At 42.7% G+C, this 72089-nt stretch overlaps 1 protein-coding gene and 1 long non-coding RNA gene across 2 annotated transcripts; both read right to left on the reverse strand.

The window, feature by feature from the left end:
• Nucleotides 1-16255: 16255 nt before the first annotated feature.
• LOC130151798 (uncharacterized) lies at nucleotides 16256-29816 on the reverse strand. Its single transcript, XR_008822718.1, has 2 exons — nucleotides 29136-29816; nucleotides 16256-28517 (listed from the first exon to the last, which is right to left on the reverse strand). It is a non-coding gene; the product is annotated as an uncharacterized LOC130151798 (long non-coding RNA).
• A 21320-nt stretch (nucleotides 29817-51136) lies between these two features.
• On the reverse strand, nucleotides 51137-56328 carry FAM110C (family with sequence similarity 110 member C). The gene is made up of 2 exons (XM_056344048.1): nucleotides 55086-56328; nucleotides 51137-51770 (listed from the first exon to the last, which is right to left on the reverse strand). The coding sequence occupies exon 1, from the start codon at nucleotides 56224-56226 to the stop codon at nucleotides 55126-55128; it is 1101 nt and encodes a 366-aa protein (XP_056200023.1). The 5' UTR covers nucleotides 56227-56328; the 3' UTR covers nucleotides 51137-51770; nucleotides 55086-55125.
• Nucleotides 56329-72089: the final 15761 nt, after the last annotated feature.

Consider the following 72089-nt stretch of genomic DNA (forward strand, 5'->3'; position numbering starts at 1 on the left):
GGACATAATTGTGTATTCTTTCACAGGAACTAACATAGGGCTGAAATTTATTCAGTATCAAGTTTGGCAAATGATCTTTTGAAATCATGCAGGAAATTAAATTTCTTCCTGGCTGACATGTAGGTATGGCTGGACAACGTGCAGCTAGTTTCTAGTGAAGCACACTCAGATATCTGCTGTGCAATTATTCCTTGTCTTCTAGGACATCATTCCTTTTCCTCTTCTTGGTGAAGAAAATTCATTTAGCAGTCTGATCTGGAGCACCTGCATGCTCCTTCTTCGTAAGCTTTACACCATAATTCTCTCTTGTGCCCTAGACTAACCTGTTTTGCCCACAGAAGTTGGTCTGACATTAAAAGATAACTCAGTCCCTCATTTTCTGAGCCTTTTCTGATAGGAATGCTTATTGCTGAAAGTGCTGAAAGCTCAGTCTTTGGAAAATTGAGAGCTATACAACCCTTAAGAAGTCAAACTGAAAAAAAGAAAATTCCTACCTCTCTATTCATTTGTATGCACATGTATAATGGTACCTAATAAACACTGTCATTGATAAAGTACATGAATTAATAACATGAAAGGTTCAATATATTATTACAGCAGATTAATGAATGGCTGAGCATATGATGAAATAATGAATTTAAAGGCAACTTCTCTATGTTATGGTTTTTTCCTGTTGTCTCTGTTCTTTTTAGGAGAACCTTGGCGTATTAGCCTATTTCTAAAACTCATACTAAAATGTTGCAGTGAAGTGATATATTCTGCAGCATAATATTGATCTTTAGGACCTGCAGCCTAGCCATGCAGAAACCTCTGCTGAGTCAGCAGAATGGGAAGTGCAGAGTTTCTGCAGAGAAAGGCATCATCTCCCCTGACTCACTATGTCATAGACTTGGAGTACAGGCTCAGCCCCAGGCCAGAGAGAGGGAAGGCTTTGAAGCAGACTTAACTAAGTGAGAGAAAAAACAGAAAGCATAGAAAAAGGACATTAAAGCCAACTTTAATTTGCTTGACTATTATTTGGGTGGGCATAAAAATTTGATCCAATGTGGATGATTTTTTTGGAGAGCAAGGTTGGAATGTTTATGGTTATAAATACTGAACTTTTGAAAAAGAAAAACAGCAGAAAACTGTGAGGTCAGCTCTACCTGAAAAAGCTAGAGTAGTCCAGTAAGAATACTTATACGTATAATGATGTACATTGATGCTGTTTGCACCCGTATGGATTACAAGAACAAAATTATAGCAGAAAAGGTGCCCAAGATGTAAAGTAGACTTTACTCCATCAAGCCAGATTTCTATGTCTGTCTCCTTCCATCTTTTAAATTATTTTTTTACTGGCAGCTCTGCTCTTTCATGACATCATCTCACACTAGATTATGCTCACTTACTTGGGTCTACATAATTCTTAATGAAGGTTATGTATCTACCCATTTTCCATATATAGCTGAATAAATCAGTATCACAGTCACAAATGTACAAACACATGTACTGATACAGAATCCTAAAAGCAAAAGTACACAGCTTTATTTCTTATTTGGCCAACTGAGGAATTTAGGCAGTTAGTTTATAAGAAATAATATATTATGCTTCCTTGGCTTTTTTTTCTCTTGCTATTTTTTCAGTCTAAAATAGAGAAACCCACTGTTCAAGAGCACAACTTCTAGATGCTTCAAAAGGAATGCAGCAAAAATGTTTAGGTTGAGTGCACTCTAGTCTATTTAAAATAATTTATGGCTGTCTCACTGTGGGAGTAGTAATTATTGATCAGCTTCTTTTTTTCATTCTTTTTTTGAAGTATTGAAGTACTGTAACCAGCTGCATTTGTAGAGGACTTTGTAAACTCTGCTTATTCACTACAGCTCAGCCACTGCAAAGCTAATGAGGCTGCTGACCTTGATGACAGGAAGGTTACAGGCCTCACAAAGTGAATATAGGACACTGAAAGAGGGTTTTTTTTCTGCCAGTTTATTAAAATGCATTTTTAAAGTTTAATTACTGGTGCAAATAGCAAAGTGATCAGAACAAGGAGTCAGAGAAGAAGCCACGTTCTGTGGCTATTTGTGCATTAATGGGTCTTTCATAGCAGAGGTACTGCTGTCTTGGTCATTGAAGATGCATTCTACTAGCGTTGAGAAATTCCTTCAGTTTTCAGGAAACTTAACTCTAATCCTCCTTTGACTATCCAGTCCTTTATCTTGGGATCTGTCATTGGACAGCTCATAAATCCTGTCTTAGAAAAGAAACAGAAAATTCCCACCTGTGCCTGCCATAATCTAAATCAAACACTGTATTCAAATCAGGCTACATTTCACATTTATACATTAGATACCATATTCATATAGAGCATCTTTGGTTTTAATAATTAAATATTTGGCCTTGCATCATAGGGTTTGTTAAAGTGTTTGTCTTGGCAATGTAAATTTGCTAATATTTCTTCTTATCTATCTCTCTATTGTGGCAGTGAGGGGACCAGACAGTATTTCCTTTCTTCTAATTTTTAACCCATATGAAATATACTCCAGCATGATTATTTTTTTTTAATTGTACAGAACAGAAGTTGCAAAACCCCCCAGTGATACTCATTTGTCCCTGCATTTAATTCTTCAGGGTCTTTTCAAATCTTGGTCATCTTGCTGAGACAACCAGTTGGGGTAGTAAGGAAATCTATCCATTCAGGATATAAATACATAATCAGTCAGAATTATACACAGTGTTTCAATTTATAAAGAAGACTAAATATTCTCAACATGACAGTGACCACTCATCACCCGCTTTTTATCTAATGTTGCTAAAATTAAAGACTCCCTTGCCATCACCATGATTATATTTAATTGTAATAGAAAAGTTATGCAGTAAGCACTTTCTGGCCACTGCTTTGAAGAACTTAGAGGATAGTGCAGGCTTCCTGCTCATTACTGGCATCCTATGAAGCATTTCTCATGCTTCCTCTGAAAAATGTCATTGCTGCTCTTCAGTCCTAATAGATGTCTCCCACCATGCTGTTCCTCTTCAATTCTCTAATCCATGTTGGAATGAAGCCTTCAAGAAACTGATGAAAAAAACCAAAGTCTAGAGCTGCCTTGCACTCTAGCTGTGCAGGAAGTGCAGAATGAGAGTAAGTTTGCTAACAATATGTCAGTGGCTTTGTTACAAAATCTACAGGCAATCCTTTTTCCCCTTTTGATACTGAGAAAGGGGAGAGTCTAGCATAATTATTCTGCCTTTAACTCTAATTTTGTCTTTCCCTGTGACTTGTGCCTCATGGTTGTCAGGGTGAAGATGCACCAGCAGGGGCAATCCACCCTGGCTGATATGGCTTCTCACTCCCCGTGGCTGCTTGAGGTGCCTGTGGGTCATCTCAACCACTGCTGCAGTGGATTTCATGCCGTCGTCCACAGCACATTGTCAGATGCAACCCTTCAACCGAACTGTTATTCCTCATGTCATGGAACGGAGTATCATACGAAAATAAAGCTGGAGGTGACTTAGGTATTCATCTAATTCAACTGGCTGCCCCAAGATGGGCTCAGCTATAACTGTAGTTTCTCTCATTTTCAAAGAGTAGATTTTATTTTGCTTATCATCTCATATCTAAACATGGTTCTGAATCTGAGTGAGCATAAACTATTTGGAGATAAAATGCCAGATTCTGCCATTGATTATATATGGCTTGTATTTGTTTCAACAGCAGATAATGCACATAGCTAAAAACATAGCCTAAAACCATGTTTGCATGGCACACAGAATTTTGCCCTTACTTAACAAAAGAATATTGCTGCCTAGATTGCAAAAACAGCGCAAAACTGTACAGATAGGCACCATGCTGTGAGCTTTTATTGTCTGACTGTGTCTAATGGTTGAACTGCCAAAACTAGCAGCGGGACAAGAATAAATTATGAACAGATGAAGAACTCTTTCATCCTTGTGTGATAATCCAGAGTTCCCTAATCTATAAATAATGATCCCAGGGTTTGCAAATGAGAAGCACAAACACTGCATGAACAAATGGTAGGAAGCTTTTAAATCCTGGTCAGAATTACCTCCTCTGACAAATCAAACACCATATACCTAAGCTAAACAGAATGGAAACCCTGTAAATTAAATGTCCATGGTACACATATAATGGTTTACATTCTGAAATTTGGTGTACACTTCTGTCTCTGCTTCTGTGTAACATTAATGTTTTGTATTCACGATATGTATTTCTTGTATCCAAATTGAATAGAAATACCCTGAGATACATTACGGATACTTTCTTTAGCAGCATAGAATTTGCCAGTACCTCCATTTTGGTTTATTTCACATACAGGAGTGTTGTCCATGGTATTGGATACGAGGGAATTTTTATTATCATAAGATACAACTTCTAATATTTCTGGAAATACAACTATTTCTTAAAAGAGCTGAAGTCCAGATAAATGTGAATTTTTTTTTCTTTTCCAAAGTGGCTATTTTTACTCACTTTAATCACATAGTTTCTAAGTCAACTGTGCTGGCTTCTGCTAGGCACATGAGAATGTGTAGCTGTTGTGCAGAATGCAGCTCTATTAGTTTAGAATTGGAAGTTATAAGTGTGCAGCAGGAAAACATAATCAGGTGTTTGTCCTGTTGTATTTTGCAAAGGCGCACTGGTGGATTTTCTTTTAAAAACTGCATTATTTGTAAGTACAGTCCAGTGAGATCTTAAAAATTAGGGCAGCTTATGAATATGATGATTCTGTGACTTAGAGTCAGTGTTCTCTTTTTAGTCAAAAGGAAGCAGGTCCATTTTGCAAAACACATTGCTCAACCTAGCAGCTTATTCACATAAGCAACACCATTGAAATCACCAGTTTTCCTCACATTAATTTTGTTTCCTTACAGTAATTTTGTCCTTGTAAAGACTGACATGTTTGTTTAAAACTACTTATACCAACATTGCTAATGCTAATTCTTCCTTGTGTGGATTTATACTGGGATAGTTGTTTCCATGAGGAATTCACACTCCTAAATCAGGCAGCTATCCTCATACGAATTAGGACTAATAAAATGCATATTTGCACATTTTCTGTATTTGATGAGCAGGAGTTGAAATGGGGCCTATGCTTCAAGCTGAATATGATGGGGAAAGAAAGAGAAAGAGAAAAAGAATGTCAATGAAAAGATGAGAATAACAGGCAAGGTGATAGTAAAGATAGGAGGGCCTTTAAGAGGTCAATCTTCTCTTAAGTTTTGAAATGTTCTGTCCACTTGAAATCATTATTTGGAAGGATGTATCAATGCAGACTTATTTTGACATTCACCTCGGGTACCTGCCCTTCTTTCTCCCATCCTCATTTAATCTTTCAAATCTGATCCAGCCAAGTTTTATATCAAGTTCTGCCTACAAGGAGATTCTGCTGCTGTAGAACCCCAATGTGGCATAGGGTAAACATCATGTCTTTTTAATGGAGAAGTCTTCTGCCATGGCTGAATGCTGAATTATTTAAAGCAGAATAACTAAGGTATACTACAATATGAATTATTCTTTATGTAGTTATATCCATTTGTTGCCATGGCCCATCTACTGTGCCATCTGCAGAAATGTCAGTCCATATGAACCTTTTGCCTTACATGTCTATGATTAGGACATTTAGAAAGAAGCTGAATGCAGACCAAGAGCTAAAATATACAAATAACATTAAAACTTCTGCGTATATCTGATGACAAAGATTAGTAATCTATAAGTTTCATATAGGAAAGATTGATAGGATCAAATAAGAAGATTGATAGGTTTCCCAGTACAAACTTGGTATGCCAGAAGATACCTCTAGCTATGGGTCAACACATGGATCTTGAATTTTGCAAATTTTTTTCTTTTACTTATTGTATTACTGCAGCTTGACTGTGTAGCTTGTGAAAAATTTCCACAATATGTTAGATGTGCTAAGCATGTAACTATTCACATCCTACATGATGACAAGAATCCAAATTCAGTTCATGTATGGCGGGGGCCTAGAAATGAGAAGAACATAGGATTTAGACCCTGGCTGAAAGATCAAATTCTTGTCTTTGCCTGGTTCTGAAAATAGACCCAGAAATCATAGTTTCCTAGACTTTCTCAGCATGGAAGCCAATTGAGTCAATCTGGTTTGATAATTGCGTTAATTTGGGGGCTTTCAAAAATTTTATTTTTTACAAAATGAAAGTTGCCTAAAGAAGTTATATGAAAGGTCTATTTGATATGGACAAAATATCACGCCTGGAAGCACATGCGGATTTAAGACTTGTTTTGTGTACACTGTGATCCTATTAACCTAATAGTTGCAGTGTAGGGAAAACATGATAAGTTGTAAAAAAGCTTGAATCTATTATTGTCTCAAGACAAATCTTACACATCAGGCAGATTTCAGTTTTTGACTTTGTGAACAGTTTCCACTGACTGTATGTATGTGCTGTCTGAAGTTTCTTACTTGAGTGAGAAGTTGTTTTGGCTAACAAAGTAAGTTTATTATTAAGTCTGTATGTTAGATAATTAACTATAATTGTAACTAACTACCTAGCTACATGAAGATTTTCCCTAGACGACAGTGTATGAAAATATGTAATGCTTTCAATGCATATCCAGACAAGTGTAGAGTCTTCAATTGGAAAATAAATGCTTCTACGTGGCCTTATAGGGCTCAGTTTTGTTTGGACTGTGAATGGGTCTTTGGCATGACTTTAAGCTGTGTTTAAAATGGTTTGTTACGGTGACCTTAGTAGTCACAGAATCTCCAGAGTATGAGCTATGGGTCAGATTTACTGTCCTAACCCTGACATGCTCTGTGTCATTCTTTGAGCTGATGGGACATTTTTGCCAGCTTGTGTTTCTGAACAAGCAGATTAACAACACTGAATATAGGCAAATGTAATGCCCCTGTTGCTAATAAATGTGTGCAGATACTGAAATGAAAATACTTTTGGGTTCATAATCAATTACTGCAGAGTTTCCTATAACCAGCATTGCAGGAAAGTGCACTTTTTCCTCAAAAGGGTTCTGTATTTTTTTCCAAATGTGTAGCACAAACAGGATGAGCAGAAAGGAATAACTTCCTCGAGGCATGTACATGTACTTTTGCACTATTAGAAAATTAGAGGTGTAGAAAGTCTGGTCATACAAGTAGAAGTGATTGATAACATAGTTTGCAGAGGGGGCTTGAAGAATTTAAAAACCATAAAGAAGACCAAATTAATAAAGGATGTGTATGGAGTATTTGCAGTTATTATACACCCAAACCTGAGGTTTGGGAGAGATCTGCAGTACCGATTCTGTGTGAGCTCCCAGACTTCTGTTGACTACAGGATCTTAAAATCTGTCAAATCAGCATCTTTGTTTCACAGCATGTACTCGTGGGATATTTCAGTTCCAGGCTAGCAAAAGAAAAAAAACCCAACAAAACAGCTGCTGTGATCTCTCCTTTGATATTTGCAAAAAAGTGGAATGGTCAAGGATTTCTGAAAGGGGATCAGTAAAATCACATATGCTTAAGTGAATCTTGCCAGGCTACATTTACTATGCAGGGTAAATTTGATTTGCAAAAATGTGGAATATAGATTACTAGATTAATGAATTAAAAGAGCTTGCTGTCTGTCTTTTGCTCATTTTCTGTCTCACGGGAAGAATAAATTATATTCTGTCTCCTCACTGGAATAATTAAAATTTTGAAGAGCATGTAAGTACAGTGTTGAATAGTTACTCATCAGTTTGCTATTTTGCTGATCTTCCCTTATCATAAAGAGAACATCAGTCTCTGCAGCTAGCCATTAAGAAGAAATAAGTGCCCCAGTCAAGCCATAATTTTTGCTACCTTTCCCTCTGATTTAGAGAGTGGGTCCAAACTGGGATTTTTGATTTTTTTTTTCCCATTTCTTGCTTAATCACAATTATTTTTTTCACTGACTTTGGGTCCTGAATCAGTTCTGCAGCTGTCAGTGAATACTGAGAATTTTGTCTGTGAAATCTGTGGGAGTGAGGACATCTCACACAAAGGAACAATCTGGTTAGACGTCTTCGTCCAGGGCACAGCAAAGCCTGTGAGGCCTTTTCTTATGATTTCTGTGGGCACATAAGCAGGGACAGAGCAGCCACCGCTCCTTTCAGACAACAAGTAATTATACTTTGAGGGGAGATAACAGTGGAAACAGTCAGCCTCCAGAAAAAAGGGACATGCTGAGGCATATTTGATTGTGTGAGAAAGGACAATCGGCAATAAAAGAGAAAGGACAAAAACCCCTGTGTATATGGCATGTTACTATGAAAAAGGAAGACTTGGGGCTTTTGGGCAGGCAGAAAATGGGCTTGGTGCTGAGAAGGAAACTCTATTGCACCCTTTGACTCCACATATGGGGCTCCAAAAGAAGTGTAGTCTTGATGCAGAAGAAGGAGCAGTTCCTCCTCTCCAGTCATAGAATCATAGAATCATTTAGGTTGGAAAAGAACTTTAAGATCTCAGGTCCAACCATTAACCCAAGACTGCCAAGTCCACCACTAAATCATGTCCCTAAGCACCGCATCTACGCATTTTTTAAAAACCTCCAGGGATGGTGATTCCACCATCTTCCTATGCAGCCTTTTGCAGTGCTTGACCACCCTTTCAGTGAAGGAAATTTTTCCTACTATCCAACCTAAACCTCCCCTGGCACAACTTGTGGCTGTTTCCTCTTGTCCTGACACTTGTTATCTGGGAGAAGAGACTGACCCCCACCTGCCTACAACCTCCTTTCAGGCAGCTGTAGAGAGCAATAAGGTCCCCCCTGAGTCTCCTCTTCTCCAGACTAAACAACCCCAGTTCCCTCAGCTGCTCCTCATAGGACTTGTGCTCCAGACCCTTTACCAGCTTCGTTGCCCGTCTCTGGACATGCTCCAGCACCTCTGTGTCCCCCTTGCAGTGAGGGGCCCAAAGCCGAACACAGGATTCCAGGTGCGGCCTCACCGGTGACGAGTACAGGGGGACAATCACTTCCTTTCTCCTGCTGGCCACACAGTTTCAGATACAAGCCAGGATGCTGTTGGCCTTCTTGGCCACCTGGGCACACCGCTGGCTCACGTTCAGCCGGCCACCAACTGTCACCCCCAGGTCCTTTTCCACTGGGCAGCTTTCCAGCTGCTCTTCCCCAAGCCTATAGCATTGTGTGGGGTTGTTGCAACCCAAGTGCTGGACCCGGCACTTCTCCTTGTTGAACCTCATACAACTGGGCTCAGCCCATTGATCCAGCCCTGGGAATCATGGGGAGTCATGCAGGGGTCGTATACTGGTTGGGATACTGGGAAGAGGACTGCAGGTCTACTAGTTTCCCTGCTAAATCAGTGTTGTGAAGAGAACATGAATGCTTGCATTTTTGTTGTTGCTGTTGTGAATAAGTGGGACCACATATAAGAAACACCTGACTTCTTCATCAGTTTCTCCCTCTGGTGGAAGCAACTTGTAGAACTGCAAACCCTGGCTGATAGTCTGGGACAGGTAACAATCTGTCTATATAGAGATTCAGTGTGTATTCATATCAAATATTTCTCCTCTAAGATGGTCCCGCTGCAAAACTCCTATTTCTGTCAGTTTAGATTAGCCTTCTAAATTTTAAAGCCAGCAGCTAACAAGTTTAACAGCACAGCCTTGTAAATCATCTGTCTTGCAAAGGCACTTACGTAGAGGAGCTGAGCATCTCTGAAAATCAGGCCATTTCATTTTACTGGCTATATACGGGTGCAGCAACTTAAATTAGGCATACAGAAATGTTAGCAGTGAGATTTTCTGGAGATTGATTGCTGCTTGGTTATTAGAGCATGCTCTGAACACTTGTTTTATGCCAGAAAAGATATGACGGCAGTACTTCACTAGCCAAATGGACAGAATGACCTTTTAGAAATGGCTCTGGCACAGGATGGGGCTGACACAGCAATATCAGTGCATGTGGGTGGATACTCAGAAGCTCAGGGGTTCAGCTGACACAGTGGGTAATTTTCAGTTAAGATGAATTCTAGGTTTGGTAAGCTCATGTGGCCACACCACAGCCCTGAAAGAGAAGTGTGGGGAGCTGGCTTGGGCAGGTCAATGGTGATAAGAATATGTGGCTAAGAGTAGGGGTCAGGCAACACTAAGCATATGCTGAGCCAGTCGTTGGCAACCTTTGATTCGTAGAGCATGTATCTTTCCAGCTCAAGAATCATGTGCTCGAGGGAGCTGGGGTCCTTTGCCTTTCAGAAGTAGTTCTCTTGAGCTACTGCTTTTGGAACTTGCAGCCCAGTGCCAGCTTGGCTGTGTGGCAAGTGAAATCTGTCCTTTGTTGCGAGCTGCTGGCTCTGCCACCAGGCCGCTTGCCCAAGGTTGAATATTTAAGCTCTGTCCCTAAAGTTGGCATGATTGCTGCCCACTGGCTCAGCCTTGCTTTGAACAGCCAGGGAGATGATCCGCAGCATTCACAGATATTTGGTCAGCTTCCCACAGAGCTCTGAAGATGTCTGAAATACCTTCTTTTTTAAAGAATGAGATAAGATCTTACGGGCACAGGTTGGCATGTGCTGGAGACTGGCTGTGGTTGCAGCCAGGAAAATCAAACCTATTGAATCTTTGCTGTGCGGCATGTAGCCTGGTGTGCTCTGGCCAGGTCCCATGAACAGAGGGCAGATGCTGGGCTTGGCATTCTGCAAATGGGACCCATCTGCTCAGCTCCCTTCAGGCTCGTCTCTGGCTGTTGGCACAAGTTATCTTCTATTGAGTGGTTGCACTGTACTAACTGCAGACGCTGCTTTACTGATGGGAACTCCCCAGGGCACAGGAGGAATTGTGCCCATCTTTTTGCAGTTTTAAACTAATTGCTGTGACAAGCTACTATGAGGAGAGAAGAAGTGTGATCCTCCTATTTAAGTAATTGCAGTCTGAAATAATTAAACCTTAATTAGTGAGTTGTTGTAACTTGCTCTGGCTCATGGTCTTTGGTGCTCAAGAAATAGCAGCAAAGCCAATGTGTGATTTGACAATTAACAGGTTGTTTATTTTCTAAACAAGGGCTTTTGCCTTGCTTGAGTGGTGGGATTCTGCTCTCAGTGAAAGTTGTGTTGGTTTTTTTTCCTCTGAAATGTTTGATTTTATGTAGTGACGGTTCAGTGGTAGGAGAATAGTTGCTCTGTGTAAGCACTGCTGTAACAGCTACAAGCCCCAAATAGCCGCACTGTATTGACTCCTTCACTGTCACTGCTCTGCCTAAGTGTTTGTAGAAAATAAGCATCTGAAGGAGTAGCTACTTTGAATTTGCTTCCAGAAATCCGTGGTTGCCCTTGTATGATGAGAGGACTTGGAACCAGAAGACTCAGCTCTGCACCTCAGTGTCTGTGTTGCAGCTGAGGCCACAGATGCCTCTTCTGGTTTTGGAGATTGTGCCCATTCAACCCTGGCATTAACTTATAATCTGATATTAGTTTAATTTAGTCACAGCACTGGCACGGTATGCTGTGATCTCTGTCTTCCATCTACTAAAGGGTTCCTTCCACTTAGAGAACAGCATCTGCAGTCATTGGGCTGGCAGTGAGAAACAGAGGCTGAGGTGATAATAGTAAATAAACCAGGGCTAGGGCACAGCAGTAGCGCACGATCATCCCACCTGGCTGTTAGTGCAATCCCTGGTATGGGTTTTGGCATGTACCAGCTATGTCTCCCCCAAGGAATGCCCAGGCAAAGCCTGGATGACAGTGTCTGTCAGGGACTGTTCCTAAAGAATCAACTTGAGGGAGGGAGGAAGCGGCAGGGTTGCAAGGTGTGCTCTGCCGGTTAGCTTCAGGGCCTGTGGGCCCCGGCCTGTTTTACTCACTGATATAAACAAAGCTGGAGATGCCAAACATCTGATCCCTTTTTCCTGAGTCTGAGAAGCCAGAGCATCTGTAGGATACTTTAGCCTTGGTACTCACAGAGGTATGACAGAGCTGCCCAGGAGCTTTCATAGCCCGAAATTTTAGAGATTTCCTTTGTAATAAATGCTTCGGCTACGTACAGTTTTATGCTGGAACTGAATGATACCCTTTCTTCCACAGGCTCTGTAGAAAGTCTGCACCCTTTTAAAGAGCTACATGTCATGCTTTGTGTGCCACAGGTACAGCATATCCTGGGTAAAGCAATAACGGCTGGGAAATGTGTACACCTCCAGAGAGCCATCCTTGCAGTCAGAGTCAGCCTGCAGCTTTGCCATAAATTACGTAGCAATAAAAGTGATAAGGCATTGTTTTATTCTTTGGAAAGAAAAATGCCTCTTAAACTGGCTGGATTATCTTTAATTTCTTTGAAATTTAGCAGAGTGATTTTCTTCATGCTTTGGGAATTCACAGTGAGAGATGAGCACAGCTAATGAACCGCTTTCAAGGAATCTAAACTTAGCTAAAACCTGTTCATGAATCCCTTTGATAATCAAGAACATCAGCAGAAGAACAAGGCTGAAAAGGCAAAACCCTACAGCCTGACTTTACACTGTGTGAAATTAAGGAACCAGCTCTTACATTTGATCTTTTAGGTAAAAAGGTAAAGTACATTTACACTACTCTTGGCCTCTCATCACCTCACTTCTGGCAGTACATTTTGAATGGTGCTGATTTGTGATGCCACTGTTTTACACATCAGCCTGGCTGGATTTCAGCTACAGTTCCACATGTTGCCATTGCCATGTCCTGCCTTTGAAATGAAATGTTTGCAATTTGCCTTGCTGCGGCTTCTCCCCTTGACTGCAAAAACACAATCCAGTAGATACTCTTCCATTCTTCCTGGTTACTGAAGAATGAAACACATTTTGGCTCTTCTTAGCCGACCAAGTGCCTGTATTTGTTTGCACTTAATGGGAACTCGAGGCCACAATGCTCTGTGAGCTCCATCCCAATTTCATTGAAAAATGGGGATTCAGTTCACAAAGCTGAGCCTTATCAGATGGCAATACCTGCTTGCAATGAACAGGCTATGAAAGGGCTCTACTTAAAGGGAAGCAAAACTTCTGAGCAGATTGTCTTTAATGTTTCTTCTTTATAGAAAGAGTTACAACTGCTTTGTTGTTGTTGTTGCCCTTTTTTTTTTTTTTTGAGGGATTGCTCCACTGCTATTGTACTGATTAAATTTGTCCATTTGTTAAGCAATCTAAATTGCCTTCATTCCCAGCTGCTGCACAATATAACTGTAATAGTGCAGATTGTTTTACAGAGATGGCTTGATTTTTGTGGTAGATTATATGGTAATGAATTGTTTGTCAAAGAAATTTAACTGTAAGTGCAACAATATATGCACAATTGAAGTAATGACATTTGTGATCATGATAATACTGCTTTTCTATTTTATGATATAGTCAATCTGTCCTCTTAAAGTTAAAAAGCCAGGTTTGATGATGACTAAACAAAAGAACAGATGTTCCCAGCTCAAAGCTGAGCATACAGAGTGTGAAACTGTTTTATATGACCTAGTGAGAGCCCTTTGGAAAGGATGTATTTATAAAATATTTTGGATCTGAAAAAGCAGAAGATAATTCTGACACCGATTATTTAAAGTTTCAGCACTTAAGCACAATGCAATATTTCACTGTCAACTGTTTGATCACCTCTCTGAAATTTTTAGTCTCTTGCTAACAGGAAAGCTGTTTCCTTGAGCAATATTAGCAAGAGCAGGATAGATGCCTTAAGATGGCTGCATGCCTGGGTGTGGTACTGATGAGAAATCTACAGGAAACTTTCTTCCTAGAATTTGTTTTTGTAACTAGATACTAGAGCAGAAAGGCTATCTGGGAATCAGCACTGAAAATTACAGCACAAAGAACCATTTAGGCAAACACTGTAAAGTTCCCTATGGTGGTGTAACACTTTTTCAGTAAATGGCTTGTTCATTAGAAAAGGGTATCATCAGATCACTCTCAGGGAGCTGTTGCAGGTCAGTTACACAGCTCTGGTCTGAGGCATAGAAGACAGGGCTCACAAGGAAAGATGAAACTTCACATGGTGCTGCCATCCCCATCTCAGCTCATTGTTTAAGCTCCCTTTACTGTCAGTGGAGAGAAATACATACAGTCCAGAAAAGCAGGCATCCCTTAAAGACAGCAAAAAAGAATAAGGACCTACAGAAAATGATGACCTCATATTGTCTAATGTAGGCAAAGGACGAGTGTTTATCACCTCCCACTACAGCAAGACTTTTTCTCTCCGGTGACTAGAAAAGGAACCTCAAGCGGCTAAGGTAGATGACTGATTAGATACTGAAGACCAGGTGAAATAAATCCTGTTCAAACATTGGTGGAATTGTGTTGATGTACAGAGTACAGTACGTCTTATTTCCCTGCCAAGCATATAAGCACTTTTAACCATTTATGCTACATCCAAAGAAAAGGGTGCCATGCCACACCATAGTTTTAGAAATTATGGCATTTTTAAAGTTCTCCATCATTTGAAATGCTTTTAAAGCTTCCCTGAACCTGTTTTTACAGCTTAATCTCTCAAAAGCAAGCAGTTTCCCTTACTCTCTTACCTCTTCTCTTCATATCTCTACTCTTCTCTCTGACAGTAACTTTAGACTGTAGTTTAATTGCTGCCTGACCAGCACTGTATTGATGCCAGGTTTGGAATTAAATGTTATTATTGTTTTATTTCATTGAGAATGGCTGACTAATAATAAGCTAGTGTTTGCAGCTCAAGGTGGATGCATTTATTTTTTGGTCCAAAATGTCATTTTAGAAGTCTTTACGCTTTATACATTTTCAAATAAGCCAAAGTTGCAGCTTTTGAAAAAGTTCAAAGGAGATAGAAGCAAACCAAAATAAAACAAGCCCCAAAGTGTCTTCTCCATGAAGGAGAAATTAAAGTAGCTTTTTTGCATCCCAGAACTCTATATAATTACTAACATAACTGATGAAAACAGTCCTCACAGAAATTACTTAAACAATGTAAAATGAATTCTGTTACATGTTAAAATTCTTTTGTGCTCTCTGAAGAAACCTGAGTTAATCTTTGTCCCCGATTTGCCAGTTTCTGGTCCACATGACGTGGGGTACAGAGGAGAGCAACAGACTCAGGCACAGGGGATGGGGGTGTCTAACCGCACAAAACAGCAGCCATTCCACCTGTGGTGCTGACATGTTCCCAGTGGTGCTCTACATATTTAAAAAATACTTTTCTGGTTTGGTGATACCTTGTAGAAATAAACCTGATAAATGTAGTTCCAAGTGATGTGAATCCTGTGCAGCAGCTCTCAGTGGTGTGCTCTGGCACCTGCTTTCTCTCCCAGCTAAATTAAGTCCTATTAATGCTTGGATTTGTCAAAATACAATAACCTTGGATAAAAGTGAGGGAGTAGGGAAGAGAAAAAGCCGCAAGTGTTTAATTTTCTTGTGTTGCCAAAACGACTTAAGGCAATTTGTCATGAAAGTACTGAATTGAAAAGAGACCACTTTCTATCAACTTGGAAAATGGATCTAATACCCAGATCCTTTAGAAAGAGGTATGGGAAAGAGTATGTACGATTGCATACTTGCCTACGTAAAGCTTCTCCCTTGAGTAAAATATCATTGTGAAACTAATAGACTACGTCTGCCTCCTAGAGCAAACCATGACCTCTTGCTTGCTCTAGGCATTGTCAGATGTTTTCTTCCACCTCTCAACTGTTTCATCAATGCTGGATCTGAGCTCTGGGAGTTAAGTGGAAGGTTTTGGTTGGCTTGCAGAGGAATGCAAAGCCTGATCCTAACTGCAGTAACTTGCACTGAAGTTCAGCCTTCTTCAGTAGTGGGCCCTGAGAGAGGCTTGTTACAGAAAATTGTTCCACACTTTTGGCATCCAGATCTGGAATAATCTTTTTCCCAAAAATATGAGATACTACAAGTTTTAGATGGCACAAAATGTCGTCCCTTGCAGTTGGAACAACTCGGGTCCAGTGTCAAGTATACAACTTTTTTCAAGGTTACCTAGAGACTGAGTGGAAAGAAATATGTGCCCTTTACTAAGCTTACCTGAGAGAGACAAAATATTAAGAAGCTGCACATCTAGCGGAAGAGAAAAAAGAACTGCCATTTCCGCTTGGTGGTATCTGTTTCTTCTCCCAAAGCTGACAAGAAGAGGAATTTGACTCTTGCATTGTTTGGTACTAACTGTTAGATGATGCTTATTCTTACCTTTCATTGGTTCTTAAGAAAATAAAGATAACTCTGATTTGTGCAGTTTACAGATTATTGGAATTTTATATATTAATTGTTTATCCAACTGATAAGAATATCCCAAATAAATATCCCAAATAAATCAAATGAGGAAATCTCACGTTTCATATTATTTTATTTATAAGTCCATTTACACACCACCAAAATTAAACAATAGACATAATTAAGTATGTGTCAAGATATGTGGCAAGAAAAAATCGTTTCTGACAAATTGCTGATGACTTTTTTTGGAGAGAGCGGGAGCTAGCATGTAACAGTTTGTTAAGAACATATAGTCTATAGTCTGTAACTCAAAGTGCCTATCTATAAACTTCATGCTGTGTGTTTCCTGAAAATTCAAGAGCTTTTGACAATCTGTAGTTTACTTTTAACACAAATGTCCCAAACTATTTAATCCCTTGGTGAATGGGCTTCTGTAATCTATATGTGAAGCCTATAGGCGTTATGTGACATGTTTCATTTTTTCTTTCTTCAGTTTTGCTCTCTTATCTTCCCTAATTCAACCTTTGAGTAACAGGCTGATGTATTTCTAGTATCAGTCTTTTAGTAGTAGCCTTGATGGTCTAAGGTTATAAGCACGCCAAGGTTCATATGGAGAGACAATATCTTCTATCAATCTGACTGATTTAATGAGAAAACTAGGCTGGCTCTCAGTAGCACAGACCATATCTGAACAGTCAGGTACCTGAGTATTTGTTCAGTGTTCTTCCAGCATGTCCCTACCTTGAATTGCCCGTGTTCTGTTGATTCCTGTTGTAGTTGCACAGTCATCGCAAAAAAGGTTGGTTTTCAACTTTTACCTTTGTCTCAAAAATATCTACAGGACTAAGCAACCACAGGAAGGTTGCTGTGCGTGGGGCAGTACTTATTACATATCTTTTGGGCTCCAACTGATTTTTTCAAAAAAAGGAAATTCAATATGTTCTCTTTTAAGAACATAAACCAAATTTTCCAAATAAAATCCTGGCCATCCTGATGTGATTTTTTGGCATTTTCTGCAGTACAACCAGGATTTCCCCTTTCACCTGGGAGGCTTGTTTGGTTAATTACGAGTCACTGAAGACCAGGATCGTACCAGGTTGAGAAAGAGAACTGCCTGCTGGTGTCTTGGCAATTGTACCTATTAGTCATCTACATGTACAGCTTTGGGAGTTTATGAAGGATATATGACTACAGCTCTAATTTTGAAACTCTAACCCTATAGTTAATTACACATGGCAAGTCATTGTCATATAATACCTGAGGCTGTGCTCTAGCAAGTTCTAATGTACAGATCCCCTTGACCTCCCTCTGATTATAGATGTATATTAATGTATAAAGGATAAATGTGACCTGAAGACCTACAGCTTGAATTTGGAGTAATTGTACATAGTGTTCATCTTAATGTGCACTGATTTAGGATACGTAATGCTTATTTTAGGATTATTAATTAAAATATGAACGAATATTTTTTTCTGGAAAAGATGAGTATCTTGGATTATTGATAGGGTGTCACGTTGTCTGTGAAACACTCCTCACATTTCTGCATTAAGTTGAATTCTTATCCATCCACCCTGCATCTTGCCATTTTTAGCTGTAAGAACAGGAAAATAAAGTGCCTAAAAGTGGGAAGAAAATGACAAGAAAACATCCTGTCTCCAAACTGTAAGGCTGTTATCCTTTATCAGTAATCTTTCATCAAATTTTGAGCAAGTAGCACTGTAAAAGGAATCCTGGAAATAAGAAATAACTTGATTGACAGACTATGCAGACTGTTTGCATTATGGGGAAAGACCAGAAGCTCTGCAACTGTATGTACTTATTTCTTGAACTATATAATATGTCAATCCACAGTGGAGAATAAGAATTTTCCTTTACAGTACCTAAAGGTAACTCAAATCTTTTGCTGTGTTTCTCTAGATATTATTCTAGATAGTATTCATGAATTTCTGAAATTGTGGCTGTCTGCAGCAAATTTCCTAATGATTTCAAAGACAGGATTGTCAAACAAAAATCTCAACGTAGAACAAAAATAGACAGGCACTCAATTAGATAATCTAGTGGGTGCGCAACAAGTTACTTATGCAGGGGTATTAATTCAGCAGATTTAAGCACATGCCTTAATTTCATTTGGTTACTGCATAGAAAAATGAAGGTGATAGTCTAGATTAAAATTATTCTACACTGAAGTCTATCATAGTAGCGCAAGAGAGGATACCTGCAAAAATGTGATATGGGCTAGCAAGCGTAATGCAAGCCATCTATGGACTATGAACATGGGCATATTTTCATCTCTAATTCCTCTGATGGCTGGTATTACTGTCATCCTGTGGAACACAGCTTAAAAGCAGCAGAAGTGTATTTACTTTTCACTGTACTATGCAGTTGCTCATGGGGTTTAGGTCAAATCTTAAAGCTGGGACATAACTGCTTGGCTGAGTATGTCCTCATTTTCTGTGGAAGAAAACCAGCTAGCAGAATCTGTTCCATGCTGGCTGTCAGCACATCCTAGCTCCACACACATATTTCAGAAAAGTGAGCTACTTGTAAATTGTAGTTTGTACTCAGATTTCAACATTTCTGCTATTTTTAATGTGTGAAGTAAAATACTCTTTAAACATTTTGTATGGAAAAAATAATAAACTCTTCCTAAGCTTGGGCTGTAGACACGTTTTTGGCTTGTGAATTTGTGTGCTGGACATTAAATAATGAGTTCTCTTGGCTTAACATTTTGAACACCATGTGCTCCCTGAAAGTAATAAGCAAAGATAAAGGGAAAAGAGCTCCAAAAAATTAAAACATAAGCACGCACAGAAGCAAAATGAGAGGCAGATTGATTTCCTAAGGGCTTAAAGAAAGAAGACAAACAACTTATATTTGTGGTTGCTTAAAAAAATGTGTTTTATCTGCTTCTTCCACTTACGTATTGTGGAAACAGATTACAAAAGAAAGCAAAAGCCATAAAAGCTGTGACTGGGATTTATTACCCATTATTAACAGTTTGCTTTTCTGTGCCAGGAGGAGGACCCTTTATAGACGACAATAATAAATTTTGAGCTTTTACAGTTTTGAGGGTGGGTGGCAGGGTTTGGGGATTTCCTCTTGGCTTTTTTGTTCTGTTAAGGTTATTCTGTGCTGCAGGCAGCATACCCGCAAGCAGATTACATTAGATGGGCTAGTGACACAGTGTGCAGAGCTCCCATCTATCAGTGGGAAGCTTGGCTGCTGGATTTGGCCACCATGGATGGGGAGCAGTGATTTCCTTCCAAGACAGATGCAGCACTTTGTATATATGAAAGTGTAACTTAATGCCACACCAAAAATTTTCCTACTCGTTGTGGGAAACAAGGCAGTGTTTTGCAGTATGGATCTCTGGTGTTGAAAAGCCTGGTTCTGTGTAGGTTCTTTAGGCACTTTTGTAGATCTGGACCATAATTGTTTACCCATTTATGACAGTCATACAGCTTAAGATGAACAGAAGTTTTAATGCACAAGTATTTGATTAGGAGCCACTGGGGAGATCTACTCTTCATATCTTAAAATCTAAATTTAATTCACTTGTAAAGAAACACAAATGAATTACCTGCAATTTACATTTGAGGAGGACCTGTATTTGCAATGACAGAGAGCTGTCACTGTAAAAAAGCCAATAGATATGCAAAAGAGGTTTTAAAAAAGCAAGAAGGAAGATGTTATGGTTCTTTTGTGATGGGTGAAAGGGAGAAGTCAGTTGGTATGTGATGTAACAGCTGGACTCAATATGGAAGGACACTTTATGCTCTTTACATCTAGGTGATATAATGTTCATGTGAAATCCTGGGATAGAATTTGTCCCCCCAAAGCTGAGATTCATAAATTACTCATTGAAAGCTTGGATTTGCTTTCACTGCATCAGACACAGGAAAATCTAAAGCAAGTCCCTAAAGAATTAAAGTGTTAAACCAGCCAAATCCCTCAAATATGCAGTATATCCATGTGCTGGTTTAAAATTTCACTCTTAGTAGCATACATGTGAAAACTTCCTCTGAAGTCGGTGGAGTTATTCTCAGTTACAGTGATGGAAGAGAAAGCACAATATAACTCAGTCTGGGGAAAAAACCCTCAAAACTTTCTATGACTGAGGCAGCGAAAGTGTTTTATTATTTTGTCTGAGTAATATCTTGACATTGCATTGTTATTTTAAAATTGCTCCAAAACTTGCTGTTTCTTGAGTCCGTGGTAGCACCTGCAGGGCTGACATATGTGCGGTGAACGAGACATCTGGTCTGGAACAAAGCTGTCTTTTAGCCCAGAGTAAACGTCACTTGTTCTTCAACCACAAACAGCAGACAGAGGTAGGGATGAAAGCCAGGGGAAGGTTTCACAGTGCATATCAAAAGTATTTATAATAAGGGCTTACAGGGCATGTGATTTAATTGCCTTTCCAGAATACAAGGCATTTGTCTGCTTGGTTTTTTGTGGGTTTTTTTCTGCTTTTTTTTCCAGACACCTCACTGTCATTAACCAGGTTTGTTTTACTAGCTGAAGATGACTTTGCAGTCCACTTCATGAAGCGATGCGGGGCAGTAACTGCGTAAAGCCTCTTTTTCCTTTGCCTAGTTGCCTGCCTTCAGCCGACAGAACTGAGAGAACGTGGTTTGGTCTCTGGAGGGCTGCTGCTTGTGTGAAAGCGAGGTGCTAGCATTACCTGCTGTGTTGACTAGTGGTGATGAAGCCTCACAAATCTCTCCCTGTGGAGGCAGCTCTCTTGGATGACTTTGCCTCTGACCTCTGAGAAGGTGCTGGGTGCTGGGGACGGACTCTGGGGCCAGGCTGGCTATATGCCTTCTGGCAGGGATAGCTCGAATGTGGTACCCACCTGGTGCCAGTGCATCCTTGTGATGCTCCTCTCTCGCTGGCAACCTGGGTAGGCTAGTCACCTCTGTCAAGCCCACTGGACTGCAGAGCAGAAGAGGTGCCACGGTGTCAGGGGAGCTTTAGCCTTGTCTCTGTGAAATGATGATGAGGGAATGGACTGCGTGATCCTCTCAGTTTATGGGGTTTGACAGGACTGTTGAGAGTTGAAGGGAATAAAACTAGACAACTCCTGATATTCTAGTCCTTGGCAGAGGGCACAATATGAATAAACTGAGATGTGCCAAAGTCAGTATTCAGCCCTGAGCCTGTCAGGTATTTTCATTGCCCCTAAAAATCTATAAAAGTGACAGGATTTGGAGTGTAAAAATTTTCTTTCACTGTGGCAACATGATCACTGTATGGCAGAGCTGGGTGTATGACAGGGGAGAGACCACACTTAGTGCTCCATCAGTTACTTGCTATAAACAAATAACCACTGGAAGAAGGAGAGCGATCACTCATTTGGGATTGAATTTGAGTTCTGTTCAGGGTTGGGGCTTCTGGTTTCATGCGGCCTCTTAGAAAGGTAGTGAAATTCGTTTTTAGACACTGACTCTTGGCAAGGTCGTTTCAGGGCCTGCTATGATAGATGGATTTTCTAGACAGAAATATATTTGCAGGCTTCAGTGCAGTATGTACCTAATGGGCTTAATACATCTGGGAAGTATCAAACCTACTGTGCATACATTGATTCTGCACAGTAAGTGAGACATCCTGAGCATGTCAAATATACGGCAGAAACACAGATCATCTATGAAGTCTGCACACTAAAATCAACCCCCACACCACTTCCAAAGGATCAGACTTCTGAATGTCTGCTGAAGGGCAACCTTCCTCCCCGGCAAGCATCTCTGTGGTTTCTGGGTGCTGGAGAAGCCAGAAGTCATGGACAAAAGCAGGGAATCCTCATGTTCTGCCCAGGTGACACTTCTGAGGTGGAGAAGTGAATGGCAAAAGAGAACATCTTGGAAAGAATCACTGGAGGAGAGAGGCAGGAGATGGGACCAAAGGGATGCATGAGAGGCTGCCTGCAGATCCTAAGTGGAAGAGGCCTTTTTTTCATGTTATTTCAAGCTGGTCTTGATAATTGCTTGGACAAATTTACCTGGACAGAGTCTTCCTTTTTCAGGGATGGGAAATCCAGGTAGGAGTCCTGTGCTTTTCTCTTGCTGCAGGGACACCATATGGCACAACTGAGCAGGAGATAAAAGGATTTCTTCTTGATTTTCCACTACAAACCACAGCAGGTTTTCAGCACAAACATTTCGCTGATCTGCAAATTTGGTTCATTATTAAAGCTGACTTATCTCTTAAATTCTCTAAATACTTTTTACAAGGTTGCCACTAGCATCACGTAATATGCCAATTAAAGGTAATTGAGACCTGCCAAGAATAAATGTCTTTATGTAAGACCAAAGGGAAAGGGGTGAAAAGAACAAGAAATCCTTAAAACAGGTTAGCATCACTAGTGTGGCTTTCTGTCTTAGAGGGTCAACGATGTTGATGTCATTTTATTTATGTTCAAATTTTACAGGATCTTACGAGTGTGAAAAGTTCTCCCTGGACAACCACATGCCATTTTTCGTTAGTCTTATTTTGAGCCTTGTGATATAGCTTTTGATCCCTGATGATCTTCTGTTGTTAGCTGCTGTTCAAGGTGGCATGGCTGCAAGAAAACAAAACTTCTTGGTATGATGCCCATGCTGAACGAATTTAATAACTGCTTTTATCTGTAGGGTTCTTCTAAATATAGGTAGTTCTCAAAGCAGCCCCAAGGGGCATTTTTCTCAAGGTACCAATTGCAGAAGACAGCTGTCAGTATATATCTCAGACTCGTTAAACACAAATAATCTGCTAAGTTACTAACCAGCAGTCTAAGACCAAGTGAAAGATCTCTGCCTCCTTTCCCATGTATCCCAGGTACCAAAAAATGATTGCTCCTGAGGCTATAACATGAGTCACAGAGAAGCCAGTTTGGCCACAGTAAATTAAGCCTCATAATGGGCCTGTTGAAGTGTGATGACAGCTCCTGCTGGGTGATGCTAAATGTGTGAAAAGTGCTGCAGGAGAGGGCTGGAGGAAACAAAGGGAAAGCATGTTAAAATTTGCAGAGTCAAGTCAGGTAAGGACTGGAGAAATATGTGGCGCAGAGGAAAAGGTTTGCAATAAATTCTGGTAAGAAGTAGGTAATTTCTGCAGTCATATTTCTCTATGTGGTTAAAAGATTTAAAACTGAAGGCAGAATCCCTATCAGGTAAGCTGGCAAAAGGGTGCAGGAGTGAAAAGCTGCCAAAAAAGCTGTACTCGGCCCAGATGTGTCCCTGCTGCCTCTTATTGTGGTCGTTTGCCCCTCATCCATGCTTCCCTGTGAAAAGACACAGAACTAGAAAGACATTTCTGTGTCTAGCAAAATGACGTATCCATGCAGAGCAAGAATAACTGTTTTTCAAAAGTGGAAATAGTCTGAAATTGCAAAAGGCCTTTGCAGGATACAAAAGGGATTTGGGTAGAGATTAAAATGCTCATGAATGTTTAAGAACAAAGTCTCAATAAATCCAGAAAAGAAACTTATTTTTTAAATGTAAGAAATTAAAAGCAATGAAACTTCAAACATTTTGGTGGATACTTGTTTTTCCAGAGTGCAACATCTCACCCCTTTGTAAACAGTAGCAATACAAGCGTAACAAAGCATGTATGTCCTTACTAGTTTGCAGTTAGAAGAACATAGTGTTTAAAGGTGTTAGGCACAGGCATGAATACCTTCCAAGAGGTTTCCTTAGAAATGAAAGAACATGCGAATAAAAATAGGGCATGTGTTTTTATTATGGAAATTTGGATCTCATGTTTTGTATTTTTTTAAAAAGTACACACTAGTCTAAATTATTTTTGTTTATTTCATGGTTTGTGAGTTTTGGGGTACTCATTTTCAAGCCTTCCTCCACAGCAATGATGTTTGACAGATTTAATAGTTATTATTTTAATGAGCTGAGGTTTCCACCTAATCACTTAACTTGAGGATTAGGATTTAAGCACAGCATTAAACATTATGATACAGCTCTTGTTATCAGATAATGCTATTTCCTTCACAAAACTTACCAGGGAGCTATTGTGTGCTCCAGCTAGTCAAGTGAAGTAGCCTTACATGAAAGGGTGTTAACCAGCAAAGAAAAAAATTAGCTAAAAAATGACCTGTTTTCCCATGCTTTCACAGCAGCAACATACCGATATCTCAACAGGAAAGGCAAACACACTGACTAGATGGTCTTATCTCATTTAAAGTACAGCCTTGTGATTTAGAGAAAGACATACGGTAACAGCTTTTTCCAAAGAGGAAAATCTACCAATTTAATTGGTCTACTTGTTTGATTTGAGAAAACTATCCCCTTACATGCCAGTGCAGCAGCCCAGTGATTTAGATAAAGAACTCTTGCTGGTTCACTTCCCATCAGTCCAGTCCTGCTATGAGAGAAAACAGAAGCAAACTCCTGTCTGAAAATTCCTAAGGAACCAGAGATTAATTTCATGAGGAGCGTGGCATGGGACTTAACGTCTACCAGATCCTGATGACTACTTGATGAATCCTGCATTTACTTATAGAGCGCTTAATTGATTGGACGCAAGAATATTCCATTTGCAGTGCAAACAAGTTAAAAAAGGCTTAGTCAGACATGTCTAGCAGAGTCAGATTAAACCTTGATCCTAGCAAAAGGCAGATGTTCTCCTGGTTTGTGTGACGGATAGGCAGCCTGCTTTACTGAACAACATGTCTTTTCTTATGCTTAGCAACAAAAAGCTATACTGTTCTTGCAGCAGAGTTCAATATTATAGAAACAGGGAGAACAATTTTATCTCTGCACTCCAGTAAAGTTAACATCCACCTTGTTCTGCATCCAAAGTGCTTTCTTCAGAACCACTGGGGATACCTTAGTCAAACGGTTTTACAGCAGGGCTTTAAAAATTGTACACTTTTAAAATTAAGGAAAGAAGCTGCCTTTAATAAATATTCAATTTTAAGACAATGATAAAATAGCTATTGTAATCGGTTATAAGCAATATGCCACAGAATTTAGGCTAGTTGTCTCTCCTTTTACATCTTTCAACAGATTATTTGTGGGCATTACTACTATGGATTAGGTCATGAAAACAGAAACTCCTTACCTGAAACAGCTGCTCGTTTTCAACTTGACAGATTTGACTATGTAGCTTAATACTGAGACATTTTCCTAATGCACTCAACTAACAAATATTACCAATGTAAACCTCTGCACCCTGTTTATTCTACGGATGTGAATCAATTGAGAAAGGGCTGAAGGACCTAAGTTTTTTGCCCCAAATAACACCCTCCAGAAGGGTGTTATCCTCATCAAATTATTCAGTCTTTGTCATACATGGGTAAAGTTTCACTGCCCTCCCTGTCATGGTCCTCAGCTGCTTCTGCCCCTGCCCTATGACAACTGCATCCGAGCAGCCAGGTTGTCAGGTAATGCCCCAGAAGAGCTGGATGATGCCAGGTGTAGTCAGTGAGGAGCTTTGCAGAGGTCACCATGTCGATATATCTTTGCAGGACCAAACATTTCAGTGTAAGTCTACCCTTATTATCATCCTCCCTGCCTTTCAGTTCTGTTTCATTTGTGGCTGATTTGTTCCTGCAAGCTCTTTGGGAGGCATATTCCTCTGCCCCTGCCAAGCTTCTGTTTTTCAAGGTCGTTTTACCCACAGAAAGTGATGTTTCTGCTGTTTTCCCCAAGGACTTTCACAGAATAAACCCGATGTCATTACGCTACATTCAGACCACTGTCCAGATTTACGGTCTTGGAAACTTGTTTTGACACTGTTGTTTCTGAGTGAGGCTGTGCCATCAATCTGTACAAGGGGGAGACAGTGTTTGCTATCTTACTGTGCTGTCAGCTCACTAGTTCACCTATCAATGACTGCAGTTCAGTTCATATTTGTGAAGCTCTGTTAAAATGTGAAGCATTCTAGAGGTGCTGAAGATTACTATTATCTTGCCCTGCAGAGCACACAGCTACTTCAATAGGACAGGTCAGTCCAAACAGGTCTTGGCAGTGCCTGGATAGGTAAACAACAGCAACCACTCCTTGCATTTGCTTCTGCAAGCAAAGGACAGAGCGGTGTCTGGCTGAAGATCATCCTTTCTGCATGTGCTTCTCTAAAATACCTTGGATCATGATATAAATTGCAGGAAGAAAGCTAAAGAAGCTGTCTATATTCACATTTCTTTACATCTCTGTTCCCTCTCCATGTATATAGCAAGTGCAGAGAAACTATACTTGCTGTGATTTCTTTTGATCTTGCACTGGCACCTGCTGGTACGGGGAACTGGAGGCACTGAATGAATGGTGGTACAACAACAGTCAGCTACAGCAGGGTTAGGGAACATGGGGTTGATGGGCAGAGGTAGGCACATACTCGTCATTCTGCTTTCTTCAATCCCGTCTCTAATCCTTATAGTGTCTAAGTTGAGAAGTAACAGCTGTGAAAAAATAATAGCAGTTCCAGGATTGCTTTCTTGCCTCCCAGAAAGCCTTGTGCAAATGCAGTGCAATCAGCATTTCAAGAAACACATGTATTTTTTTCTTCAAGGAGTCCTGGAGGTGTTTACACCTGAAGTGCCCTACCTCATCTCACTGCTAAAATGGGGTTGAACACTGTGTGCTTGGAAGATTTTTTCTGTTTGATTGTTTACTTGAAAAAGTTACAAAAGATAGCTTACCACATCCTCACACCCACAACAGCCTTTTTCTTGCACCTACTACAAAACATGCATAGGCAGTACAACTCATGGTACCCAGCTCAGTGGAGGGGTGAGAAGTTTGCCCAGACTGCCCCAGCTCCATGTGCGGTCACTGAAGAAAAGTAGTTAAGGCATCTACTATAAGACTGGATTCATTCACCCTAACTAAAGCATCTAGAATTCAGCCCATGTTTAAGGATTTTTCAAAGCTATTGTATATACACTGCTAACCTATGGCAGATCTGCTTTCCCAGCAATATTCTTCCCTACTTTGCCTATGCCCAAAGCCAATTCTGAGTCATGGTGTGGGTATTTCTTTGAGAAGGATAGTTTAAATTTCCCGTAGCAGCTTGACATTTTTAATTACACAGCATGTACAGAATTACTAGACTGAGCATAATATGCCAAGTCAATAAGCCATGTATTACATTTTTAACCTGAGGCTTCAGAAATCCATCTATTTTTGTAGGTGTGTTTCCTGTACGTGCTTTGAAGCCCAGGACATGTATAGCTTAAGGGAACTGTGCAACCTTCTTCAGGTTGCACAGGCAGTCTTGTGAATAAATGGAACTTACAGCTTTGGTCCACACCTACAATAATTTTCCTGTGGTTGGGAAATGTTCCTTTTTTCAAGTACATGTGAGCATGAGATATCTTGGAGGAACAGAAGTAATGACTCCACTTCATGGCTTGACTCCAAAGGGGGCACTTTTGACAAAAGAGACTCTGCCCTGCATTTATACCTGCAGAAGAGGCGCCCACATCTACTCTTCGTTTTCGGAGTTACTGACATTTTGTGACACAAAGTGAATATGAAGCCAAGTAAATGTATTCTTTGCCCAAGAAAAAGAATTGTCTGTGTTTCATTCCCTTGACAATGGAATGAAAAAAATATTGCAGTTTTACCAAGATGTTTTCAGCCTGACAGCTAGCATGCCCCTCCCTGGGAATACACGGGATGGAGAAGCTGCCATCTCCAGCACCATTGCCAAGACAGGAGTTACCATTCTTCTATACTTTTTGACTTAGCACAGACTTCTTGACCTCCATCACTCAAAGTGAGCTGGTTTAGCAAGACCCAGTCTGTATTTAAATCCTTCAGGCCAACTCTGGCTCATTTCAGCTGGGACAAGCAGGAGTTGAGAGGGCAGTAACCTGCACAAGCAGCCCCAGGTGAGGACATGCAAGGACATGCCTCAGCAATGACGTGTATGGATGCGTGTGCATGGGGTCTCCCAAGCTGGAGTGCCTGGCAGGCAGACTTTGCCTGGGAGGAAGATAGGGTGCATCATTTGTTCGGCCCTTTGGGGAATTAGCAAGCAAAAGCATCTGGGAGATCTCAGTCTAGCAAAACATTCAAGTACCTGTTAAATTTCAATCAAATCAATAGCTTGTTGACTGGTGTGAGTAATGATGTGCCAGTGCTTGGCTGGATTCAGGTTTGAAATATTAATAGCTGCCCAGTTTTGTGTATTCTAACTCAGGTAAGTGTGAAGAAAATGGAAGGTGATACTACCCCTAACATGAATGCTATTAACCTTGCTCTGGAAGGAAAGGGTAATTGCTGTTCCAGGTGGAAAACTAAACATCTGTTTTGCGTAAGAACATGTTTTACAGTTTCCCCTCCTTGCTCACCTTAGGATACTCTGCCATTACTGTATTTTATTTGCCTTCCCCACCTCCAGGTCTCTTCTACTTGTTTTTCTTCCTTGTTCCACTGCTCTGGGAACTGGAGTCAAAAGGAAAGCAGAGCCCCTTTGAATCTGCAGCAGGCTGGATTAAATGGGACAAGCAGCCCTCCCTCCCTCCCTCCCTTCCCCTGCCCTGCTGTTTGCAGCTGAGTGATAACATCAGCTGGCCCTTGCGCCTTGCTCTGTTCTATGTGTTTTCTCTTCTTATTTTGTTTTTTTTTTGTTTGTTTGTTTGTTTTTGGTTTTTTTTTGTTGTCGTTGTTTTGTTTTGGCTTTTTTTTTAACTTGTCACTGGATTTAATTCCACATGCACCAGTGAACAGCAGCCACTGATGCTTGATCTAACCACTACACCAGAAAAGCTTTTATACAGGCTGCAACCTGAGCTCCTGCAAACACATTTCAAACCTCCAGCTGGTCAAGGTGCACTTCCACTCACATTTCCTTTTATCAGAGGGCTGCAGGAGATCATGCTGAGCACATTATTTACTCTCCTCTGTATGCAGCCTTGCTTGCCTGTATTATCAGGGGTAACATTTTATATAGGAGGTTGCCACCCAGTAACTAAACACAAGATAAGCAGTCGTGGGCAAAAAAATGCTTGATCTTTACAGAACATAGTAAGATCATTAGGGGATCACACACTGTTCACTTACCCAAATGAGCAGGCAGGAGCCAAGTACCAGAAGATTCTTTGCACCAGTATTGTCTCCCTGTTCATTTTCAACAATTTTTGGCAGCATAGCTGGGAATCCACATGGGTAAAAAGTATAAGTGCCAGGATCCAGCTCCCCGAAAAGAGATCACCGGGTTTGGTGGTAAGACATAATAGCTGGTGTGGCTTGTTTGCTGTCTGGTGTTACTGGAAAGGACTTTGAAAAGGAGTCTGATCCTCAGCACAGGCTGGCACTCGACATTACTTCTCAATCCAGAGCAGGAAGGTAAGCAAAACCAAACACCATGAAAAGGCCAAAAGGAGCGGAGGAAAACCACATGTAAATATGCAGGAGGAACAGGAAAAGGCTATCAGGGCTGTTTCCTCCAGAGTTTCTTCACTGCTGTTATTGGCTGGCAAGAAGTCACTTTTGCAATGAAGTGGCTGGGGCTTGGGTTGTGTCTCATGGGCAAGCTGGGGAGACTCTGCTCCTCCCTCCCCAGTGACTGCAGAGGAGGGCAGTGAAGCTCCGTCTTAGCCTCCGCTGTGAGGCACGAGTCCAAGCCTCTGCCTCTTTTGTTGACATCCTGTAGTTTGTTGACACCCGTATATTTAGCAAAGAAACAAAAATGTCCTTGCAATGTGTGGACATGATAGGCATTCACTTGCTCTGGGTCTCTGCAGAGAACTCTCGTCTGGTACGCATCCTTCTGCATTGCACCACTTCGGGGAAAATTATAGAGCTCCCTCTTGCATTGCAACCATGTTATGTAAAGCATCTGAATATGCCACCCTCTGAGAAGATGTGCCACCTCCAAGAAACTCATTCAGATATTTCAGATATGATAATGACCCATTTAAAGTACTAATTAAAACTGGATGAGTTTCATATCTCCCCCAGCTTTAGAAAAGAAAAATCACAGGTCAAATACAAATTTCATAACTGCTTGATAAAGCCTCTGCAGGAAGGAGTTTGGCAGAGGGCATCAAGACCAGGCGCTTTTGAGCAAATGAAAGAACCTAAAGCAAGACTTTGAAGTCTGACCTTCAGAATGTATAATAATACACTGGATGACAAAGGTAATAAGTACCACAGAGAGGGACAAAATGTATCTAATTAAGCAGTTTTAGCCACGCTTTTCTTTTCAAATACACTTCTTACCAGAAGGATTTTCAAACTTATCATCACAGCTTTTCAGTGATGTTAGTTCTGAAAATACTGCTTTATTTTGCTCCGTGCAAAGCAGCGTATCTTCAGTTATTTTACCGTCACAATCCACTTCTGTGGTGTCGTTTGCGTTACAGGAGTGGAAAGGCCTGAGAGAGCAGTGACTAGTGATAGTCGTCACTTCACCTAGAACTATGGGCCAAGCGTGTTCTTCTGAGCTTTATGTTAAAATCAATGGATAAACTAGTTGGATAGACACTGCCATGTGAACAGGAACCCCAATTTCTTCATCTCCAGGTGGACAGACTAAAAAGTGTGTTTTCTTACTCTTGCTGTCTTCCCAGAATCACAGAACAGATGAGTTGGAAGGGACCTTTGGAGGTCTCTAGTCTGCCCCCCACCCCCCTTTATAATAGGTTGGCTATAAGTTTAAGTGATAAGATCACCCTGAACTTTCCCTTCTCCAGGCTGAACACTACCAACTCTCTCAGGCTCTCCTTGTAGGACACATGCTTTAGTCCCCTCATCTTCCCCATGGCCCTTTGCTGGACTCTCTCCAGTATGCCTGTGTCCCTCTTGTACTGGAGAGCCCAGAACCGGCCACAGTACTCAGATGTGGTGTCAGCAGTGTTGTGTAGAGGGCAGGGTCACCTCCTTTGACCTGCTGGAAACACCACTTTTAATGCAGCTCAGGAGGTTCTTGACCTTTTTTGCTACAATGGTGCATTGCTGGCTCATGTGTTGTCCCCCAGGATCTCCCACTGCCCTTCTCTGCAGATCAGCTTTTCAGTTGGCTGACTCCCAGAGTCTACGGATGCATGGGGCTTTTCTTCCCCAGGTGCAGGACTTTGCACTTCCCCTTATTGAAGCTCATGTGATTCCTGCCAGCTCTTTTCTACAGCCTGTTCAGGTCATGTCCCTCTGAACGACAGCACAACCCCCTGGTGTATCAGCCACTCCTCCCAACTTTGTATCATCCGCAGTCTCACGAGCCTTTAGTCTGTCCCAGCATGCAAGTCATTAATGATGGTACCAGAGGCAGTCTGAAAAGCCCTGCAAAAGTCAAGATGAACATCCACTGCTCCCCCATCACCCACTGAGCCATTCACTTCATTGTAGAAAGCTATCAGGTCAAGCATGATTTACCCTTTGCAAATTCTTGCTGATTACTCCCAGCCATTTTCTTTCCCTTCATGTGTTTGGAAAGGTTTTCCAGGATTATTTGATCCATCACTTCTCCTGTGATCGAGGTGAGGCTGCCTGGGCTTTAGTTCCCCATGTCATCCTTCTCACCCTTCTTGAAGACAGTGACATTTGCTCTCTGCCAGTCCTCCTGAACCTTTCCCAGTTGCCATGACCGTTGAAAGATAATGGAAAGCAGCCTTTCAGTGACATTGGTCAGCTCCCTCACCACTCATGGGTGTATCCCATCAGGTCCCATGGACTGTGTCTGTCCAGTGTGTTCACACATTCTCTAAATGATTCTCCTCCAGCAAGCAGCCTTTTTGGTTCAGTCTTTCCCACTGGTCTCAAGGCCCTGGGATTGCTGAAGGCCAGTACCAGTAAGGACCAAAGTGAAGAAGCATTTGGTATCTCAACCCACCGACTACTTGTCCTTCGTCATGAGGTCCCCTGCCCCATTCACCAGAAGGCCCACATTTTCCCGGTCTTCCTTTTGCTGCTGATATACCTGTTGAAGACCTTCTTGTCGCCCTGCATGTCACCTACCAGGTTTAACTCTAGGTGGGCTTTGTCTTTCCTGACCTGCATATTCAGGCAGTGTCTCTGTATTTCCTTTGGGTTACCTTTCCCTGCTTCCACCTCCTGTTTGTTTCCTTTCTGTGCTTGAGTTTAGTGAGGAGTGGCAGTCCTGCCACCTTTGCTTTTATACTTGCTTATCAGGAAGGACCATTCTTGAGCTCAGAGAAAATGAACATCTTTCCTGGATCTCTCTTCCCTCCATGACTGTATCCCACACAATTCTTCTAAATAGCTCTCTGAATAGGCCAAATTCTGCTTTCCTGAAGACCAGGGTTGGGATCCTGCTTTTTGCCTTGCTCCCTCCTCTCAGAATCCTAAACTCCACCATCAGGTGGTTGCTGCAGCCAAGGCTGTCCCCTGACTTTCACATTCCTGATCAGTTCTTCCTCTTTTGTAAGCATGAGGTCCATCAGGGCACCTCCCCTGACTAATTCTTGTTTCTGAACTGCGTAGTCCTCAGTGGATGAAGGCAGCTAGGTCTCTGCTGGTAAAGCCCGGGAATGGATGATGAGGCAAACCTTACAGGCACTGGCCATGGATAGGGAGGCGTGGCAGAGGCAAGGTGGGTTCCTCCACATTCCCCATTCCTTGCCTGAGCTCTTGGTTTGAGGATCCAGCACAGCTGTGCAAAATGATCTTGCATAATTTGTGCTTCCAGCGCACGGCATGAAACCTTTTCCCACAAGGCAGCCACAGCAAGGCCGTTCTGGCACTGGCCCCGTGCCCCAGGTGCCTGTTTCACAAACTGTCCTATGTAATAGTAACTTGCAAGGCTGGGAAAGGGTGAGACAAAGCACAGATGGCTTGAGGAGCTTTAGGTAAGGGAACAGACAAGCCTGATATCCCAGGAGCTTTATAGGGCATATGTCGGCAGCCAATGCTAATACATAGAGAGCACGTTTGAAATTCTGGAGGCTTTTATGTATGGGATCAATTAAGTCATTTTATGTAGATGTGTGTGTGCTCTGGATGAGCACTTGATGGAGGAAAAGTGAGGGCTGCTGAACTGTAAGATGAAAAAGGCCACTTTCAACAAATAAAAGGTCATGCTGGATGCTGGGACTGGCTGAGGAAGAGGAGGCAGACTTGCATCTGGTTCACCGCCCTGTCCAGAGTGTATGCATCAAGCTCTGCAATTGAGAAAAAACTCCCTGAAGACATCAGAGAGGCTTTTCAAACTGAGTGCTGCAAGAGGTGGATTTTGAATGGTCCATTATAAATTATGACCAACACTATCTGAATTTGTATCACATGCTTCCCTCATACTCCCAAGACAGAAGTTGCCATGTTAAAACCTGTTAACACCAGTACTTCTGCCTGGCCTTGGGACTCACTCCTTTCTTTTCCTACTTGTTCCAAGCCACTTTTCCCAACTGTCAAACAGTTTTCTTTTCTGTCCTTTCTTCATACTTGATTTCCTCATCTTGTGCCATAACAGCACACAGCAGAGTGGACGTACTTTTCAGCCTTTGCTTAATATTACCTCTCACGGAAAACACCTGCCTATGTGGAAACGCATTTCTGATTGCATACAGTTTGCCTAACCTAAGTTCCTGAACTGTACGTAAGTACCTGATGGTTGGTGAAGCAATCCTGCTCAAATGAGGACTTCACAGGGCACTAGTTTTCACTAGTTTTTCAGACTTCTCATAAAGGAACTCAGACAGATTCTGAATCACTTGCCCTCTGGGGGATGTCCTCTGTGCCCCAGCTGAAGTCGTCTTGGACTCCATGTGCCATCACAACAGTGACATGCTTTCTGCAGACTGACGCGTCACTTGGGCACTGGTGGAAGATGGTCTTTCCTGTCCTCAGGCTTTGAGTTGTGTGGAGGAAAAAGCCTTTATTCCTCACTGAGATGGGTGACATGCTTCTTGCAGACTCAGGGATACCTTTGGGGCAGGTGTGGTTTTCCTGCATGGGGACCCAAGTGCAATGTACGCCTAACCTGGTGCCCCAGCAGTATGGGGTGCCTGTGTGGGGCACTTCAGTGCCATCCATGGAGCTAAGCTGAGACACCAGTAGAGGTGTATAACCATGGCAGCAATTTTTACATGTATCTATCCATCTTTATCTAAGGGACAAAGAAGATTAATATTTGTGAATAGTTTTGCACTCCACCTGTTGCTCAAGGCTCTGTCCTTGCTCCCAGACTTTGCAAAACTCCCCTCCAAATCACTGATCTCCTTGGAATACCTTGTATTTTATTGCTTGATTATTTTACATGTGCCCTATTAATTAGCCATGGCTAGTATGTACCTGTTTGTGCACTGCACTGACTGCGCTGTAACATGCACATACCTGAATATTATATAGCATGATTACTGGTGAGTTCTTCTTAAACACCAACTTGGCTGGTAGCAAGATTGAGTGCAGTTATCTGGGTGACCTAAATTGCTCCATGAGCTGGGGCTGCTAAGAAAGAGTGAATAAGTGATTGCATTATGAAATCATGTTTTCTCTTGTGTAGCTAAAAATGGCTCTAGCCAAATCACAGGGGCTCTGTTTGCTTTGGGGTGTGGTGAGCTTGTATACTTGCAGTTTCTCACAGGAAAGGAATAAAAAAATCCCTTCTCTGAAGGGCTACTTCACTGAATTTTAAGAGGATTGGGCAAGAACCTCATCTTCTTGCTGAAGAAAACATTTGCTGGTTGTGTTTACCCTCTCTGCCAATGACATTTTCTCAACTGTTTCATACGAAAGGCTTTTACAACCACTGTTAGGAGGCACTGCAGGTGCCTGCAGCCGGGGCTTGCCTGCTGTACCATGAGCAGAGTCTGGCAGTTCCCAACAGCCCCTGGCCTGCAGCAGCAGCACCAGCAGAGCAGCTGCATTGAAACACCAGCCTGGAAGGTGCTGGATGTTCTAAATTTTCACTGATAACATGAAGGACCAACATGTTTCAGGTTTTCAGGAGAATTTTCTGCATCCAAGGGATACAAAAAATAGTGACTGTTCCGGTAAGATCGGGATAAATCACCTGTTAGAAAAGAAAGGAAATTAAGATTGCTTCTAACATAGTAAGCAAGCACTGCATGGCTTTGCACCTAGGTTTTGTACAGATCTTGTTTTTCTTGTTCCCAGTGAATATACATGTAAGGCCTTTAACTGGTTGAGCAAAATACCAAGGAGTAAAGGGACTGTTCAAAGCATCATTTTGAGATACTGTGGAGTGGATTCTTGAATATCCCAGAGAAAACTGAACTAAACTCGGTAAAGACATTTAGATACATCTCCTGTTGTTCCATGGCAATGATGATTTTCTACTGTGATAAGAGCACATCAAATACAACCTTCCTTCAGAAGAGGAAGAAAATATTTGAAGACATCTTCCAGGTATCAGGGAAGTCGTCAAAAGTAACTGTGGGGTTAAAACACCATCTTCCCATTTCACATTTCCTGCCATAAGTAAAGACTAAGGATTGGATAAACTCTTTATACTGGGAATCACGGAGCAAATGGAGGGAGAAACTGGAAAAGTGCATTTATTAGTAACTATAAAACTTTTTTTTTTTTTTTTTTGAGACAGCACCCATTTGTGTTTCTATGTGTACTTAGGGTCATGGTAGCTCAATTGCAGCAAAAAAAACATTGTCCTCCGTAGAGCACTATTGGGTAGGTTTGTGGCTTATGTGACTCTAGAGAAGAGCCTTTGATATTCTTTCCAGCATCCCAACTGACAAGTGTGTAAAGTTCATTTTGATTCATGGGGCACTGGGGGAATCCCTGCAATGCCAAATCCAATATTCTGCCATTGTTTTCCCCTAAAGATAACAAGTTTTACATTTGTTTCTATCTCTCTTGAAAAAATAATTGCAGTCCTAATTCTCCTTCCAGTGAAGTGACAGTGAGGTTAAATGTCTCAGTGGCCACAGATTTTGCTGCTACTTCTCAGAAGAAAGCTCTCAAAATTATCAGCTTAAAGCTTTCAAAATCGTTAAAACCAAATATTTCAGTGGTTCCAGCATTTTGGTCTTGCAGAAAATTAAAATAAAATCCATTCATATTTAGGATTGCTTGAATTTCCACAGTAAAAAATTTATTTTCCTAAGTTGGAAATTTTATTTTTTGATAGTTCTGAGATAAAAGCTTTGATTGTTTTGCCAGTGTGATGTGTTCCATAACAATAATCCTGTGATTAGTTAGTATTTAAGGGGTATATCAATACTGCGAAGAGTTTATCAATTTGTCCTTTCACTTTGGCTTGTTGCCTAATTAGGAACATGACTTTGATCACCTTCCACTTCAGCAAGCTTTGGTGCTTCTGTTATGTAAACACATGTGGAAATGGCTGTACGTATCACAATGATTATTAAATCATTAATGTCTGCAAACTCCAGAAATGTTTGTGTCATGATATTCATTTTAATTGCTAACCAGACAGTGTTAATTAGGGGAAATCCATGATAGTGTAATTGGTCTGTAAGTCCTTCTTTCACAGTGGTGAAAGTCCCTTAGGAATGTCACTGAGGAATTCTCAAGAGAAATTGCTCCTAATTGGTGACGCATAAAACTGAATGGAAAGAGATATGATAAATTAATGATAAAATCATTCAGAACATTAGTCATGTTTTAAAATTATTTATATGTCTGCCTCCCATTCTGCGTATTCATCTATTCTTTCATATTGCTCTCCAAAAAGTGAATGGTATTTCTAATTGTGGAGAAGGAAAGAGTTCATTTGTAGCTCTGTCTCATGTTTCAGGTTGTTGCCAGCATTTTCAGATTTATTCACTTTTTATTGGTTGATAGATCAGTAATCGGATGAGGGATGTGTGTTTACAAACAGGTCTGCCAAAAAAACACCCCCAAAAAAGACAGTGAAAGAAGAGAGGAGAAATGTTGATGTATTTCATAATTCTGTTGTGTGCTTGTATCTCTTAGAAGAGTGAATCTTTATCAAAAAGAGACTGGAAAGATTTGTCATTGTGAACTGTGCTCTTATTGATTTTGAAAGCTAGGTTCAAATCCGTACAAGCATTTGGTGATATAATGCACTTTCCCTCCAGCACTGCTAATATTGAAGCATTGAAAGAACAGTGAAAGCCTACACTGAAATCTAAATACTGAAGCATGTTGAGCCTATATTTTAAAATACTATGTTTATAATCAGGAATCCAAAGCAAAATTCTCAAAATTTGGCATTACCAACTACAGGAGACACATTGTCAAGAAGGGATGGGCTCCTATCCGGCATTTCTGCAGAACTGAGCTGTCAGACATGTCTGAAGTTAGCCTTTCTGAATCACATTCATTAAAAATCCCCGTTCACTTTTGAAAAGTTTGGTTCTACACTCACATTTAACCAACAAAATGTGAGCTCTTTTTTTTTTTCTTTCAGAATTAGAGAACTTTCACAACTGTTAATGCCTTTAATTAGGACTGTGGTTGAGTAATTAAGTTGCCCAACTATAGATCAAGATATCTAGCAGTATTTTGAAAATGTTGACTTTGTTTTAACTTGTGCTTGTTTTCTTTACTGTAGCTGCCTGTCATTTTTTTACATATCTTAGAATGTAAGCTGCTTTTGCCACGAATATATTATTGGTTTGTGTTTGTGCTGTATCAAGCAGCGTGGGCACTTAGGGACGTGGGGTTTGAAGGCATTCCTGTGCTGGTGCAGGGAGCACCATCCTACAGCTTTGACTGGGATCTGAGCTGTGTGCATGCATTTCCCACAGCACAAAGCCTGGTACAAAGTAGGCGGCTTCCTGGTAGATTCACAAAAATACTGGAAGTCATCCCAGTTACGTGTTTTGCCCTTCGCAGTTTTTAATCCTTGTCAATTTAGCTGTTTTTTCTTCCACAGAAAGCACGTGGATTTTCTAAAGCAAATAAAATTAAAATACTGATCCATTTAGTCCAGTATCTTATCTTCAGAAGTAACCAGTTCAAGAGACTTCAGAGAAAGGATTAAATGTATGCCAAAGAGAAAAGAGCCCTTAGGTCTGAAGAGCTGAGGAAAGGAGCTGAAAAGCTATCAGAAGGTCACCGGTTAATTTTTATTAGACAATATTAAGAGATATTAGAGTCTTTTTAATAACCTATTATTGTTACAGCACTTTATTTTAATAATAAAATAACCATTATTCCCTCTTTACCAATCCTCTCATGACATAATATCACATATCTCTCACCAAACTGTTTTTTCCATCCCTTTGATCAGCAATTCCCTTTTAAACTATCTCCTCTCAGCTCCTTCTTTGATCACCTTTGACAGACTGCTAGAGTATGGAGGACTAGTGTATTTAGAAAAGCAAGGAAAATCTCAGGATACAAAACACAGTTATATGAAATACGATGTAGACGTGTCTCCAAAGCAGAAAGTCAGAATAAAAGATATATGTGCTAGTGCAAGGAAATAGCAGAAGCAAGAAAAAATGGTTGGTGTCTCTCTGGTGCTCAGTTCATACTATGCCTTGGGGTTTCAGCAAACAGCATCTGCATGAACCTTGATGGCTACAAATCAATAATATAGATCTCATCTGCAAACAGATGCAATCTCTGCCCCTTTATGGGAGGAGCAGCTAATACCTCAGGCAAATACAGGGCATGAGTTTCAGGTATGCCTAGTGTATGCCCTGGGGAGCGTTGTGTAACCTTGCGAGCAGCCTTTTTTTCATAATAAGCACAATGACAAATCCAAGGGTCAGATATGAGGGGGCAAGACTGCTGGGGCTGGACAAATTTGGGAGCAAAGTGTAAAATAATTAGTTCTTAAATGGTTTATGAAACGCATGTAAGCAAGACTTTTAGAAGAGTATTGTTTCTTAGGAAGGACAGCTGGGTATGTGACACCCTTGAACTACCAACAGGTCATAGGCTTTTTTAAAAAGTATTTTATGGATTTCTATTTTGTAGCCACTTTTATTTCAGCCTGATGTTGCCTGCAATTCCTTCTCCTTTTTTTGGTTTGTCTTTTCCCTGTTTTTCCTTTATAGTTCTCTTTCAGAGATAACAAATTTTCCCTTTAGCATCAGCATGTGATTTCTCCATTTTGATGGCATTGTAATTTCTTTTTGCTTCAGTTTTCCATCTGGAAAATAAAGATAGCATTGCATAATAATCTGAGAGGATGTTACAAGGGTTCCTGGATGATTTAAGATGTGATGTTTCATGACAGACTTAGCTTTCATAAAAGTAGGCATAAAGCGATATCTAGAGATAGGACTTGTACCTCTAGAAAAAATGATAGCTAAAAGCGAAATTGCCTTTACTTCCCTCTCTGCTTCAAACTGTATAATGTTAAATACAAAATGTTTTTTCACAGCACATGTAAATCACAAGTTTTTGAGGGTAGCACAACTGTGAAAACTACGAAAAGACTCAAACTGTTGTTCCAAAGTATCTGAACACTTAGTTACACATTAACAGCTACAGTAGTTGTACATTCACATATTAAGATATCATCCAATTTTAGAGTTAAAATGAAAGCTTCCTTTTCAGTGCATTACCACTGAAATAAGCGTGTACATTTTTTCCAGAAGAAGTAATGAATCTTTATATAGCACTCTAATGGCCTATAGCGTATTTGGCTGACTGGAATGGTAACAAATATTAAACTTTAGCACACTTCAGAAAGTGTGTGTATATATTGAAATTCTAAGATTAAGAGGGTACAGTGCCTACACTCAGTAGTGCTAGTACAGAATATTTTGAATTAATGGTATAATGAGAGCCCTCTAAAACTCATCACAGCAGTTCTGGCCCTTACCTATAACAAAAAAAATGGTTGTTACACATTGAATGCACTTCCAAACTATTCCTTCCTCCTTACAGTTCAGCTGAACAAGTAATGATTAATTACACTCAACTTTTCCATGATTCACCCCCCCCAAAAAAAACCCAACCCAAAAAACAACTGAAAATGAGCCTATTTCTGTGCATGCCAGATGCTCTAGGCATACTGCTTCTTCTGCTATGTATATGATGTTTTGTTTTGACCTGTGGTTGTTCTTCCTGGCAAGAATACATTGATTTTCACAGATTTATAATTTTGTTGGAAAGCTGAATTTTTTTTTTGGGGGGGGGGGGGGATTTTTTCACTACTTTTGTGAAAAACTCAGGTTTCATTGTGAAATATTTTTGTTGGAAATTTTTTGACTAGACTTACCGTTTAGATATTTAGATTTATGTACACTGATGACTCACACGTCCTTCCCCCACTGATTTTCAACACCTTTGCTATTGTTTTCATGAGCTGCTCTTTCCTCTTTCATTCTGAAAAAATACAAAAGCAGTTGTAATCAATCCTTGACTTGCTTTTCTTTGCCTTTCCAGCATGTGCTCTAATTTTTTGGCTTAAGACACAGCTTTTTTTCTGAAATAGGAGCACACCTCTTGATTTTCCAGGTTTGTCTTCTGTGTTGCTCTCCATCAAGGGGATATACCAAATGTCACCACGGCTCAGTTAGCACCACTTTAACCTGCAGGTTGAAAGTTTAAAATAACTTAAGAAAAGAGACTGAATGGAGCAGACAATGGAGAACTTGTTCTAGACAGCCACACTGCACGGAAGTTAATTAATATGCCAAATGTTAAGTTTATCTTTAACTTACTTGCCTTATTTAAAGAAGCAAGCACACATTTTATACTTTCTCTCAATGTTAGGGTACCACTGTGAAGCCACATTTCCCAGCCTGGGGGCACCTGATGTCCTTAGCCAGCCACACTGGGACTTCCTGCCAATGACCATGTTGGCTCTGCATTTCTTCCAGGGAACTTCAGTTTTGACAAATTTGGGGTTCAGCAAACTGAAGCTTCCTCCAGCCACACCTGGGCGGGGATTTTCAGAAACACTGGCTGAAATGTTTTTTCTCAATGAAGGATGGAAAAAAAATGACAGCCCCTCCCTAAAAAGACCAGTAGACTTTATGGCTTCAGACGGACACTGCATTCACAATGTTATGTTATGAACATCAGTTAAGGGTGGGATTGCTCTTGTCTAAGTTTAACTGGCCAAAGGTTAGTAGTCTAGCCTAAACTAGCCATCTAGTCCCCCTCTGTAATCAGTAGTGAAATACAGGCATCTCCAGAGGTGATTCATTCGTTGTACCCACATCTATCTAAAGATGGGATGACTCACCGACTGCAGAGGGACCTGTTCAGGGGTTAAAATTAGGTGAGCTGTATCATGCTGCTGGATACTGTTTGTGTTAGCCTGCCCCCATAGCAAAGCTACCTACAGGCTAGGCTGCATCACCTCTCATTTGGAGCAGGGTAGGAGCACGCACCTGGACAGTCACAGCAGCTCACAGGACAAGTGCTGGCAGGTTCGGCTGCCATAGCTGAGTCATGTGGCTGAACCCTTAGTACCAGCAGCTGTTTGTAAAACTGGCTCTGAGATACCTCTGATAAAGAGAATTATGACTCAGGCAGGTTGTGAGTGCTTTTGAAATGTTACACCATTTCAAACGGCTCAAGCTATTACCAAATATCTTGGCACCCCCTCTTCTTGACTGCAGTGTACATGGCTCTTTCTAGCTGCAATTACTACCAATACTTAATTGATTACTTCATTAAGCACAATGAGAATCTTTGAGCCTGAAAAGCAAAGCATTGTGTAAGTCAGCATCTAGTCCCTACGACTTCATTAAAATCATTCTCACATCAGCTTTGTTTTGCCTTTGAAGCTCATCAGACTCGCACAGAATAGCAGACCCATCCCAACTATAAGGAACCTAAATAGTCTACATGATCTTTCACTTTATTTCTGATGATTTTTTCTTGCACCCTCCACACAACTGAAAACTCCATCATCATAGCTACATCTTCTTTCCACAGTCTGGGAGCTTTTCCAGTTCACCTCATTCCTTGTGTGTTTAATTTTTTGAGAATCCTCCTTGAACTGATTTCATTTTCACCTCCTTGTTTAGCTACTTTGCTCTTAGTTCTGATGGATTTGTTGCTATCCAGCACACCTCTTCCTTTGGAATGCATCCATTTACGTGTGAATATTTTGATGTTTCCATTGCACCATCCCATTTTATTTCATTCAGAACCGCCTGTGTTTACTTCCTGCTCTGATGGAATTTGTTGTCTTTGCTTTATGTTTCATCCTTGGTCACAGTGGCAAAGGTGTAATCCTGACTGTGCAGACACCATCGGCTTGTCTCCAGCTCTGTCTTTGAGGTTAGTCACAACAAAGAGGAGCTCCACGGGAGGCTGTGCAGGCTGCAGGAAATTGCTATCACAGGGTTCTTAGTAATGGGAGTATTTATACTGGGCAATGTTTATGTTTTGCAGTCATTTTGCAGACCTTATAATGCTACCTACTATACACCTACCACCAAACACAGCACGTACCCGTGGCCAGACACACCACAAACTGTAAACTCCTTGCAGCACTTCTGCCTCCTCCACCGAACCGTGAACTTGGATGAAGGCCAGGCTTGAAGCAAAATGTAAAGTGGAAAACTGGTGTCCTTCTGTTTCTTGCCCAGATTCAATAACTGAACAGTCCTAAATGTTCAGACATTTTTGATCTTGATCATAACTTTGTTTATAGAACTATGAAAAGGTTTTCTTTGAAAAGAAATATACCTAGATATACCTTGAAAAGATATATACATGGAAGAAAGTTGAGAAAAATCAATAGAGAACAAGTACAGGAATCTGGTAAGTGTTTGTTTTAGTTTAAGAATGAGCTAAATCATTTTAAGCTGGACTCAATCTGGTAATATATATTTGCAATCTATTTAGAAGGGCAAATACAGGATTTTTTGGAATGGCAGAGCATTCACTTAGATGAAAAAAACAGGTCCTCGAACTTACTGGTAGCTATTACTGAGAGGATGAGCTCTAGTGAGCGATTTTAGGGTCCAGGTCAACCACCCTTCTCTCTAGCAGGCCTTCTCTCACAGCAGTTCCCACTCCTTCGTCGCCTCCTGCCACATGGATGGGACAATACCTGAGAGGATGCCCAGTAAGGGGAAGCGCTCAGTCACTGAGGCAGGACTGGAGGTGGTTGGGGTGTTTTATTTTGCACTTCGGCACACTTCAGAGGCTAGATCTGCAGCTGACAGATGGTAACTAGCTCAACGGCAAGGCCATCACATTTGATAGCAGGATCTCATTCCATGGACACATCTCAGCTAAATGAACGTTTCAGAGTTTCAAATCTTTTCAGCTGGCTTTCTGTTCAGCTAAAAACTGTGGCAAGTTGACTTGAACTGAGCAGAGAGGATTGCTGAAGTACAGTTGTGCACGTGGAGGTTTGCAAAGCTTTTGAATCAATTTTATTTTACAGTTAAAGTAATATAAATAGATTTAAATCCGTACTTGTAATTAAAACAACACAGTTCCCTGTGCCTCCCAACTGCGGGCAGAATCTGAGTTTGACTCTGTAAGGAATCATCCCTTTTGCAATTTCCTGCAGTGTCCCCAGATCTTGCCAGCTCTGCTAAACCATTAGACGTGCTGTAAATGCATTTTTTTTGGTATTTTGAAGAAAGTGTGCTGATAACTTTGGAAGCTTTTTTTCATGTTTGCTTTATTTGAGTGTATGGGTAAGTATTTAGAGTGTGGGATTTACATGTTATGCACATGATGAAAGAAAGACAGAAAATACATCAAATTGTGTAACTCCAGGAATTAAACATTCCCCCAAATTCTTTTTCCTTGTTTCCTTGAATTTTGTAGGACACAATTTTTTATTGCACTATATTCATTCTTTTCCATAAGAAATCTGCCAGATTGTCCTATGTACTGTGGGTTAATCAGCAGTTAGATTTTTACATACTCCAGCATTTGTACAGATGGTTTACATATGAGGACTGTTGCTAATATAGGCCTCTGTCCTCAGGTAGGACAAGATGCTAACATAATACAAAACACACTGATTTATTTTGTAAATACTTGAACACCAGCAGGATTTATTTGTGATAGTTTGAGATCAGGCACGGGTAGCTGTAAATGGAGATTTTAGACAAAGTGGCCATGGAAGAAAGCCATCCTGTTCGATAATGCTTGATAAGACTTTGTATCAGCAGGTAGAGTGGAAGTCCTCTTACCATCCCATCACTTTGTTTTCAGAACGGTTTTAGAGCATATAAGATGATCTATGAATGTCATGTGCTCTGGAGGAATGAGATGGTCTTTCTTCCAACAATAGTAGGGTAGTAAAGTTATATGACCGAAATAACTGAAAATTCAAGAAAATTGGACCTGCCAGACTATCAGTCTGTTTTGGAAGGTTACACTGAAGGTCTGCTCTCACAAATTACACAATTTCAGCCTCTTTATAGTAATTGACATCAAGGAATTGAATCCTTTTCTGTAACAGGGAGAAAGAATGGAGACCTGTTCTCACTGCCATCAGAGCAGATGGAGGCAGCTCTGGAGGAGCTCTTAAACCCAGTAGGTGCCTGGAGAGTCACCTCAGCTTCTGTTTTCAGGTGAACGCAATAGACTACATCAACATTTGATATTGGTTGACTTTTGTGTGTGATAAACTGCTTCTTAAATTTACTTTCCTGCAGAAAATACATGTAGAGTGAAGGGTGGTCCTCCAGAAATGAGGGGCGAGCTGCACCTTTCCAACAAGTCCAAGAGATATCTCGCTGTGTTGGGTCCAACACAGAACTGCTTCAGGTGCGTTTCTTTTTTCAGTCCTGTTGCTGCAATGCTTGCCCAATTTAATTTTACTGCCCTGATGCTCTTTTTTATTTGGCCACACTGAAGTTCCTAGAAGGTTTAAGCTATACTTCACCATGAAAAAGTTTGTGATCTGGGTTTGATTTTGCAGTAGTTGTGCTCAGAGCTCTCTGCAGACAAATAAAGTGTCACACCACGGCTCAGAGAATCTTGTAATCTAGAAGACTTAAACCAAGCCAAGGATCATGTCACAAACAAGTATCAAAGAGCAAAACAATGAAAAACTAAATGCTAAATTTTGCAGGAAGAGCTATGTACATTAAAAAGGACTGGAGAGCTGGTCTCTATTCTATTTGCATGTTTAGTTTTTAGTTTCCTTGGGGTAGGGACAGATAGGTGTTAACAGAGGGATGTAAAACCTAACTTCAAACATTATTCTGAAAAAAAAACCTGTACAGGAATGAGGATAGATATAGTAGTGCCTTGTGTAACATGGTGGGCACATGAATGAGTTCATTGGAAATGTAAACACAGAAAGGGACTGTCAGAGAGGGTGTAGGATGAGCAATTCAAATGATTGAATAGCCATGGAAGTGGCTAAGATTTCCTACTCACCATTGAGTAAAATAGTGATGTAAGAAGAGGTTGCGTTGACAAGAAGGAGGAAGAGCAGCATTCCCCTTAGTGTGCTCAGCTGTGCCTGCTTCTTTGTACATGAGTCTAAATCTTGGCTCTGGCTGGTTCAGCACTGTCTTAGGTTCATCATCTCCTGACAAATAATCATGTGGTTTTGTGGGTAACTGTTGATGATTGCTACCCTCTGGTTCTTGCTAGGGCCTATGAAAAAGAACATAAAATTGGTGGTCCTGTGGGGCTGTTGATCATTGAGGTGAACTGTGAAACCCAAACAATCAAAGCCCTTAGATCTTTTTAATCATATTAATTGCTGTGTCAACCCAACTCCCCTACAAATGTGCAAACTAATTCTGCAGGATTCTGGGTTCTTTCAGTAGCTAGACTGATTTCTGGAAATGGATATATGTAGCTGACTTTGATCTGGATATTGTTTTTCTCCGACACTGTTTGCTTTTCTGGTATATTACCAGCTTCATTTGCAAGTGTAAACAATGAAAATCCTCAACACCTTTTGTCATGGCAATCTCCCTGGGCTAAGTTGCTGAGCAAATGAGAAACGAACTTTCTAAACCTATTTTAATTCCAGGGATGGTGCACCTACCTCCTCCTTCTGCAACACTCCATTTAAGTGAATTGATATAGTCCCCTTTAGTTCAGCAGGACAAATCCAGGATAAATACGAGCCAATCAATAAACCTCCCCAAAATTTGGAGGCATCTATCTGCAGGGTAAACCTAGGCCCTGTATTTGCATATTTGTTTGCTGTTGATATAGACTGTTCTTTGTCAAAATCTCTTGGAGCTCCTAAGTACTTTTGCAGTTCTGTGTTCAGAATGCACCAACATCTACAAAACAGGCCTTTTCCAGCTACTATATCTTTGCGGAGTTTCTTTCCAACACCTATTTGTTACCCAGAGATGAATCAAAAGAGCAGCAGTGAATCAGTAAGCTGTGGACTTTAAGAGGTTGCTTACACCAGAGAGTCCAAGAACAGGAGATGCAAATCCTTATTTCTGGAAGAAATCCACTGGACTTCATAAAATGCGGGACAAAGGTGCTATGTGAAAAATTACTTAAGAACAATGTTTTTAAATGCTAAGCTGGGAAGTAGCCCAAGGTTATTAACAGGCTACAATGGCTCCTTCCTCTCTAAGGCAGCAGTAGCAGCAAAGGCTTGCTATGGCAGATTAACCTCCATAGAAAGGGGGATGCACAAATTGCCAGCCCTTTCCAGACTTGCTTTGTGTCTTGCACTGACACCGGTCAACCAGGGCTTGTGTAGGTAAGGCTACATGTCAATGATTATAAAGTTGCTCTTGTGGTTTTTGGAAGAGCCTAATCTGCACAGCAAGTGTCAGTTAGGTCTGCCTCCAGTTGTGTTCAAATGCTGGCCAGTGAAAGACTTGTGTCTGAGCAGGTTAGACCATACCAAAATGTTGGATATACCAACTGGAGTGCATGGGTCTCTGGTAAAAGCTCACTGTATGCAACCATTATTTCTGCTGCTTTCTTCACAAAATCCATGCACGGGGAGTAGCACCATATACTAAATTCTTCCTATGGAATCCAGTTGAACAACAGCTTGTTAAAAAGATTCTGGAGATAATGTTTTTTCCAAGCAGAACTTCAAACTCCTTGCCGCTTTGGACACTGGCTGTGATAAATGTGGTATTGCCTGCAGCACACTGTAGCTTTTGACAGTGAGTAAAACCAAATATAATACTAAAGTCTGGAAAAAAATACTACCCTTCAGAAATAAACTGTCTATCTTTTCAGCCATATCCTGAAATGAAAAATATTAGAATACTGTGGAACAGCCCTAGCCTCACATATTTCAAATTTACTGCTACTGAGAGCTAAGTTGTTATGCCATCTCCTTACAAGATTCCCTGCCTAAGCTCTCAGCCAGGGGTCTGGGTATGGCCCAGGGAAGCACTGCGCTTTCAGATGTTCATAGTCTACTTATCAGCCTCACTCACAGAGAAATTAATTCTCTAATGGGATTCTAATTTTAAAATAATAGTACCCTAATGGGGACAGCAACATAAAAGCATACTTTTTCAAAAAAAACATTAGCTTTCAGAGTGGTAGTTTTATTTGTATGCATTCAATAGAACATAGGTTCTTTCATAGCAAAACATAGCATAAACATAGCAAAAACCATCCATACCAGATCTGACCGGTACTCCATTTCAAAGGTTTCAAAAGTAGACGCAAGAAACAGGAGTCAATGACAGGACAATCTGCTCCCCAGAGAGTTTCTGCTTAATCCCCATTGATGCAATATTTGGCCAGTTTCACAAAACATGAGGGCTTATATACCTTAGAAAAGTAATATACATATTATAGAACAATTTGTATTTCTTACTTATAGATTTCTGTACAGTAATATTTACAATATATTGCAAAGATTACAGTCTCTATCTGATACCTTTACTGCAAATACTTGCTTCCAGGCCATAAATCCCAGACTTTGTACCTTCTGCCTGTTCCACTACAGCCGTGGACGTTGCCCCTTGTCACAGCACTGGAGCAACAGAAACACTTGGGTGCAAGTAGCAGTTAGCACTGCACGCTTGCACCCCATTTGACTATTTTAGTTTACATAGTTGTAGTCAAGCAAAATAATTCAATTTATGACTTGCCTTTGCCCTCAGCCCCAGTTTTGGGTTTCCCAAAAGAGCGGAAACCCAGCTCTGTTGTTAGAACTTCTGTTCATACCGCAAAGGATCGCTTTACCACAGTAAAGCTGAAAAATCCCATTGTTTCCAAAGCATGTCTTTCATAATCAAATAGTAAAAAAAAAAAAAAAAATATCTTGAGAGTTTTTTTGGGAAATAGATAGGTGGTGACTAACATCAGCAGGTTTTTCTCACTTTGAGGGACATGACTAAAGACCCAGCAGAAGGAAGGAAAAGCTTTTACATGTAACAGTAACAGGAGCTGAATGAAGCCCAGAGCTCCCAGTCTTTGTAAAAAGCAGCGAATTACCCATTCCCAAGATGTATGGAGGAAGGACTGTCATCTACTGTTGTTCTGGCATACTGGAATAGGTAGGTTATTAGCTTACCCAGAAGGTATTATTAAATAAAGGGAATCTGTGACTTATCAAGGAAAGATCTTAAATAGGTCCACATCATCTCTGAAGTAAATGATACCTGGGAGAGCTTGGGATTTCTATCAGAGTTTGAACAAAGCCAGGGAAATTTTGCCACATAACAGTGTGGAAAGTCACCACAACCCCACTGAACTGTTCATAAAGACAAAAAGGGAGATTAAAAAAATATTCAGAATGGGGCCAGTTCTGATTTCATTAACCTCTGCCATAAAACCTTCATCAATGTTGAGAAAGGCTGATGTTTAGAACTTTCAAGCAAATTAAACCTGTTCCTTCCGAACATTGAAAACTCATGACCAACGCATCTTTCACCTTAACTTTTGAGAGCTGCTTAACTAAAAGAGCAAAACCAAACTGAGTTTGAAAATGAAACAAAAAGTTTCCTTCAAACCAAACCAAAATAATTCTCCTGCGGTGAGGCACTGATCTGTAATGCAAAAGATTTTTTCCTGCACTTTGAGCTGTCTACAGTCATATTTTCAAAGAAAAGAAGTCCTTAGCTCTGACAAATGCATATAAATATTTCTGTGGTACAGCACCTTGCAAAGTGAGCATGAAAAGAACAGATACCTCAGATTATGCTGCTGATTAATAAACCTAGACTGTATCCCTTAAAAACCTTCACCTTAAAAAGCGCATAAATCTTACATTAGCAGCATCTTGGGTTCGAGTTTTCTGAGAATCATCCTTTAATAATAATGTAACAAATACACATGAAAATTTCATTATTTAATGAAAATATACCTATGTACTACCTTCCCTGTAAGTTTGCAGAAGCTCACTCATGCAAGGAGAGGCAAGGAACTACTGGACAGAGCCCAGCGGAGGGCTACGAAGGTGATGTTGGAGCTGGAGCATCTCCCTTATGAGGGAAGGCTGAGCAAGCTGGGCCTGTTTAGCCTGGAGGAGACTGAGAGGGGAGCTTACCAATGTCTACAAATATCTTAAGGGCGAGTGTCAAGAGGATGGGGCCAGGCTCTTTTCAGTGGTGCCCAGTGACAGGACAAGGGGCAATGGGCACAAACTGCAACACAGGGAGTTCCACCTGAATATGAGGAAGGACTTCTTTCCTTTGAGGGTGCCAGAGCCCTGGCACAGGCTGCCCAGAGGGGCTGTGGAGTCTCCTTCTCTGGAGACATTCAAAACCTGCCTGGGCACAATTCTGTGCAACCTGCTGTGGGTGACCCTGCTTTAGCAGGGCGTTGGACTAGATGATCTCCAGAGGTGCCTTCTGACCCTGACCATTCTCTGGTTCTGTGAAACTATTTCGTTTTCTGCCAAGTGGAAAGCAGGTTCAACAATTCTTTTATCTGGAATTGTTATCTATCTCAACAACTTCAGACATGTAGACCTTAGTACATAACACTAGAAAACAAAGACAAATGTCCTACATTCCCAAACCCTTGCTGTAACTGAGAACCATCCAGGGACTGACAGGCACATTTAAAACATACGGAAATGTAACCCAGGTGATCTTGCTGTGAATTTAACTGATGTCAACTACACTGGTGGTGAGTGCTACAAGGGCAACTCTTCCAGTGCACAATGTTGGCTTAGGTTAAAATAGGCAACTGTTCCTCCTACCACCAATGTTTTATTGAATCCTCGACGCTCACCCTTGCCCTTTCTGCTCCTCCAGATGTATTTACTGAGAGTAGCAAACACTTGAGAAACGCAGCTCAAGTGCTCACTTGAGCTTGGCATCCACCCGGCTGGGCTGGCAGCTGTCCTGGGCCAGGAGAGGCAGCGGCAGGAGCTGCTGTGGTGTGGGTAGGAGGAATGTGAACGATAAAAGCTGGTGTTTCTGGATGGTTTGACAGCCAGGTAAGCTGGACACCAGGACACCACATCCATGGTAACACAAAGTAAACTTTTAACCCGTGCAGGACCAGGTCAAGACACTATTACGCCAGCGGGGCACCTTTCACAGATGGGCATTGGTGCAACTGAAAGGGGAACTGGCTTTGGCTTTGGTAGTTTGTGGGGTTTTTTGTTGATTGGTTTTTGTTTGTTTGTTTATTTGTTTTTTTGTGATTTGCGATGTCCGCAAAGAAATGCTTTGGTGCAAGACATTTTCTCATGAGCAATGACAGATTGGGGTAAGTGTCTGAGGCACAGCCATCAAATTCCATGAGTTATTGTAGAGGCCTCATTCACTGCAGTGATGATCCAAAGTACTTTTGATCAGCTTTTAAAATGTATTTAGCTCGGCCAGTCCAAATTAAGCATTTTATTGATGATACTGAGTAAGGTGCTGTCTGATATGGGTGTCTCACCCCATCAGGACACGTACCTGGCACAGATGCACCCTAACATGCCTTCTTGCCTTGCAGCACAGGGATGCCATCCTGCACATCCCAAGCACAGCCCTACTGCAGACCCATGCTAGGGCAGCGTGGCCTTACATACCCCGGGACAGAGATTCCTAATGTGATTCCATAAGCCCACTGCTCACTCACAGTGCATAAAATTAAAAGTGTTAAACCACAAGCTGCCAAACATTTGCAATGTCAGAGCCGGACCCATACTGCAAACAAAGTGGAGGAGCTTATGAACATGTGAACGGTACCATTCTGCAGCAAGGCAGTAACAATGCAAAACCCTCCCTCAGTTCTGACTACCTGTTTCTTGGAACCATGCTCCTGAAAACATTTTGCGCAAGGTTTTAAACGCTATTCCTCCCCACAGGCCGAGCACACGTGTTGCAGAGCAAACTAGATGGATACAAGGTACTCCACTTTGGCTTTAATACCCTCAGAGAAAGAGAGACTTGGCAGGGATTTAGCTTACAACATCTTTGCTAAGTATCTGAGATAAAGCTGCCACAGTTAGTCCTCCCCAGCCAGGCAAATAACATCTAATGATGTCAGGATGAGCCCTAGTCAAACAGCTCTGGTAAGCCAGAGCCTTTGAACGCCCAGGTGGAGCCTGTCTGCCTGCAAGGAAATGCCTGACCCAGAGGTCATTGCCACTTCATTCCTGCTTTCTCCCCCCATCCCTGTCAACAAATTCATTGCTGGAAAGAGATGGGTGCACAACACAGACCTTCTGTCACAGCCCAGAATGGCATCCTGGGGCAGTGAGCTGATGCTGAATATTCTCGGGGATGGCAGGTGCTGCCAGGCTTCACTCTTCCAGCAGCTTTCATTTCCCGCTGCCTTGCTGGGACACAGTTCACAGTCTCCACTTGTCATCACGCTCTTGGGCACCACTGTGCTTCTGACAAGAGTGAGGCTGCCAGGGATGGAAGCGAGGGTAGGAGGCAATAATAAAACACTAAACTTGGCCAAAGTAGTCATGAGCCAGATGAGGGAAGGATTTCTTCCTGTGTCTGGTTTTGTTCAACTTCCAAGTCGATTCTGAAGAAAGAGGAAAAGAAGTGTCATTTATTATTTATCACATCAGACAAGCTTAAGGTGATACTTTAAAGCTTTTATTCAGCTGCTTATGGCTACTGCCAACGTAGTAAATTCCCCTCCCAGGAGATTTCCACTTGAATAATCAACATCCATTTAAGAATGGTGCTGAAACTGAAGGCTGAATAATCTCGATTCAAGCAAAGAAGGAGGATGCAGTGTAAGCCCCCTTAGAGTCAAGCAGGACTGACAGCAAGAGGAGCTGAACTGCAAAGGTGAATCCAGGTAACATCCCACCAAGAAGCAGCAATGCCCATCTTGCTGAGGACCTTGGTTTTCTGAAGCTCGCAACCCATGCTCAGACTCTGCAGTCAATACTGATGAAATGTGTAATTGAACCTGATCCTTCAAATAGCTGTTTTATTTACATGGTGCCCCGCCAGGTCCCAGAGAGCTCATGAAAAATTAAATGGAGAACATAAAATATGAATGGAATGATCACTGGCTCATAAAAGCCCTGCAGTTCTTGAAAGGTGTTTTACACATAATGAGTGCTGGATTTAAGAAAACAGGTTTCTGCCTCTTTTTCCAAGGAAGGTGCAACAATGTTCAAGCCTCTGTGTAAAAGCAGGAACCTTCAAGGATGTGCCTGGGAGCACCAGGGAGAGCACATCGTTCCTTCATGCAGCACAGGAGTCCACTGCCCATTAATAACCAGTAAGCAAACTAATCAGAACCAAATATATGGATAGAGTGAAAACACACAGATACCTAACTTGATGCTGCCTTGTCAGAGAAAGTGTAGGACTAAAAGAAAAGATGATCATTTGATCAGGACTTATCTTGCAATCATGTAGTGGTAACAACTCTCAGCTTAAATTCTGCCCAGTAAAGGTAATATTTAACCTATGGTAGCTCTCGATGACTCTTGTCCTTTATTCTAGGTGCTGCATACAGGTGTTTTAGGCTGACTTTCCCAAACTTTCTGGTTCTGTGGCCTAAATAGTAAGTATGTTCTCAGTTCTCAGAAACTACCCTGGAAGCAATCATAGCCCTACTGTTGAGGTCTGTCAGCTGAAGAGTCAGCCCTAGTATGATTAAAATTAGATTTATAATATGGACCCTACGGATTGGTGTTTCCTAGGCTGCCAAAAATTTTGGTGCCAAAGGAAATATCTGCCAGTGTGAAGTACCCCCTTGCTCTAGGTATTAAAATTATTGCAGAACGACCAGACTTGAACAAACTTGCTGTTTACTTCACGAGGTCTTTTCACCACCCTGTTAGGCTATTTGCTATGAACTGTCATTTTGTCTCAGAGGTTAAAAAATAAGCCATTGACCAAGTCCATGTGAGGTTACACCGGCTCAGCCCCTGGAAAAGGGTTCTCCCCCTCCTTCCCTTGCCTTTGCCATGGTGAAGCACCTCTGCAAATTGCTCCCTGGGGTAGTCACCAGCATCTCCTGTCTCAGCTGCAGCACTGAACACACTTAGCACCATGCAAATGGATGAAATGGATGGGGTATGGGTCAGCTACTCCCTTAAGAACAGGCTCTGTGGTGACAGCCATGGTTCTGGCCCTGGACCCTACTCCCAGCAAGGGCATTCAGGAGCAAACAGGCTTTTATTTCATTTCCCTTCATGGAAATAGGGGTGTTTTTGTTACATGGCTCCCACTTGCAGTGAAATCTGCCTGTCATCCTCTGTGCTTAGCAAGGCCAGCAGCTACAATGAACTTCACAAACTGCCACCTGCATCATTTTGTTTTGTGTATCTGCCTGGCTTTTTATCACAGAAAGATGAGCAAGGAGAAATTATTAGCTCAAGGGAGCCCTTTCTTCTCTCTAAGGTAATTTGGGGAAGGTTTTGTCACATAACAACACTTCTTTAAGCTGTCAGCCAGATACCTGACAACCGTTCTTATCTACAAGGGCTTGAAATGTTTGTGTGAAAATGTCTCTCTCTTTCCCTTCCTCCTCCCTCAACCTGCAGGAAGAAAAGAGGCTTTTGAGAAAAATTTAAATTTTAAAAGTGATCCAAATTTCACATAAGTAAAAGTTATTTCAAGTAAGTAAACTGATTTTTGCATTACATAGATGAAGGGAACTGGGAGTGACAGCCCCATATCCACATAGGAAAGAGGCTCAAGCACTACATTTCTCTTCCACGTTCGTAAGGCCCACACGCTCTGCCAACAGCTGTATCTACACTGAAAGATGTTCTTCTCACGCACCAATTACAAACTGTCAGAAAATATACATGTAATCCTTCCTATCCAGACCTACTCATGCAATTTTAAAATACCACACTGTAAGCTGCGGTACTTATCCTAAGGGCTTCAGGTACTGGAAGGAGAAAAACCTGTTACCTACTAGACCATCAATACCAAAGGCTCCGTGAATATAGTTCTTTTTCAGAGGATCAGATGCCAAGTAAAACCAGGATAAAGGCTTTTACCAGGGCTAAATTTGTTATGCTTCTGTCTGTGAAGTAACTGATTTCCAAGCCTCAATGCCACACATTTGTATTAATTATCTTCAGTTACAACAGTGAAGTGCCCCTCTAACCAAGGCAAACCACACAACCGATTTCCAGCCACCAGTGCCAAACTGCACAGCAAAACCCACTGCAGAGGAGCCAAATTCATGACAAACAGGACAGAAAGCTTAAAGCCTGTGAAATGCTAAGGAGTCACCTGGAACAAATTTTTATGGTCCCAACAGAAAGCTGTGGGGGAAATAAGATTGCTAGCAGGAGCGCTGACTCAGCTTTGCTTTCCCGATACTTGGGGGTACCTGTGTGTAAGGGGAAGGGAGAGAGAGTGAGGGAGAATAAGGAGGGGAAAACTGGAATGGTATAGTATAAACATGGTGTACTCCTACTTTCAGCAGTACCATGTGAGTGCGGTGTACTCCTAGTTAGCAAGAGTATCAGTTCAGCCTGTTATCTATGCAACTGTAATTAAGGATTGAATACTTTTCTAAGGGTTTTTTCCAGCACTTACACAGCAGAAATTAGAGAAAACAAGCTATTTACAGAGCACGAATCTGCAAGGGACAGACATCCCTCACAGACACTGACTTTTTAATTTCGGGGTGGTGGTGTCTGATCTAAATCTGAGAAGCTGCAGCCATTTGTTTGTTTTTTTGTAATGACATGGATTTCTGCTTTCCGAAAAGGCCATCCTGGAACACGTAGTATACAAAACACATTTTCCTTCAGCCCTTCATGAAAAGACTAGAATAAGCTAAGAAAAGCCAACCACTCGCTAAAGAGGAAAGAGAAATACATAAATCGACAGGGCAAGGCTTTGCACACACCTTGAGCTCACGAGGCTGCAATGCACGCTGAAAGAAGCCATCATGCCAGTTCCTGGATCACCTTACTAGTCTCCCTGGCTTTCTTACACGTGTACAGCCATTTGATTATCCGAGCGTTGCGCTCGATCACAGAGGTGCTGCTCGGGACCTGCTCTGTGAGTTCGTCCTCCAGCAGCCCCTCGTCCCCGCTGTGCCTCGTGAAGTCGCTCTCGGAGGTTGCCACACTGATGCTGCGGATCTTGAAGGAGACGTTGTCAGACACCACGGAGAAGTTCTCTCTCCCGAGATCCTCAATGACCTCCTGGTCCAGGCCACAGTACTTGAAAAACGTATCAAACTCGGAGAAGGACTTGGAGTAGCGAGAGCTGATGTCCGACTGGGAGCGGTGGAGACCTCTCCTCTTCACCTCCTTGACCTCCTCAGGAGGCAGACCTAGCGTTGGGGGTCTCTCATGCTCTTTTGTACGCACTGCTGGGGCTCCAGCGCTCACAGGGACAGTTTGCTCCGCTCTGCCGTGGCTGCTCAGCTCGCGGTCACCGCCTTGCGCTGCGAGAGGCTCTCTGCTCTCGGTGGCCACAGTGTCCTCCATGACTCCGGGCATCTCGGGGGAAGCCAGCTGCTTCTCCTTTACGGGCCCTTGGAAGATCCTCCTCACCAAGCTCCCCCGTGAGCTGTCCTGGCTTTGACCTCTCCCAAACTCGCATTTCTGGCGGTAGATCACCAGGGAATCGGGCCGCATCTGCCTCTTGGGGGTGCCGCGCCTGGCTATGGGGGGGCCGCGCTGCAGGGGGGGCCGGCAGGGGCACGCGGGCTCGGCCAGCGCCGGGGGCTCCGCGCCCTCCCGTCCGCCGAAGCCCCCGCGGCGCGTTCTGCTCTCCACCGAGCAGGTCTCGCCGCTGCTCTCCGAGGCCGAGCTCAGCGCGGTGACGGGCTCCTGCCGGGTGCCGATGACCTGCCGGCTTTTCACGTACTTGGCCTTGTCGGCTGCCAGCCTCTCCACGGCGCTCCGCCTGCCCGGGCTGCCCGCCTCCATCTGCCGGCGCAGGTACTCGGGCCCCTTGCTGAGGAGCCGCAGGGTGAGGGCGGAGCGGAGGTCGGAGATGCCGTGCATTCCCGCGGCCCGGGACAGCTCCGTCGGCATCGCACCCCCGGGGACGCGGGCCCCGCTGCGCAAGGCACGAGCCGGGGGCGGGGGGGGGCGGCACGCGGGGCGCCGTCGGCGGGGCCGCGCCCGTCCGGGGGCCGAGCTGCCCCGCGCCCACCGCCGCCGCCGTCGGGGAGCGCGCTGTGCCGCCCCGCGCCGCCGCCCCGTGCTCCCGCCCCGGCTGCGCCGGCCCCGCCGGCCTGGGACAGCCAATCGCGCCGCCGCGCAACGGGCCCGTCACGGCAGGCAGCGCGCGGCACGCCGCGCCCCGGGGCACCGGCCGCCGCCTCCCGCGGGGCTGGGGCAGGCCGGGGCAGGGGGGCGCCGCCCCGCGGCGGGGAGCGCAGGGCGCCGGCGCCGGCACCGGGGGGGCTCCGGCCGCCCGCCCCCCAAGCGCCCTCCGCGGGGCCGCCCCCGGGCACGGCGCGCTGATGTAGGGCCCGACGCGGCGGCCGCGGGGCGGCACCCCCGCCTCGCCCCCCGCAGCCGCCGCACGGCAGCGCCCCGCAGCAGTGCGTGCCCGGGCGCCGCAAGCGGCTCCTGCCGCTGCAGGTCCTACGGGCGAGGGAGGGACCCGGGTCCCGGCGCGGCACGGCGCGGGGTGGCCGCGGCACGGCCGCCGCTGCGGGCCCACGGCGGGGGCAGCCGCTGCGCCTCCGGCCGCCGGCGGCAGCGCCCGAGCCCTGCGGGGCTGCGGGAGCAGCGGGGCGGCGGGGGCGGGTCGCGGCCCCAGCGGCGCTGCGCCTGGGGAGTGCCGCACCGGGGCACGGGTCTGAATCTGCTGCAGGTCTGCTCTTCAGGAGCACGGGGCAGGGCTCCCGCCTGGGGCTGGCAGTTCTGAGAAGGCAGGTCAGAGCCATCAGCTGTCACTGGAGCACCTGATGACTCGGGCACCCCTGGGGCAGTTGGAGGGCCCAGGGCTTATCGGGGGCCCTCAAACTTTTTAACCAGGGGGCGGCGTGCGGATGAAGTGGCAGGCAGTCATCTGCGGCTGCTTGGTTCCCCCCCAACCCCGGCGGGGGGGTCTGTAAATACCGGGGGCCGGATTGAGGACCCTGGGGGGCCGTATCCAGCCCGCGGGCCGTAGTTTGAGGACCCCTGTATATGTGATCTGGTGTGGGAAAGCACCTCCTCTGTGGTCACTGGTAACTGACTTGCAGGTAACTTTTCTCCTTGCGTAGAAATCAAAAGCCAGTTAATAGCTGCAAGGTTTCTCACACATAGTCACTTGTTTTTTGGTGGGTTTTTTCTGTTTGTTTGTTTGTTTTGGTTGTTCTGGGTTTTTTTGTCTATTACTTCTGTGGGATTATAATAGCGGGATGCTTTTGTGGTGATCGACACGTACCTGATCGGTATGATCACTAAGTTGTGGCAAACAGCTTTGCAAAGGGAGAGATGGGCTATGGGCCTCCCTGTCCTCGTGGATGAAGTTTCAGGGTGCACCACTTTGCCACCAGGTGCAATGTGCTCATAGCTGTGTGGCTGGAGAGAAAACATAGTAGGCGTTGTTAGTGTCAAGAAAGCGTAGGCCAAATGTTGGGTATGCACCCCACTCCGCATCCCCTGGGAGCCGGCGGCGGGGACCTGAGCACCTCTGGTGCGTGGAGCTGCTTTGCTTGGGGGTGGCAGAGCAGCAGCTTTTGTGCTTATACCCCCCGCCAGGAGCGGGGCTACCCAGACTGAGCCCTGCTGTGATGTCTGCATGCACACACTGTGTCGTCATCAAAGGGCCAAGCCCTGCGAGTGGCACCAACGTTATCCTCATTCAGGCATAAGAGGGTACAAAGCACTGAAGTGTGACCTGGGCAGCTGGGGTTTCGGTGGAGCTGCAGTCCTCTGGGCACGTGCTCACCTTTTGTGGCGAGATTTCCACTGTTTGTGTGCTAGCAGAACCATGCTGTGGTTCACAGAATCGTAACATGGTTTGGGTTGGAAGGAAGCTTTAAAGGTCATCTAGTCCAAACCTTCTGCAGTGAGCAGGGACACCTTCCACTAGATCAGGTTGCTCAGAGCCCCATCCAGCCTGGCCTTGAATTTTTCCGGGGATGGGGCACCTACCACCTCTCTGGGCAATGTGTGCCAGTGTTTCACCATCCTCATCATAAAGTATTTCTTCCTTATACCTGGTCTTAATCTATGCTTTTTTAGTTTAAAACCACTGGGGTTTAATAACCTTGGGTTATTGCCCAAGGGACCACAGAATATACATGAGTATCAAGATGAGTGGTCTTATTAAGCAACTCCATTTCTTTATCAAAGCTCTTTATTCACTCCTTGCCACATGCAAATGCCACTAGCAAGAGCAGGTATTACTTAATTTTGTGACTGGACAATACCTTTTGGTGTTTAGAGTTGACATACAAAACCAATTGAACAGTATTGATTGATTTGGATGAAACCCCCCTACACATTTTATGTTAAAAAAAAAAGAAGAGTCATTTTGCTTTCACTTAAGGTTTCCTAGGTTTTGAAGGCATGCATGAAAGACAGACCTGGATGCTTTTGATGAAACATTTTTTATTTTCAACCAATTTCCTCCCACTCTCACTGACAAAGGAAAATGTGAGTTTTCATTTTCCACAAAGTGCATGTCACAAGAAATTTCTCATGAAAAATTGCAACAGCCCGTTTCAGCTGACTTTCTTGATATGTGAGATAGTTCTCCCTGCAAATCCTGGGTGATGACAATGACATTTAAAGTGAGTGAAGAGTCTTCCCAGCTTCAGAAAACGTAGTGAGCAACAAAATTTTTCAACTTTGTCCCCCCTTTGATAAGATACATTAATACAGCAGCTGCACAGTTGTGCGAAATTTTAAATATGTTTAGGTCACATATTTAGGAACTTAAATACATTTCAGTTTAAAATAAGTTTATGTTATTTGAAATTATATATCTTGGAATTAGCTCTTATATTTATGGATACACTCTTACAATGTGCAAAGAAGAGAGAACCATTGCATTTCTTCTTACTGAAAAGCAGAGTAGAATCTGGTGTATTATGAGAGCCCCAAGCAAACCAGCTCTGCCCCTGGCCCAGCACAGGCTTGCAGGCAATAAAATGGAAATAAAACGGGGCACAGCAGCACCCATCCCTCAGCCTGTCAGCTGGCATCCGCCTCTCTCTGGCATCAATGGATTAAGCAAAGGTAAGAGAAGGAAATCCTGCACGCCCTAAGCCTTGGCTGGCAGCATGAGTTTTCCCACGAAAGGGGAGTTTTACAAAATGCCTCTGAGTCAGCTGGCATTTAATGTTATCGCTAAATGCAAAGCAGTTGAATTTTATATGGGGCAAGACAAACCACTTCTCACTCTGTTTGTATTAATAAGTGATGTGTCCGGGGCACGTTTCCTGTTGCTGGAGACTGGGAAGCCAGTAAATGAGAGCTGCTGCAACGTGACTGCAGGTAAAAAGTATAATGCGTGCAAAGCTTAGGTCATCGCTGCCTGCTGCTCCCACCCCATTCCCAGTGTCAGTGACACTCCTTTGATTTATAGTGGTCAAAGGGCAAAAATGAAGCAGCAGCAGTGGGAGGTAAAAGGCAAGGAGAAGAGAGAAGGAGAAGAAGGGGGATCTCAAGCCCTATCAGAAACGGGACGCTCCCATTTTGGAGACCCCCAGCAGAGCTGTGTCCCAGGACTGAGGTCCCCCCTGCCCAGCACCTCTCCATGCTGAGCTCAGGTGTTGCCTGAAAGCAGGAGCTGCCCAGGTCAGAGCGTCATTTGCTCTGCTCCTGCTGTGATGTCCTGAGTGATGCCACTGGGTGTCCTGTTTGCTGCGTTCGGGTGACATAAAGCAGCCACAAAGTGGAAATGAACAGTTTCAAACCAGCTGTCTCCCGGTGGGGAAATTTCAGGCCCTTCAACATGAAATCAGTTGGGGTCGTGATTCTTCCCCAGATTCCTACAACAGAAGATATATGCATGCCTGCACGTCTTCAGGCAGAATTTGAAGACTCAGGACTTGAGCACTGAACAGCAAAGGTTTCAGTTGTGGCAGATGCGCATCACTTCTATGTCCTCTTTTAGCCTCCCCCACTACTGCCAGATTGCTTAGCATCCTTTCCCACCCCTGTAGTTCCGGGTTATTTGCTTCATTAAACAATTTAGTGTCTTAGAAAACATCTTGCTCCTGAAATCAATCCAGCTTGTTCATAATTGTCATTAGCGGCCTTTATTTTTTAGGAGAATTGTTTTGGAAACCCCACGTGTGCTGCTTTCCAGGCTGAAGAGCCATGATGGATCTCAGTGGGACTGTGTAATTTACATCACAGTGATCATGCCCACATGTGGGGAGCCTTATTAGAACAAAGGGCAGAAGAAAAGTGATGGAATAACACAATGAGAGCAAGAGACAAAAGGCAGAAGAAATGCAACATGCATTACACCAGGCAGTGCCAGTGGGGAAGGTGCAAGCCATGGCATGCTCCCTTCCCCTCTGTGCCCTTTTGTCCCTGCAGTACATCTGAGTCTACACTAACCCTTTTTTTTCGTACACCTCTGACATGCATAACACATGTAAAAATTAGAAAATCCAGCCCATTTGATACCAGACATATTTGAGTGTGTGTTAAAATGCTGAGATTGAGTATTTTGGTTTTAAAGGCTGATCTATTTAACATGTTGTCTGAGGGATCAAATTCATTTAATAATGTGTAAAAGTAAGGGGAAGAGCCACTTTCACAGTAAAATATAGCTACCATGCTGCAGAGGAAATAAATGAGTTAACTCCCAGAGCAACTCTGCTTGATCCAGAAAGGGATCCTTTAAATTCTGAATCAAAAACCTTTAGGAATTAATGTATATTACATGTATTAAAATAAACTTTGCACCCAGTAAAAGGTTCTTACTGTTGCTTCTGTCATGTGTAAGTTGGATAAATGTTCCTACAGTCTTCCTCCTTAACCACAGTCATAGCTTGCAGTTGTAAAACTGCATCTCTTGGTGGCTGCAGAACCCTTTGCAAACCAACCGAGCTCATACACAGTCACTTGACCCAACAGAGAGATGGGTCAGGGTGCTTCTTTGAGTACTTTGTGCGTTTATAGGCAGCATTACTGCAATCCCTCTCACTCATCAGCATATTTGTTCACACAGTTTTCTTCTGGGGAAGTACTGTTAGCCTAGTCTCATATATAGCTAGCTTTGGTTATGGAAAAGCCCTCTCACCTAATCGAAATCTAAAACCCATAAAGGGTTTAAAGCTGTACAGATCCCTGTTGTTTTAGGGAACTTTCAGCCTCTGTGTGTCACTGGGATTCTCAAAACTCTCTGCTGTCTCCTTGCCGTGTAGATGCCTAAAACAGTAGGCACAAGGTTTTTGCTGTTGTGGTGCCAAAGCTGTACATGTCTATCCATCGTATGTCTATTGTGGCCAAGAAGCTGAGAGACTTCGTGCGTGCTTATGTCCCATGAATTCCTCTGCTTATTCTCACACATGGGCTCTCTGAGCGTGCAAGTGATGGATTAGGGAGCATGTGAAAGGTTGCTGATTACTGGACTCCTGGCAGAGGATTGCCTCTTGTCTGTTCTATATAATTTATATCCTGCTAGTTGGGGTACTCAACCGGCAAGTGCATGAGGCCATTTTCCCCTCCCAGGTTTGGAGCAAAGGTTTGAAATCAGATTTCTTGCTTTCCAACACAGTAGTTGCAATGTGGGTGCCGTGGTCACTCAGATTCTGCTGCTGAAAACGGTTTTATTTTGCTTGACTAATTAGAAATTAACTGAAGATACTAGGCAGAAGATACTAATTCTATAACCTAGGGTCTGTGCACCTAGGAAGTGGGGGTTACCCTGTGGATTTTTAGTTACCCTTGCAAAGTGGAAGTATTTAAACAGGGAAGGTTGAAAAAGTCTCACCTTCAACACTGCTCAAGGTATTCTCTGTGGATTCAGATCACAATATGATATCTAAAACCTAAAGCTCTTCTACTGTGTAGGCTGTTATAACCTCTCCCAGTCTCATTTTCCATGATATAGGCTCAAATTTAGAAATAAACCATCAAGATAATACTCATATTTGAAAATCCTAGTGATACATAGGGACTGAACTACATTCAGTTCAGTCTTCACACATTTGAGCATCCTACCAGGTTATGCAGGTGTTGCCTCACCCACGACGCTGACTGGTAGAAATCCTGTTTCCTATCTATCTCATTCATTTTCTATAGAATATAGTCAATGTTTTATAGTGAGTGGTGATTCACTAAGCCCAGAATGTTTGCATTAAGGCAAAAATTTTGACACATTTGCCTTGAGAGAATGGCCATGGGAGTCTTGGCACTGTAGCATTTCCCACCACAGCTGAGCATAGGTCTGCTTTCTTGTTCTGGTAGGAAAGACTCATAAAAGACTCTAGTGGTCTCTGAGACGGCAGCAGACATGCTCAGAATTTGCAGTGTCTGTTGAGCTCCAGCAGTTTTGAACTGGGCAGCTTTTCAAAATCTGCTGGTTGCAAGGAAGATGACAACACACACACACACAAAATCACTGCTTATTGTAGAACTCCTTTTAAATGTAACTGAATAAATTTATCCAACACTATCTATCATGGACACAGCTCCTAATGTTTAAAGAATGCATCTATCCGTCAAACACCAAGACTGCAGATACCACCTGCAGAGCACAGTGTCCGGATTTGTAACATATGGACATGTGCAACACACAAAGCCCATCATCTGTCTAAGGTTTTAATAATAAACGAGGTGAGATCATGATAGCTTCCTTCCTAAGGATTTCTTGTGTCTATGAAATACTCTGAAGATATAGCTAGCAATTGCTCAATCTTCCTTATGAGTAGTTGCAAATTTTAGCCTCTTTCCTTACGTAATCTATGAAGAAGTGACCAAAGACAACATTTTGTCTGTACTTCCTATATATTAATTTAGATCTGTAAGAGATCTTGCATGGTGTCTCTTAGCAGAGTTACTGGTGAGTGAAGTCTGCACATTACCTTTCCACAGAAGGAGCCAGTGCTCCTCACTGCTGGGATGCCTGGTGTTTTTCTATGATTTTGAGGAGCTGAAAGTCTTTCCCATAGCCCATAGTGTGTGGGTCTGCAGTTCAATTCATGGTGGACGTGTGGTAGTTAAAGGAGGCTGCTGGAGTACAGGCTATCCAAGGGCTCCAAAGGGTGTTTGCTTTTTACTGTTGTAGGCACAAGAGAGATGCAAATCTAGGAAAACTGATATATGTGCTTATGTGTATTGCTGCGCCTTGTTTGCTTCCCCCTTCTAGGTATTTTCAGGTCTTCTTCAGTTCTCTGATGCGAGAGCTCCTTTTGGAGTTCAGATGGGAAAATGAACTAATTTATCAAGACAGTTTCACTGCCAAGGACAAACCTTTCCATTTAATGGTCATCAGTCATTATATCTCTGAGGGTGTGGTGGTTTGTCCTGTCACTTTCTAAAGAGCTTTTGTTCAGTTCAGACATAAAAGACAAATATCTTCCAGGCTTAAAAGGGAGCCTGAAGTCTGCTCTGTGTGTATGTATGGAGAGGAGATACAGGCTACGTTTCCTTTGCCTAACTTTGGGACCTAGCACAGGTTATTGGCTATTCCCAACTGTCTTATTTGGCTAAGAAGAGAGTTAAATAGTGTAGATGTGGTCAGGTCATGCCTGTTTTAATCTTGGGGCCAGGAATGAGTCTGAGCCCATAGATGCAACACTGAGTCCTCAGTAAAAATTTAATTCATTGTCTGTTTGACCTTCCCTAGGTATTCACTGTAACATGCAACAGTTTTATACATATACTAAATCTGAGTTTGACTGGGTCTATCTGGTAATTTTCAGCTTTGGTTTAGGGAGATAGGCAAGTTTCTCTTACACTGCAGAGTTGTGTTTAACTAAGCTTGGGAACATCTGTGTTGTGAGTGGATTCTCTGACACAGATGTTTACATTGTAAAATCGGGCCATGTCCAACAAAACTCATGAATGCCCTGCCCTTTGCATTTTAGAGTCCCAAATGCACCCCAGCATCACCTGAGCTCTGCATAACAGAAGAATAGTGTTCCCAATACTCTTGGGATGACCTGGCTACCGATTCTTGATCTGCAGGATTTTATCTTGAAAGAGATAACAGATTTTTTCTAATCTGATTGACTCTGAAGATTAACTAACATCTTGGATAATGACAGTAAAATAGCTTAGCTGTTCTGTGTAATTATATCAATTCCAAAGCTATACAAAACAAATAAACATAAGCCCCAGTATTCAAGCCTCGTTAGGTTTATGTTGCAACAGCTATATTAAACAAAATTACAGATTCAGTCAGATCTTATCAAGCTGGTGTTACGCAGCTGCTCTGGACAGGATCACTCATACCATGGGGCTTTTCTGGGAATCAATGGTCCAGATTTCCTCAACAAACAGCTCCACCTCTGCCCCACAAACATTAACTCAGGTGCTAACAAGATGTTCAAGCCCAGCTAAAGCTGGGATATGTCCACTTCTGGCTGTTGGACTGCAAGCATCCCCACAACGCTCCTGTTTTCTTCCCAGCAAAAGAAGATTCAATGAGCAGAAAAGAGCTGAAAGTGTTGGAGATTTAAGTCATTTATCCCATGTAACTATCCAGTGTCCAACCAGGAGTTTACCTGTCAGAAAATACTCTTCTACCTATTTCTTGTTATTTTCTATTTTTGCAAGTACAGCTGGTACAGGAGTCGTATTTGTGGATCCTCTGTACAAACCAACTTATATGTTTAAGGCTTTCTAGATATCTTTTATAGAGAAAAATAAAAAGGGAAAAATCTTCTCAGTTTTCTCAAGTAGATGCTCAAGGCTTCTGGGGTTTTATTAGAGTTTGAGTTGCATGGTGGTGAGCTAAACCAAGTGATGTGTTGTGACCTGGTGTGTAAGAGGGGGCCAGGGAGGGAAGGCAAACACTCGTCCCCCTTGTTCCCACACTGGCTCTGCTCTGGGGCCTCCAGCCACCCTGCTCTGGGACAAGCAAGGTCTCCTCGGTGCTGCTCGGAGAGATTTCACCCCCAGAGCCCCTGCGGAGGGCTGCCCCAGGTCTGGCTCCTTCTGCCCTGCATCTCCTGCACCCTACACCCTTGGGCAGGTGACACGTGGTCTCCAGTGCGGGTAGTTCTCCCTGGTGAACCAGGTATGACCCTCACTTTTCGGATTTTTTGGACAAAATGCCCCCTCTCCTGCTCACACAGATGGTAATTACGTCTCAGGAGTAACGTAGGAGCCCAGAGCAGAGGGGCGTGGGGGGGTGTAGGTTGGCTGCAGGTGTAGTGTGGGGATGTGACGGGTGGTCTGCTCTCACTTGCTGGTGTCCTTCTTGACCTTGGTCGCTGGGGTCAGCCCCAGGACCTGAGGGATTTGACAGTGTAAATTTAGCCCATGAGCATGCTTCAGCTCAGAGAGGAGGATAAGTGGAGCTGGCACAGATCATAGGATCACAGGGAAATTCAGGCTGGAAGCAACCTCAGGAGTTCTCTAGTCCAACCTCCTGCTCCAAGCAGGGTCAGCTGTGAGACCAGAGCAGGTTATGGCCTTGAAATAAAAATAGTGTCACGAGGAAGGATTATATAAAGACCATATGGATTTTGCAGAACAAGAAGAACTAGGCAAAAAAAAATTAATAGCTTATAATTTCATATTCTTCAGCACCTAGTTCAGTTCCCTTTTTACCACTATCCATTTTTTTAATTTTTCTGTATAGATTTTAGGCTTCTGGTTTGTGTGTTAAATCGGTCTGTAAATTACCTGCAACAACTTTAGGCAAAAATAACAAAATTATAGCAATATCAAAATCAATCAACATACAAAGAAATGTGATATGCTATTTGTTTACAGTTTGAAGTAATTACCTATCCCCACTGAAAGTCAGCCTTCAGTGGAGAGAAAAATAACCTTTGTTTATTGTTCTTTGGCTTTGAATAGAAAGTCTCTGTTATTTTAAGTACCAGCTGAACTTAGCGGATCTGCAGTGTAGGCCTAACAGAACTCATTTCTTGTTATTAAAAGTTAAAGAGTAACTACAGATAGTAATTACAAAATTACTTTAAATTTTTCCTTAGAATATGTCCTCCTTTACCGTATTTGCTAACCCCCTGGAAAAAACTCACCTTCCTAACAAAACCACTTTTATTTTAATGATTAAACTGTATTTTTTTTCCTTTTACATCACAAGAAAATGTTTAATTATTCCATTGACCTGTTCAGGATCTGTGTCCAACATCTTATGAAAGTGAAGAAAATAAGAATTAATACACAAACTCAAGTCATGCAGTATGGGATAGAAAAAAGGTTAGCTGAAATCCTTAATACTTTAGTTTATGACTAGTAATTAATGAAGAGATAGTTTTCATTATTAGCATTCTGGATTACTGGAAAAAAATGTTTCCAAAACCCGATAATTAGTAAATTTTCTAATCCGAGGGTTTGTGCACTGTGCGTGTGGTTCTCTCAATGACCCCAAATTTCATGTTTCCAATTTTGTAGGAGTAAGCATCCCACCCAGGCTGAACTAAAGCCCTTTCCCAGGTGGGGAAGATGGTGTGCAAGCAGGCACTGACACACCTGGTCATGCAAAATCGGAGTCTCCTCTTGGGTCTCCTGGCGTCTGTGTGCACTGTGGGCATTCAGTACCACACCTGATGCGTGGTGGGGACAAGATGGGGTAGCATTCAAATTAGCAGCATCTTTTCCTGAGCTAAACCTCTCTGAGGCTGGAAGGACAAAGTCCAGCCATTGCAGGTGTTTTGCTGAATGGGGTCAGCTCTCCAGGGGAAGAGCAGGGAGTGTGATCCCACCAGGACCCCTACAAATCCAGCACTCGCTCTGCCTTCACGTGCTTCTTTGTGGTGCTTGGAACTGCCCTTCATCTGATTTCGGCAGAGCCAATGTTTGCTGAAGCATTCGTGAATCACTTGACACTTGCACAGACTTGTTGGGAACACCGAAGTCATCTGCCAGACCACAGTGTTCCCAGCTTCTCTTTCCTTCCTTCCTTCTTGCGCCTGCTGCTTCAGCCAGCTTACATTATATGAGTGTGGAGGGGGTGAAGACATAGGCTGTAGATGGTGAAAAATAACAGTGTGTCCTCCTCACGGGTTTTCATGCCTCAACGAAGACCATTGAATGCCATTGTTATAAACAGCTCCTGTCCCCACTGGCTTCAGTCAGAGATAAGGACATGCAGCACCAGGCAAGTTGGTTTGCTCAGAGACACAGTCGCTCAAGAAATAAAAATATCTTGTGTCCCGTAGAGCTAGCCAAAGGTGTCAGTGTTCATTCAACATTTACAAAGACTTTTGGAAGGAGATGAATACTGTGAAGAGTATTACTTATCACTTCAGTAATTAGAATTATTATATTTTAAAATGATCTGAACTAAATGAATTATTACAGTATAACTTAATTTTTATTTAATCTTTTAAGAAGCTTAGACGTACTATATACAAGGTATGCACACATTGGATTACTGTTGTCCTATTTGAAAAATTATATATTTTTTTAATATCTAAGCATTTCTAACACTGAATGTGTAAATGAATATGAACTATCTAAGAGTTAGGTTGCACCTCTGAGCTTTAATGTCAGCGCTCTGCCTTTTATGCATCTATACTATCCTTTGAAAAAGGCTGAGATTATATATTGGTCACTAAGTTGTCCTGTTATGTTTTAAAGGATTTTAGAGGTTGAAGAGAGGTGATCGGCAGGGGTGTCAGCTGGCAAAATCAACTTTCAGTTCCATACTGCTGCACAGAGCATGGAGGGGGTGGTGGTGGGGGAGAAGACACAAAAATCTTTCCTTTTCCAGACAAAGATGAGAGATAATAGGCAATGTTTTTAGTGAACACTCAAATCATTTTTCATGTAATTTGAAGTAGTGACACTTCCAAACCCTTCTGCTAGCGGGGTTGTTACCTAGTGTGGGTCTTGTGTTCCTAGTGGGTGTGTATAAATCCGGCATTACTGAAACTCACCCCCTGGGGAGGGCACCGCACCAAGGCTGTGGTCTGCATCAGTCCCCGCTCCCCTTCCCAACAGGGCTTACACCCTCCAAAGCCAGTGCTGGCCTCTGCAGTGATGAATGCATTTTCTTCCACCTGAATATGAATTTTCCTTCCATTTGAAACCAGACTGCCTCTTTACATGAAATATTTCTGTTCTGCCTGGCGCTGAGGGTCTAGTTGACAGTCCTGGCATAGGCTGTGCAGGTTTGAAGCTGGCCCGTGACCACTGTTCACCCAGCACCGAGTTCTTCGTGGCTCAGCATGAGAAATGATGGCAATGCCTGTGGAAATGGGGGCCGTGTTCACTAGCACAACAGCAACTTTTTTGCTTTCTTTGCCAGCAAGACACAGCTAGTCATCCCTGGTTTAGCACTGTGTGGCTTGAGGTAAGGAGTATTAGATTATTGGCAGTCATTGGACTAAATCTTCGCACTGGAGAAGGCTGAAGTGCATTCACCGACATAGGTGGTTGGCATTTTATTTTATGTTAGAGCACATGAGATCTGCTGTCCATCTTTTCACCTCCCTTCCCCCTCTCAGCTCTGCCCCTCTGTTATTGCTGTCCCTCTCTTTGCACTGTCGCTCCCTCACCGCTGTCCTTTGCCAAGCCTTCAGCAGCCTGCAGGGGAAGCAGCCTCTCCCATCACGCTTGTGCAAATTGGGGCCTGATGAGAGGCATTTGCTTCCCTCCGGTGCTTATGGCTCCCCAGCTGGGGCCCTGGCTCACTCTCTCCTTTCCGTGTCTCATGGCTGTTCCAGGAGCAGAACAGATGCTCCCCACTCCCCTGCGGAGAACAGCTGGCTGCTATCGCTGCCATGTCACGGACCGACTTGTGCTTCGTGCCACCTGGCTGGGACACTTGGAGACCTCCACCGGGATCCTGTTCTGCAGAGAGAGTCTTACGCCGCAACAGAAATTATCATTTTTCTCTCTCAGAACAAAAATAACCAGTTGTGTCTTGGTCTCAGTGTTTAAAACAAAACCCCTCCAAGAACAGGTAGCATCTCTATTGAATAACACACACAGATTAGTGCAAAGATCGCTGTGGAAATGGCTTTTTCAGTTTTAAATATAACATGGAGTCTGAAAAGAGCCATATCCAATGGCTAAGGGCAAGATGGGCCCTCAGGCCCACAGAGCTCAGTTATAGGGGTAATCCTTTGGTGTGTCCACATCAATTTTAATTCAGATTAGGCATGGGAACTCAACCCAATCTCCTGATCATCTCCTTTTACTGCACTTTGTTTTGCACTTTAGAGTAATTGCCGATTTCCTAGACTGAGTCCTGTTTGGTAAAAGCACCAGAGCACCATACATCCCAGCTACTAATGGGCAGTCGATGGGACCTGGTCCAGTGTGAGCGGCAGGTCAGTAGATTTGCACTGCTCTATTTGTACTGCACTGTCTGCTGGCCTTACCCATGTGTCCCCCAGAGCAGCAGGTTCTGACCTGACTTCCCTGAAGATGGTACCAAGAAACTGACCTCCAGCCTCTAATTTCAGGCTGCCTGACAGAGCTGGTGCCCTTCTCCATGCATGTGGCTGTGGGCACATGTGTTTATGTGTGCGCGCTGTGTTGAAGAGAGAGCATCCTCAGAACCTTTCCAGAGACCACAGCAGCTTCGCTCCCACTCTGCTCCTAGAAGCAGGATGCTGCCAGGGACTCCCCACGCCATACAGCTGCAATTCAGTTCATCCTCCAGGTGGTTTCTTCAGCCCTTTCGATTAGATCTCATTTCTGGGAACAGATCTAGTTTAAAAACATGGCATGGGAAAATTTAACTGCACTGTAAGAAGTCACGGACGTTTTGTTTTGCTTGCAAGCAGAGGAGTGCTAAGTTGGTCATCTCTAGCCTTTAGTGCCTTATTTGTAGAGTAGGTTGCGGCCATTTGATCTGTGGTCACTGAGGACACACGCAGAGGCTCCCTGACAACTCCATCTTAGTTAGAGCCTGATCCCACCTTTCTCACAAGCCAGCAGAAACAATGCATTTTTGTCAAGTACAAGGAGTTCTCCCAAGCATGTGGATTGGAAAGGAATAAGGGTAAAAGAGGGAAAACTCTGTTGTCACTTCATTTTTTTAAATCTTAAAATATTGCAATTGGCTTTATTAATTTTATCATTTAACTGTATCAAAGTAGCTGAGGTTAGTAGGAGGTGCTGAACACTCCTTTCGAACAATGCTTCCTTTGAGCTATTTATCCATACAGTGCTCTGCTGGAATGCAACCAGCAGAATTAATATCTGATGGGCTTGTACAAAGCCCACTTAAGGTATATTATATTGTCAAGGCAGATCCGTAAACTAGCTCTTTCTGGACAGGGGCTGTGTGTTTGATCTTAAATCTTCAAAACTTGGCATGTAAGCTGAGGGGAAAAAACATCACTTAGTATTTGTCCACATCTCCATTGTGCTCAGTGAGCCTTCAGACCAGGAAAGTCTGAAATCCTATGATTAATAAATTTTAAATAATCTATGAGGTATCCATATACACTGACTCCATGGCTGGATTCATCTCACTTAACGGTACTGGCGGGGTTCAGCATAAGACCAAATGTTAATTGTCCCCATATAGGTGCAGTGAGTCTAAACTGCACCCACGGTCAGTGGGCGTCTGGTCAACACGATCACCAGAGAATTGTGTAGGTCACCCTAAAGTCCACCTGAGTTTAGCTGCTTAGGTGTAGGCATCCTGTGCCATTGGGGATGCTTCAGGGTTAACCAGGGGATCTCCAGCTGCTGATCTGGAAGGACACTGGTGTGCTACAGGTTATGTGCCATATTTGATGGCTCCATGAGGCCACTTTATACATCTTGTTGTGACTTAAATGGCATCAGATACTTATGCTTAGGGAACTCAGTCCCAGTGTATCATCAACACTGTAGACCCCTACGTTTGAACTAGCCCTCCTGGGTCATTCCCCTCTGCTCCCCTGTTACTTGCTGGTGACATCTGATTTATTATGAGATGAACTGTGCCTTGTAATACCTCTTTTACTGCATCAGAACTGTCCATGTGATGGGCTTCTATGGAAATATTGGCAGCTTTTTCTGGGAATATGTCTGCTTTAGGAGGATGCGTGGAGAAGTCTGCAGAGGATGATGCTGGGTGTAGCCCTGCTGTGCCGGGAAGGCTCTGAGTCACAGCCTGCTCCCACACTGCTGCTCCTCTCATGTAACTGCACTTTGCCTTTTGGTCAGGACTTTTGGCAATTTTGTGGTATGTCCTTGGCTGATACTGCTGGCAAGTTCACCCAGGCTGTGGCACAGGGACAATTAGCACACTCCTGCCCTGAATTTCTTAAAAAAAAAAAAAAAAAAAAATCAGGGAAGATAAGTTTCAGCAAATAATCGTAACAACAGTATGGTGATTGTTGATTTACTTTTTTTCTGTCCTGGATTATCCCGAGTTTAAAACAGAACTGACAATTTTCAGTTCTCATGCAGTCTTGCAGCTTGCAATCTGTGTCAGTATTAAAACAAAACAACAACGACAATGATGATGATGATAATAATAATAATTATAATAAAATAAATGTTTAGCTAGAGGTTTTCAAATCTACTGCCCACACTCTTCTCTGCCTTGCGTTTTCAGCTGTGCCACGGCTGACCTGCTTGGAAGAGCTCTCGAGTGTTTTTTGCTCCCTCTAATGGTATGCCTGCCTGGAAAAGGTACTCTATAGAAAACCTAGGTGTGAATTTGCAGTGCAAATAGCAAAATAAGGGTCTCCCCATTTGGACAGTCTTGTTCCCTGTCCTGGGCACATCTGAACTGTTGGGGCCAGCAGCACCTTGTTTCCCCCTGTCTGTGCTGGTTTTGGGTAGACATGGACTAGCTCTGCAAGTCGTGTAAAGCGTAATGCAAGTGTGCAGTATTGCAG

Source organism: Falco biarmicus, chromosome 6 (genome assembly GCF_023638135.1).
Source record: "Falco biarmicus isolate bFalBia1 chromosome 6, bFalBia1.pri, whole genome shotgun sequence".
Lineage (NCBI taxonomy): Eukaryota > Metazoa > Chordata > Aves > Falconiformes > Falconidae > Falco > Falco biarmicus.

Excerpts from the sequence above, each read along its gene's own strand:
- FAM110C (XM_056344048.1), bottom strand. The coding sequence starts at position 56,226 with ATGCCGACGGAGCTGTCCCGGGCCGCGGGAATGCACGGCATCTCCGAC.